The sequence below is a fragment of the Phacochoerus africanus genome, chromosome 7 (genome assembly GCF_016906955.1).
Source record: "Phacochoerus africanus isolate WHEZ1 chromosome 7, ROS_Pafr_v1, whole genome shotgun sequence".
In the NCBI taxonomy this organism is placed as follows: Eukaryota; Metazoa; Chordata; class Mammalia; order Artiodactyla; family Suidae; genus Phacochoerus; species Phacochoerus africanus.
In genome coordinates, this window is record NC_062550.1 from 84,157,113 (window position 1) to 84,229,201 (window position 72,089).

The window sequence follows — 72,089 nt, forward strand, 5'->3', positions numbered from 1 at the left end:
ACAGGTCCTAGCAAGTACGGAAATGTAAGAAAGTTTTTAAAAGGTTGAAGGATCAGAAAGGAAGAAAATTGCCACTATTTCCAAAGATGTAATTATATTTGAAAAAAAAAATTAAAAAGACATCTACATACATTATCAGAATAATAATTTAGCATGGTTGCTGGATCCCAAATCAACACATGGCAACAATACAGCTAAAACCAGCAACAACCGCTTAGAATAGCAAGTGTAATTTTAAGAAATTTTCTATAGCATTAAAAGTATACAAATAAATCCTGGAAGTTTTTGAACACTAATATAAGACATCAAGACCTTTATGAAGAAAAACGTTTTAAAGTTATTGAGAGATAATAAAAGAAAACCCAATGGAGTCACACATACTGTTTTCGGCTGGGAAGACTCATTACTGAAAAGCTATCAATTTTCTCCAAGCTAATCAACAAATTTAATACAAATACAAAAGATAATACACAAACTGGAAGGAAATACAAACAACAAACATCTTTAACTGACAAAGGACTGGCATTCAGAATATATAAAGAAATCATGAATCAATGAAAAAAGGCACACACTCAATAGAAAAACGGGCAGAAGACATGACTAGGTATTTCACAGAGGAGAAACACATTTATATATGAAAAGACATTCGATTTCATGAGTAATTAGAGAAATGCAAAATATACCTACAGTAAGATGCTACATAATCACTGTCCATTAGAAAATATAAATAGTCAAGATTAAGTGTTTGCTAAGATTAAAGTGTTTGCAATGACACTCAACCATGAAAAGTGGGAGTGTAACTGGTATAAATGCTTTAGAAAACAGTTCAGGGAGTTCCTGTTGTGCCGCAGCAGAAATGAATCCAACTAGGAACCATGAGGTTGTGGGTTCAATCCCTGGCTTAGATCAGGGTTAAGGATCTTGCCTTGCCATGAGCTGCGGTGTAGGTTGCAGATGCGGCTGGGATCCTGCGTTGCTGTGGCTGTGGCGTAGGCCGGCAGCTGTAGCTCTGATTGTACCCCTAGCCTTGGAACCTCCATATGCTGCAGGTGTGGCCCTAAAAAGCAAAAAAAAGAAAACAGTTCAGCATGACGAACTAAAACCTACTTCTTAGGGCATGAGTTCTCAAATATTTGGTCTCAGAACTTCTTTACATGCTTAAAAATTATTGAGGACCTCAAAGAGCTGTTATTCATGTGGGTTATATTTATCAAAATTTACATTTAAACACATTTTCAAACAAAAATACACAGGTACACACTTGATATGCAATCAGAGTGATAATGTCATCATATATCTGGGAAATATTAAAATGTGAAAAAGGAGAATAAAGAGGACAAGGCATGTCTTACTATTCTTCTTTGTCTTTTTTGGGCTGTGCCCGTGGCATATGGAGATTCCTAGGATAGAAGTCAAATTGGAGCTGCAGCCACTGGCCGACACCACAGCATCACCTGATACAAGCCATGTCTGTGGCCTATACCACAACTCATGGCACTGCTGGATCCTTAACCTACTGAGCAAGGCCAGGGATCGAACCTGTGTCCTCATGGATGCTAGTCAGATTCATTTCCACTGAGCTACGACAGGAACTCTGTGTCTTACTATTCTTATGAAAATAGCTTTGCCCTCACAGACTCTCCTAAAAGGGCCTCGGGCCCTCCAGAGTCCCTGGACCACACTGACAATTGCCCTAGAGCAACTCTTACACATGTGCACCAGGAGACATGTACAAGAATTCACTCATTCTTCAAATATTTATTAAGCATCTACATGTGCCAGCATTGTTCTAGACATTGTGAATGTGTTAAACAGACAAAATCAGACAAACAAAATCCCTGCCCGCATGGAGCTTACATTGTAACTGGCAGAATGCTCATAGCAGCATCATTCAGAACAGCCAAAAACTGACACAACAATCCAAATCTCTATGAACAGAAGAACAGATTAACAAATTGTGGTATAGTCATACAATGGAATACTATACAGTAGTGAAAACAAATGACTTAACATGCATAAACATGAATAAGACTCTCAAAAACAATGTCAGAAAAAAGCCACGGAAGAATACATACAGCATGATACCATTTACATAAAAGTTCAAAAACAGGTAAATCTAAGTAATATATTACTAGGGATACTTAAGATAGATGGTAGAACAATAAAAACAAGGGAATTATTAACAAAAAATCCAGAATAATTACCTCAATGTGGTATGTGTAGAGGGAAGACCAAGGGAGAGGGGGCAGATTCTACACATCTGAAGGTGTTCTGGTTCTTAAGCTGAAGACTGAATACATGTGAGATTTTATTTATTCTCAATAAACATTTTAAAAGAAAAAGATATAAGGTTATGTGACACATAATTTCATCAACAAAGAGAGGGACCATTTCCTGTTATTTTAGCCACTACTCTACATTGCATATCAGCCAATTATTGTAACTGGAGGGAAGAAGTATATGATAACATGAAAAAAAAGGAAGAACATGGGTTATTCCTCACAGAAGTTAACTAGGCTCCCAGAGAGTCAGGACCTAGTGAGATGGCAGTGTTACAATATTGTCCTGCCAAGTTGGTTCAGAGTCACTGGCATGATTTTGGTTAATTGGTTACTTTGTTCACTGGGTATAATTATTTGTATAAAGCAGAAAATAAAATGATAGGTGATGCAACCCTCAAAATAAGCTGACAAAGACACTGCCTCTTAATAGAATTCTGTTGACTTTCAAAAGTAAAAGTTCCCTTTGGCACATTCTCCTAATAGAGCATTTGCGTTCAACAACCCAAAAATACAGACCGTGCATGGTGGCTAGTGACTGTTTCTCCACAGTGATCAATAACAGGTGCCAGGTTGGTCACACAAATATAACAATTCTGCAACCATGTGTTTGTCAGGGTCATTGCTGGCAGTGCCATTTCGCATATAAAACAAGACACAGTTAAGGTGCAGTTTCGCCTGATTCAGGGGATTGGCTATAAATTTTGGTATGTAATTGAGAAATTTGAAAAGAAAAAATCTTGAAACGTTGGATCCATCCCTTGTACCCAACAAGGCAGGCTAAAGGTTTTGTTTGTTTGTTTGGAGTTTTTTTTTAGGGCAGGCTAAGGTTATTATCTTAGGTTAGGGAGTTGGTGCAAGAGGTAGAGTAGGCCCAGCAGCAAATGGCTGGCAACACATTCCCAGGAAATCCGCAAGGAGAAAGTGTATCCTTCAGGTCCAATCTCCCCAGCTAAGTTCCAAACATTCAGAAGGTTCCAGACATCACTGCAGCTATTTTTAAAATCCCAGGCAATTACGAGACCCCAAAACTTACCTATATGTAAGCTGGAAGAGACAATGCCATCAGGGGTGCTAAACTGCAACTGGCAGCAGGATTTTAGATCAAGCAGCAGGTTGGTCCTCCAGAGCCCTGCTTGCTCTCTTAAATGCTATGCTGCCTTAAGTGCACATCCACATCTTTGTCAAATTGGATGCACTTATTATACCTTTAGCTTTGTCCCCCTTCTCCAGTAAGAAACCGAGAAATGAGGAGGGAACTTCCACTCTTTCTCTCCAGAGAGGAGGAAGAAGGGATAATTCTCTTGGTCACAGCGGGACACTTTCTGGACCCTGACTTCCTAGCGGACAGAGTCACTCCATGCTCAAAAACAAACACTAGCTGCTACCTCATATAGATTTAGAAGTAGAAGACAGAAATCTATTTTGAATAAGGAGGCTGCTGTAGCTCCTTGTTCTTTCATCAGTTTATAAAATTGATTGTTTCTCCTCAGAATGTTGTGGTTCACATTTTTCCAGGCATGATTTTTAAAAAGTCTTTCTGAGTTCTAGAAATACGTAAGGACTCTCAACTATAATTGGGAAACATGGAAGGAAGGTGTCATTTTGTTTTTCAGTAGTTTAAGAAGCCTGTCCTATAAGCTCAGAGGGGGGACAACAGTGACCTGACTTGATATGTAAGAGAATCCAGGGTGGTTCCCATGCTGGCATTCTGTGTCCTCCAGAAGTTTCTTATGCTTACAGATAGATAGGTAGGGCTTTCCTACCTACCTATTTAATATAGGAAAGCCACTGGAATCAGTCTGACTTTGGAAACATTTTTAGCTCATTTCCTGGTCACTCAATGTTAAAAATCGTTATCTAGCAATGCCCACCAATCTCAGTAAATGCTCAGACCTTTTTAGATCAAAGACTTACTCTTGAAATCTATATACACCCATATTAAATCACTTCTAGCCTAATAAATATATGACATATCTCTTATTTATCTCAGAACTTTTCTCAGGAACCTAAGTAACAGCAGGGTAGGGTAAGACAAACGTGGAGCTTGTATTTCCTCCAGAGGCTTATTAAACCTGATAAAATCTTTCCCTTTCAAAGCCTCCCTCCCAATTTGTGGAGGAGAGTGAGACTATGGAGAGAGATGTAAAGGTGACAATTTTCTTTAATCATTTGTTAAAATATTTAAGAACCAATTAAATGGCTGATATGGAAGAGATATAAAGACCTAGTCTCTGCCTTAAAGACCCACCATCTGGCAGAGGGAGAGGAACAGTGCTAACAAGTTGAAGGACACAGCAGCTTTTAGGGTGCTATGACAAAAGATTTAACAAAGAACAGTGGGACACAAGAAAAAGGGGTCAAATCTACCTCGAAATGGAGTATGTCAGGAAAGGCTTCATCAGGTTGCCAACATTTACGTGAATCTTAAAATACGAATGGAGATAGGTGGGATGGAAAGGGGGGGTGCTGCAGACAGAAGGAGGTGCATAAACAAAGACAGCACAATCTGATGGAAACCAGAAAAAATCAGTGTCAAGGGAGTGATTAAAAGTTTCAAATGACAATATTAACTACATGAAAGAATTTGGTTTTGGGAAATGAGAAGTCATCCCTGACCTTTGCTAGGACCATTTCGATGGCGTAGCAGGACAGAAGGCTGGAGCCATTTGCCTTTTTCACTTTTAAGCGTGCTAGTTCAGCTACAGTGAAGGTTAGTATAAGTTTACATTTCTATCAGAAAGTAACTCCCACACACAATCCACTAACTCCTAAACAGGATTTTAGACAAATCCATTCCTTATGAGACTGCCTGTATTATTTTAAGTGAATGATATAAAATCAACATTCCTACAGATTTACTCTGCCACCACAATTTTTTTCCATGTAGTTCAAAATAAATAACACCTGTAATTGGTTAAGTAGAAAAGGTGCTTTATTTTACATATCATTGGTACACAATACATATAACTGCCTAAACTTAGTCTTGAAAAGCATGACTGTCAGTTATACCTAAAATGGTCAAAACCAAGTCTATTTTGTACCCTACTTCATTTATGACCAGATGACTACAATACTTTTAAATACGAATAATCTCTTCATATCCAATGTTACAAGTTATTTTTAAGCTACAATGCTGCAACTTTTAAAAATAAAAATACCTTCAGTTATAGTAGGTATATAACAAATCTTTGCTAGTCTACAAATCTTTGAAATAATGGATCAACAGTTTTATCTTCTCGTAGATGATTATATTTATGTAACTGGGTTATTGGGCAGAGGAGCCTCATACATGCAATTAGATTACTTCTGGTTTTATAAAAAATGCAGATAAAAGTGATTTTATAATACTCTATTTCTAGTTAAATTGCCAAACAGTTTACTAAACTAAAATGAAGCCAATACAGTATTTTAGAAAACATAGTTCTAAGAGCATGCAACAGCAAAATCTTTTTACTACATATGTGAACCAAAACTGCAGAGTCCAGGAAGAGGACTGTGGCACAAGGCTTATGTATCTGAATTGCTTATCCAGCTGGGAGGAATAAAGAAAGTAATTTAACTCAATGCAAATCTTCTTATGGAAGATAGCTGCATATTATAACTCACTGCTACTCAAAGGGATCTTCACTTCGAAAATGTGCCAAACATACGCTAAATGCACTTCTCTTGTTACTTACCCTAACCCAGTCTATTCATAAACACAGAGCTCAACGATCTCTTATTAACTATTAATGTCAAAGCCACAGAGATTTCTCAGTGGCATCTTGCAGTCACTAATCATTTATCAAGAGATAAATGTGACTAGTACTTAAGATACGAATGCGAAAACATGGTTAAGAATCTGGGCTAATGCTCAAAGTAAATATATTTGTTATTTTAACAAATCCCTTGGTATAGAAAGACTGCCTTTCCCTCTAGAAAATAAGACATATTTTAGAACCACAGGTTCATACTCACTTCCCAGTCTAGAATAGAGGCATTTAAGCAAACTAAACTAAACAGAATACTAAACAGGCATAAATGTACACATTCAAACAAATACTCTATTCTCTGCTCAAAATCAACTTATTCCTTGTCCTTAAGAGAAGTGCTTCAAGATGCAAATTGTTAATGCAGCGAATAAGGGGTTAAAAGCCAGACCTTTTCCTAATACAGCAAATAAATCATTAAAACAGTTGGGCTTGAAACATAACTTTCCATTCTTACTCTTTTTGTAACTAAATGCACACATATACACAACAAACCCTAGCATTTAATATGTGCAAAATTGCTTACCATTTATTTTAACTTTGGTTAAGTACTTCTTTCGCCTATATCAGACATATTATGGAAGCTATACAAATGATTACAAACATAATAATGAGGTAAGTTAAAATTCTACTAGTGCAAAAAAAGCAAGCATATGCTAAAAGCAAAGCATATGAGTTAAACAAATGTAGAATGAAGCTCTCACCAAGGGAGGTGCTGGGATAACAAACCAGAAAAGCTCCTTGTAAACATTGTTTGTAAAGTACACATTTAAAGATTAAGGATTCATATAGTCACAAAAAAGGTATTCTAACAACACCATAGTAGTGCATTTATTTTACCTTTAGAGTTTGGAAATCATTCATTATGTGTCTTAACAGTTTGCATATTTTCTTCAAGAGAAACTTAATTAGTGAGACACATTAATCACAAATACTGTAGTATAAAAATCCCAGTTCTTTACAAAAATTATATATTAAAATATTCTATACACTTTAAATTAGTAACTGGAACATACATACATATCAATTCTGCACAATCAAATCCATCCTTGCTGGGAGTATTATACATGAAGTTTGAGGACACAGCTACTCAGTCAACCTAAACTGGCATAAGGTTTTATGGTATAAAAAGATAGGCCTGTGCCCCTGCAGTCGCTGCAGCTCTTAGTCTGAATATCCTTTCTGCAATTATTGCTCTTTATATTCATTCCAGATTTGAATAGGCAGTGGAAACATGAAATTCCTAAAAGGTTTAAAACAAGTTACCTATAGCAGAGTATCCATAATGCCTATATGCAACTTTAAGGTTGTTAATGGAACCTGAGTAAGCTGTCTAATGCTTATATTTCTGTTGTAAAAAAGTTTATACAATTTCAAGGTAAAAACAATGCAAAAATAAACATTTAGAGCATTTACAAAAATCTTACAAATGTTTAAAACACTATTTCAAAAACTTGTGTTCTGTTAAGGTGCTTCTTTCTTTCTGCAATAAGGAGGACATATACTTTCACTTTGAATTTTAAATTATGAACATTTTAATTTCAGCAAAAGCAAAGTTAGATCCATTAAGACAGATGTTAAAATGTTTAGGGATATACTTCATTTCTGATGAAAATACAGAATTTTAGTGCTGAAAGGGACCTTTAAAGATAAACTCTTTTAACTCCCTCATCTATTAATAAGGAAATCGAGGACCAGATAAGTGCTTTGGCCAAAAATATATTCCAATATATCAACCTGGTATGAATCAAGAAAACCCACTATTCTCTTTATATATTTTGCCATGATTCTTGGAAAATGATAAAAATTCAAAAGCAGAATTTCTGAACTTGCCTCTTCTCTTTTTTGAATTTCTTAAAGCTCTGTGCTAACTGTAGATAAACAAAGAAATGAATCAAATGGCTACTAAAATTAGTATCACAAGTATTTTCCAGTAGAAGATAGTGAGAGGACCACTGCTCATGTAGAATAAAGTCAGAGGAAGTGCTCAAAGACAGGGCCTTTACAGTGTAGAGAACATGCACTACACAGACAGCACAGTGTACAACAGCCAGTTACGAGGATCATCTCAATAACTCTAGGATGACTGAGTTACATGGCCCTTATAAAAGATATTGGAATAATAAAGCCTTCCAGCTTTGATCTTAATTTTACTATTTTTCTTTATAAAAGAGCTATAACTGTAAAGAAGAATTCATATACTAATTTTCAGAGGCTTTGCTTCTTTTCTATTTTTATTTGGATCTAGAATTGAGCAAATACATTTTAAGAACAACTTACAAACCCAAATTCATAACTGCTAGAAATACAGTCAGAGAATACTCTTTTAAATGACAAATCTTCATAACCAGTTACTAATAAATAATCATCACAACAGCTGCAGTAAAAAAAAAAAAATCAATTTAAAGGTGCTTTTTTATTGTTACCTTGAAGCCATCGAACTTGTGTAGCTGGTCCATATCCCTTTTCATTCTTTGCTGATATCCTGAACACAATGGCAGGCCTGGATGTATAATCAATATGTGCATTTGCAAGTTGCCCAGCAGTTACTATACATGATGTCTTAAGACCACAATAAATCCTCATAAACACAAGCTGACTTGGATTATCTTGTATTTGTGCTGTGCGGATAGCCAAGTAGGCTGAGTATTCCAAAATATTTCCAGAAGGTGAAGTTGGAGGCTCCCAGGAAAGATGGATACCGTCAACATTCTTGTAGAGGGGGGGCAGAAAGACAAAAACAGGTAAAAGCTCTGAAGTTTTCTCTCATATCACTTACTGAGACCATCTTTAGAACAAAGATGCTATTCACTAAAGTAACTGTATTAGAGCTTAGAACTTTTAATTGTTGATTTTTAAAAACTTACCTTAATTGGATCTATAATGGTTAACTTCTGCCCCTTTAAAAAACATAAGTAGGCTTAAACACCTGCTTATACCACCCCAAGAAAGAGATTTTTCTTATCTGAAAGGAGATCCTTTGTTCTCTAAATAAGGGTAGGGGCCATAGGGTAAAATATAATCCAATTTCATGTGTTCTATTAAAAGTTCTCCAGCACAACTTTTGGTCTGGTTTGGTTCCATAACAAGAACAAAGCTGGAGTTCCATGGTGGAGCAGTGGGTTAAGGATCCAGTATGTCACTACTGTGGCATGGACTGCAGCTGTGGCATGGGTTCTATCCTGGCCCTAGAACTTCTGCATGCCATGGACATGGCCAAAAACAAACTCCAAAACAAACAAAAAAACCCCCAAGAAACAAACCAAAAAATGGTTAATATTAAGAAACATATACAAATTTTGCTGACTGTCTATAATTTGGATGCTGTAATTCTACCTGAAATTTGGTCCTTAAAAATATCATGAATGATCAGCAAAATATTTTTTTAAAAATTTAATCTACCCCTTTTAGATCATCTTTCGTTTCATCAGAATTAATAAGAATCTCTAAACTGACAGTTTTACCTCATGTACAAAGTTTCAATAATTTAAATGATTTAAGTCTTGATCTGATGTCTCACCTTGGAAATTCTGACTGCAGAAGGAGCTCCAGGAAAACCGGGAATACAAGTTTTAAATTCACTGATTTTGCTGAAAGGGCCTATTCCACAACCATTTATGGCAGCAACTCTGAATCTGTATCCTGTGCCTGGAACAAGATCTTGTTTCTTAAGTAAACTGTAGTCAGGTACGTCTGCATTTCCTATCTAAAATGTAATACATGCAAAAAGTCAAAGAAAAGATGCAATTAATTATTTCTTCATTAAACAGTAAAACTTTTAAAGAATGTATTTTAAGGTTGTAGTTCATATTATTTATTTTTCTCTTTCATATATGGAATGAACCCCATACTACAAAAGTATCTAAGGTCATAAACTGGAGATTCTTATCCAGAGAGAAAGTACCTTTCCAGGTGGGAATCACTGGTTATAAAAAGAAATAAAAAGATATTCTGCACATGAAGACTATTAAGATAGAAGAAAATTAACCACTGTAAATAAAGCAACAGCTATTTACTTAACTAAAGTAAACTTAACTTGGAGTAGGAATCCCAGAAGATTTACTATCAAATAGTCTAGCCAGGAACACAGGCAAGCAAGCTTGATAGAAAAGGAGCGAATAGCATGTAGTACAGAGCATTTTAAAAATTAAGATTTAGCAGATGCAAATAAATGTTAAATTAAATAGACTGCATACTCTGGGTAGGAAGGTCATAAATAACATCTATAACTTTCAAACAATTTTTCCATATTCTCCCTAACACTACACCATTGTGAGGCAGGCAGTGTGAATCTATCACCCATTGTTAAGGGAGCTGGGTCTTCTCCACTTCACAGATGAAGAGACTCAGAGAGGTTAGTTAAACAAGTAACTTATCAAAGGTCACCCTACCGAGCACTGGAACAAATGATTCAAACTCAAGTTTACTGGCTCTAAATTTTATGTCCTTTTTTTTGTTTAGTAAAAACAGATATATATGGATTATTTCCATATATATAAAATCAAACTAGAGAAATTTTGTTAGGCATAATGCTAACAAATTATTAGCCAGGATGTCTATTTTTGTCAAGAATTGGAAGCATTCAATATGTAAAAGAGGGATACCAGAAGTAATATTAGAGAAACTAAAATATAAAGATAAATGATATTTATCATTTGTAAAATCTTTGGGAGATTCAAACTGAGTATCTATTTCTTCGGCAATTCCCTCTCTGAAATTCTCTACTCCAGACAAAAAATTAGTTCAATATGCTTTGTAGTTGTTATCTATTTCATAATTCTTAGAGGGTTAATGTCTCATTTATATATATGAGGTCCTCTTTAAGAGACTTCAGAATTAAGGGAAAATTCAATTGTATTCAGTAGCATTGGGGCTTTTAAATATTTAAAACTGTGAAATTAGTAATAACAAAAGTTCTAAGTAAGAAAAAAATGTCCCTTTTTCTAAGCATACTAGCCAACAAAATCAGAGATATTAAAAAAAAAAATTCTTCATCTGTACTGGCCAAACCATATCATTTATGACTCAAAATCCAGCCCAGTGATTATATAAGATTTTTAAAATAACTGGCTCTATAAAAGGAGCCTTAAGAAAGAATACATGATAACTAGATATCTAGAACTCTCAATTATAGATTGTGAACAGATCCCAATTTCACGCATTCAAGTGACCTGAATCAGGATTATTTAAAAAAAATCTCATTCTTGGGAGTTCCCATCGTGGCGCAGTGGTTAACGAATCCGACTAGGAACCATGAGATTGCGGGTTCGGTCCCTGCCCTTGCTCAGTGGGTTAATGATCCGGTGTTGCCGTGAGCTGTGGTGTAGGTTGCAGACGCGGCTCGGATCCCGCGTTGCTGTGGCTCTGGCGTAGGCCAGGGGCTACAGCTCCGATTCGACCCCTCCTAGCCTGGGAACCTCCATATGCCGCAGAAGCGGCCCAAAGAAATAGCAAAAAAAAAAAAAAATCTCATTCTTGAGGCTTATAACTAACAATGTAGAAAATAATATTAATAGCTACCTTTGAGATGCTTTGCTTCCCTTTTGGCAGCAAATAAAACTGGCTCACCAAAGCTGTATTATTTTTAAAAATTCCTACATCACACCACTGTCGTTCTCCTGCTTTCACTGTGGCCACTGGATTTGAAGTAGTCTCTTTCTAATTTCAGAGAAAGAAAAATTTATGAAGACTCTTATTGAACATACAAAAAAATTTAAGATTCAATAAGTCCATGCAGTGATCTACAAGTAGGTATATGGGTAAACACCACAACATTCATAGCTCATAAGTAAATAAACTTAACAGATTAGGTCAACTGACAGTGAAACAGGGATGCCAATTCAAACATAGGGAGTGTAAGGCATTCTCCAAGTCAGTAGCTCTGTACTATCAACCTAGCTGGAGTTAGCATGCTTTCCAATCAGTGATATGTTAAAATGCCAGCTGTTTTATAGAACATTGTCATTTCAGAGACTCTCTCAGAAAATGTAATAACCCCTTTAGTGTGACATTACAACTTGCTCCAAAAGGAGCAAATAAGGAAAAATTCATTCCAAGCTGGCTCATTTCTAGATTCAAAAACAACTAGCAGAAATTCAGTGATCTTTGCACTTGAAATACCTGGGATTCTCCAAACCTAAAAGGAGAAAAAATGTTCAAAACTAAAATGCAATTTGAATATAATTTAGTATATACTAAATAGGAGCAGATTTAAAACAGTTTTACATTTTTACCTTGATTTAAGACAAATAAACTTCCTCTACCTTAAGCTACTTTTAGTGATAAGTGAATTATACTTATCCCTGGAACTAACCTTTTTAAGCCATCTTCTTTATAAATGAGACACTGTTTCCAGAAGCTCAAAACAAATGTGCACTTCAGTTATTTATTTCTGTCTTAAATATATAACAGCAGAGGTACATGCTTATAATTCACATTACTTATTATTTAGGCTATCACACATGACAAAGTGAGCTAACTAGAAGAATCTTTAAGGTTTTCGTTTTTTGTTTTTTCCAAAAAAGAATAGCTTTAAACTTGTTTTCATTTTAAAGTTGTAAAAACTCTCTCCAACAACTTTTATAAAACAACTGGCTCCAACTGAAATAACAGATACCACTCTGGCTGATGCACTGCAAAACAGATTTAAGAGGAAAAAATTCATTTAAATAATTCTTCTCTGAGAAGAGTCTAAGAACACTAGGACTTAACATTCTGAAAAGGTGAAAGCTGATAAAGGCAAATACATGATAAAAATCCATAAAATCATGACTGAAAGAAAAATAAAACTACAGACTATTTTTCAAGATTCTAAAAGGTAAATTTTAGGTCAAATAAAAGCTATTGTTCATAGCAATAAAGTTGAAATGACTGGTAATTTTAAATATACACAAACCCATATATGGATTATTATTATATTCATCTGATTGAGACAGTCTTAGTATACCATTTGCAAGGCATAATTCTAGCATTTTAAGTTTGGTACCAGGCAGACTAATTCTGGCCTTCCACCAAAACACCCAACATCAGAGATTACTGGGATACCTTACAGGTATGTCTAACTCAATACTGCAATATTCTGTTGTTCTCCTAGTAAGTGATAGCAATAATACCATTCAAGTGTTATGTTTTGTTTTATTCTTTCTTTTTAGGGCTGCGCCTGGGACATACGGACGTTCCTGGACTAGGAATTGAATCAGAGCTGCATCTGCCAACCTGCACCACAGCCAGAGCAGTGAAGGATCTGAGCTGCATCTGCAACCTACACTGCAGCCTGCAGCAACACCAGATCCTTAACACACTGAGCAAGGCCAGGGACTGAACCCACATCTTCACGGATACTATTTCGGGTTCTCAACCCACTGAGCCACAGCAGGAACTCCAAGTTTCATGTTCTACAACATGTCCTTCTACTTTTTAAACCATTAATGTAATTTACATATATACACATATGTATGTAAATGCACACAGGTCTGATTATGAAAGTAACATTTTATTATAGAAAAATAAGAAATTAAAAAGTATCTGTGGCCCCACAACCTGAAGAAGGTCATCTAGCATTGTAGGGTAGATGTGTGTGGACTCATGTGAGAGTGTGAATGTATGCACTGTGTGTGTTTTTAACAAAATTGGGAACACAATATATATTTATCCAGCTTTTTCCACTTAACATTATACTGTGAATATTTTCCTATTTAACCCTTCATTTCTCAATATATGTCAAGTCATTACTAGAGGATACCCAAGAGCCTTTTCCTGAAGTTAGGCTGAAGTGCTCAGCTTTTAAAGCATATTTAACTATAAACACACATCACATTCAGTTGTGTACTTACAGAAAATGGTGTCGCTGCAGCACGTGTCTCTACACGGCTGATCTTAGCTGCAGGTAGTGCACATGTTTCATCAACTAAAATTAAACAATTCATCAGATAAGATTTACATAGTCACTTATCTAACAGCCACATTAAAATATAACTTCTAAATATACAAAAAAATAGCCAGAGGGAGAAAAATCGCAATAATTAGAAATATGGACCCTCTAACTTGAACTAATTCATAAAGTTCATTTTTCAAGGATTTGATGACTAGCTGGAACTTCAGAGAATGTTGACTAAACATGAAACACAATTCTTACTGCAAAAGAATAAAATAAGAATTTACAAAATTATAACTCAATCAAGCTGGGAGAATTGTTATTCCATAGCCTAGAACTAATCTTTTCTAAGAAAAAAAAAATCTGCTAAATAAATTCATGATAGGAAAGCTGAATTATAGTGTGTGCTTATTTACTATTTATGTAAGGCGGCAGAGAATATATTATATAATGATTTTAACTGAAATTCTTTATCTTTTTATATTTGATTCAATCCAAGATGAAATACAATTCCCATCTAAAACAAATATGCTTGATGAATTTATATACAAAAATGGTTCAAAATACAGTATGTGAAACACATTTCAAACCTTCAGATTTGGTACTGAATGTTGTTAGTGAAGTTTCATCTTTAACAACTGCCCCATTTGTACTGGATGATTCAGTTTTAATGGTCTGCTGGGTTACCATAGTTTGTGCGCTGGAAACAGTACTGGATACAGAAGTTTCGGGGATTACTGTTCTTAAGTCCAGGCAACTACTTAGAGCACCTATATCTGCTGAAGTGTGAGGACCTACAATTAAAGGGAAAAGATCAATTATTAACATAATACCTGCGAGTAATTATTATCTCACAGTTGTCATACAATTTTTAGCATTTTCAATTTAAAATCATAAACATGAGCACTGCAAATGTCATTCATATGAATTAGGCATAAAATATTTAGAACAATAAAGTGCATTATATTCATAATAGATATCTAACTTCTCAGCTCCTTCTTTCATCCTAAACACTGAATCATTTTCTTAAGTCAGAGACCAAATGGTCTTGCCTCCCATTTTAAGGACAAAAATAGAAGTCATTGGGCATGAATGCCATCAGTTTTCTGCCTTCTCTTGTCCTAAACTAGAAATGTACTTGACTGTGCCCATGCCCTCTGTCTTCTCTTCCATTTCAGAGGATGAACTGACTTTTCTCCTCAGGAAGTTTATTGTCTTGTGCTCTTGGTCCTGTTCCTTCCCCCATATTTTGGGACCCTCTTTTATCAATCATTCCTTTCTCCTTGGGATTTTCAAATTCTTCTTCAATAATTCTGGCCCTCCATCTATAAACATTTTCGAGTCTTTCAAGCAAACAAGCATGCATCTTCCTTGACCCCACAAGTCTTTTCTAGGTACCACCTCCCCTTGCTAATTTCCTTCAGAGTCATCTCTACGTCCTTGACCTTCCCAAATGTGAGTTCTAGGACACAACTCTAACGAAATGGCTCTAACAAATGTCAATGATTTCTGAGGGATACTTATCAATTTTCATTTACTTGACCTCTGTAAAGTAAACAATGCTGACTACATACTCTTCTTTGAAGACTTTTCTATGACTCATATATTCCACAGTATTAAATATTCATTATCTACCAGACGTATCTATAGTGGTGAGACAAAGCAGCTATGGTTCCTACCTCATGAACTTAGAGTCTTATAGTAGAGAGAGACATGCACACACAATAAATGTACAGTCATAAACGGTGATGCCCACTATAAAGGTAAAAAGAAACTTTCTGGTTCTTTTCCTAACCTTCTTGGAACCCCTCTTCAATCTCTTTAGCTGCCCTCTCTTCTTCAAATGACTCTTTTAAATATAGGTGTTTCTAAGCCCTTTCTTATCTCACTTTAGTTTCCCAGCATTTTAACTACCATTCACGAACCACACATCTCTCAAACAACATACCCCAGGCACAGTGCCAGGTCCTGAGAATCTAGCAGTGAACAAGTCAGACAAGGTCCTTGCTCTTGTGGAGCTTACGTATTAGTTACTCTTCTAAATTTATACTTCCAGCCAAGAACTGCCTCCTTGACTCCAGGCCTAAGAATCCAACTGCCCATTAGAAATCTTTCCTTTTTTTGGTCATGCTTGCGGCATGTGGAAGTTCCCAGGCCAGGGATCTAACCCTTGCCACAGCAGTGACAATGCTGAGTCCTTAACTGCTAGGCCACCAGGGAAATTCCCCATTGGAAACATTTATCAAAATGTTCTTTGTGTGCCTCAAAAACAGTAGGTTCAAGGTTGACTCTAGCTTTTTCCCAAACGTGTTCTTGCTCCTATATTTCCTGTCATGATGAAGAGCAGCATCATCCACTGAAGGTCCACCCCAGAAAACTGAGAGTCACATTCAACTCATTTTTATTCCTCATAACCAATCAGTTTCCAGGATTAGTAGGTGCTACTTTCTAAAAGTCTCTAGGAGTTCCCACTATGGCACAGCAGGATAAGGATCTGGTGTTGTCTCTGCAGCAGGTCAGGTTGCTGCTAAGGCAAGAGTTCAGTCCCTGGCCTGGTACAGTGGGTTAACAATCTGGCATTACCATAGCTATGGCTTGGATTTGACCCCTGGCCTGGGAGCTTCCATACGCTGTGGGTGTGGCCAAAAAATAAATACATAAAAGTGTGTCTGAACTGATGTAGTCTCTCCCCTCCAACCTACCCCCTGCTTTAGTTTCTATCTCTCAGAGTCCTAAAAGAACTTCCTAACAAGTCTGCCAATCATTTCCTATTACAGCTCTTTCTGATGGTGACTCTCAAATACCCTTTTCAAAAGGAAAAAACTAACAAAAACTAAGCATGTCACTCTTTTACTTTTGAAACATACCAGCTACTGCAACCTACAGAGAAAATAGTCCATGGGGAGGCATTCATTCACACATTTGAATGTCTACGATGTGTTAGATACCGTCATTGCATAACCAGTCTTGTTCCCCATTTGCCTAATATTAATTTTCTCCAACCTGACTTACAACTAGGATTCACAGAGTATTAAGATTCTGAAATCTCAAAACTCATTATTTGTTTTCAAGAGTATAAACATCTTTATAAGATAGACAAAGAAAATCACTATAAAAAGGAAATTTAAATTGAGGTCCAGGACCAAGCTTTTATGATTCTGACCAAATGATTCCTTTACATCAGAAGATCAGGACCAAGAAAAGTGCTCTCCTCTTCCACAAGTAATGAAATTAGAAAAACTATAGGAAATTACTTTCTTGAATATTTTTATCTACCATGAAATCATGAAGAAAAATAGAAGTTAAAAAAAAAAATTCATCTTGGGCGCTCCATTGTGGCTCAGAAGTAATGAACCCGACTAGTATCCATGAGGATGCGGTTCAATGCCTGGCCTCGCTAAGCGGGTTAAGGTTCCAGTGTTGCTGTGAGCTGTAGTGTAGTCACAGATGCACCTCAGATTCCGTGTTGCTGTGGCTGTGGTGTAGGCTGGCAGCTGCAGCTCTAATTCTACTCCTAGGCTAGGAACTTCCAGATGCCGCGGGTGCAGCCCTAAAAAAAATACAAACAAAAAAAAATTCAACTTGTTATTCACTGAAGAAGGAATTAGCTTTTTATTAACTGTTGTAATTTTTTCAAATTAAAAATAAAGTCACATATTCCTATGTCAGGGATATATTATAATATAATGAGATTTACAAAATAATTTTGATATTGAATTCAGAGGTAACACTTAGAACTCAAATGGTATCAAAATATTCTAATTAAATTATTTTAAATATAAAAGGATCACCAAATTATACGCTGACTCATGAATTCAATGGACTAATCAACAGTTCTCATAAATGAACTATCTTTTAAAAGATAACCCAGTTACTTGTTAAACAAATATTTATTAAGTGGCTACTATTTACTAGGCATGGATCTGGGTGCTGGGAAAATAGATGTGAAAAAGATAAGACAAACTCCTGGCCCAAAATAAATAATTTTAGGCAGTTCTAAGTGCTGGGACAACTGAGCAAGGGAATAGTAACACTGAACACACACTGGCCAACATCAAGTGTCATATAAGAGCTGGCTTCATTTAAATTCTATAGCTAATAGCTAATCACTACTATTCAGGTTAACTTCTTGCTTGGTATCTTGCCATCATTCTAATTAGGGTCAATGTGGTAGATATATATTATATTTTGAAAATGTATCCAAACCATATAACATTTACTTTTTCAGAGACTCTAAAATTCCCTCCCTTTGTTATAAAAAGCTTTAGATTTACTTAAAATGCCATCTTTATACCTTCACTTTTCCTTAACATATCCACCACAGAACTATTATGATTAGAAGCATTAGTTGCCAAAGATGAATGTAAAATGGCACTAGAATCAGTCGATGCTTTGAGATCTGGTTTGTTTTTCACTGAAGTTCCTTTCATAGCTGTATGTTCAGATTTTGTGCTGTTCACTGTATCACTGATCTGCAAGAAATAAAATAGTTTATTGCAGCAAACAATGTTCAATTACATGTTCAATACATTTTTTAAAAATAAGCAAAATAATTTACAAATCAAATGTCTTTGAAAATAAACTGTCCAAAATATAAAACAGCTTATACTCTTTAATTTGTAAAAAATTACCCTTTAAATTTTATAATAGTTTAAGAAAACAATTTCTTTTCACTTTAATCCCCACTCTAAAAAGGCCAGTTCTGAAGCAAAAGGGGACAGTACATTTTAAGGGGGGTAAAAAAATCCATATTTTTATAAATGGTGTAGTTTGTATTCAAGTAAATACACACATAACATCAGTGACAACACCAAAGCTACAGAGTTTAACATTCTGATAAAATTTTCTTAGCAAGATCAGACATGTATACTAAAGATCTTATAACTACTAAAAGAAAAATCTCAGTTATATGAAACCTTCAAGCATATGAATTATTCTGTATGACTGAGTCTTCCATACAAACATTGAGATTTAAAACATATACATATAAATATTCTTTACTGTTACATTTTAGATAGGAATTTTTTTTTTTTTTGCTTTTTTTGGGGTCCACACCCATCGCATATGGAGGTTCCCAGGCTACAGGTCTAATCAGAGCCACAGCTGCTGGCCTATACCACAGCCATGCCAATGCCAGATCCAAGCTGCATCTGTGATCTACACCACAGCTAATGGCAACGCTGGATCCTTAACCCACTGGGAGAGGCCAGGGATTGAACCCGCAACCTCATGGTTCCTAGTTGGATTCATTTCCATCAAGCCATGATGGAAACTGCGTAGATAGGAATCCTTCTAATTAAATTTCTCTAAGAAGTTCCTACTGTGGCTCAGCAGGTTATGAACCTGACTAGTATCCTGAGGATGCAGGTTCAATCCCTGGCCTTGTTCAGTGGGTTAAGGATCCAGCGATGCCATGAGCTGTGGTATAGGTTGCAGACCAGGCTTGGATTTGGCATTGCTGTGGCTGTGGCATAGGCCAGTAGCTACAGATCCAATTGGACCCCTAGCCTGAGAACTTCCATATGCTGTAGGTTTGGCCCTAAAAAGAAAAAAAAAAAAAACAAAAAAAACAAATTCTCTTTGCCTTCTTAAAGACACTGTAATAAAAACACTGAAACCTTTTGATAATTTAAGGCATCAATGTGAACACAGGTTATTATGTAGCAATATCTATAGGTCTACTGCACCATAAAAGTGATCTGCCTTCATTCGAATGCCCCAGAATAGCTAGTGAATTTGTTAATTTTCTGTCTCCTCTTTTAATATCAATTATAACTACATTGTCAACTGTAATTTCTCATGGCTCTAAGGATACTTGTCCATATCATGCAATGTATTTTCCTTCTAATTGATGGTGATTGTGCTGTTAATAAATGATGATAATGATGGCAGCCACAATCATTAGGGAGCATTATACTATGTCGTAGGCATTGCGGTACGTATTTATAAAGTCTATCTCATGTAATTGTCAGAAGAACTGTATAAACTAGATAATATCACCCATAGCTTATAAACAGAAAAAATGAGACTGAGAGATCTTAAATAATAAACCAAGGGTCAGACAGCCAGTAATTAGCAGAGCTAGAATTTGACCCTAAACTTATTTCACTGTTATCCAGCAAGCACAATAAAGTGAAGGGCAAAAGTGAGATACACCTTTACAAAAGCAAAAAGAGCTAAGAGGTTCCAGGTGGAAAGTCACTACGAGGTTGTAAACCACTTGTGCTGAACAGCCCAGAAAGGCTTGAGAATTGGAGATATCAGGATCTTTGGAGGCCGAAGTGCAGAGTGCAAGTAAACAGGAGAGGCCCTGTCATGTGGGAAGATACATAAAAAGTGGTTGTGGCCCCAGCTCTGCTCTCCCAGCATACAAAGGCAGACAGATTACTCACTTCTCCAAAGAAGGGAGAGAGGAAAAGGATTTAAGTGGGAGGCTCTGGACTATGGTATAGTGTCTCTCCGGTGAGGATGGAAGAGAAGCACACACACTGAAAACAGGGATTAAGTGAAAGTCTGCATGCTGAACAAAGACACCCTCTGACCCATTCAGTTCCCAGAATACTGAAAGCCAGCTTAGGAAAGAGGCTGGAAAAGTCTCAAGGGAAACCCACTGGTCCAAGAGAAAAGACACGGATATTTGTGGATTCCTACCCAATAACCCCCACCATTACGGTCTACTAATCAAGCAAGCCCATATGCATAGACCTGCTATGGTCTGAAAGTTTATGTCTCCACAGATTTATAAATTGAAACCTAACTCCCAAGGTGGTGCTATTAGGATGTAGGGCCTTTGGACTATGATTAGTACTCTTTTAAAAGTTGCCCAAGAAAGATCCACTGTCCCTTTCACCATGTGAGGATACAATGAGAAGTCAGCAGTCTGGCTCCTCACCAGAACTTGACCATACAGGCACCCTGATCTGGCATTTCCAGCCTCCAGAAATGCAGGAAATAAAGTTCTATTGTTTATAGTCACTCAGGCAATGGTACTTTGTTATAGCAGGCCAAACAGACTGAGACATCTTCTAAGCACTTTTAATGCCTGACTTTAAACACGAAAGGACAGTCAAGCATCACCAGACATTTGATGATGGCCTCTACCATGAAACTCCAAGACCAAAACATATTTTTTTAAAGGAGCTTGAAAAAAAGAAATATTGCTGAGAGAAAACTATGACTCCATTAAAAAAAAAAAAAAGTGTAATTCTTGAAGAGATCAGGGAATATACTAAATTTATGAAACAAGAATGAGATGCTGGAGTTCCCATTGTGGCTCAGTGGGTTAAGATCCCAATGTAGTGTCTGTGAGGATTCAGATTCAATTCTTGGCCTCATTCAGTGGGTTAAGGACCCAGTGTTTCCCCAAGCTGTAGCGTAGGTTGTACATGAGATCAGATCTGGTGTTGTTGTGGCTGTGGCATAGGCTGGCAGCTGCAGCTTTAAATCAACACCTGGTCTGGGAACTTTAACCTGTTGCAAAGTAGCTGTAAAAAGGAAAAAAAAAAAAAAAGAGTAAGAAGATATAAAAGAAATAAAGAGTAAAATCAGGTTTTTAGAGATCAAAGATGTGATTGAATACAATTCAAACTTAGAAAGAAGAGGAAGTTACCACTGTGGCACACTGGGCTAAGAATCTGACTGCAATGGCTCAGGTTGTTGCAGAGGCAGGGGTTCAATCCCTGGCCCAGTGCAGTGGGTTAAAGGATCTGGTGTTGCCACAGCTGCAGCACAGGTTGCAGTTGGCTTGGATTCAATCCCTGGCCTGGGAGCTTCCATATGCCATGGGTGCAGCCATTCTAAAAAAAAAAAAAAAAAAAAAAAGGATAGAAGATTTATAATATAAATGAAACTTTTCAGAAAGCAGAATAAACAGAAAGAAAATGGAAAATAAAAAGTAAAATCAGAAGATTAGTTCAAGAGGACCATCATTCAGTTAACAGGAGTTACCAAAAAAAAGAGAAAGAGAATATAGAGGGAAGAAATAATCAGTACTGAAAGCCCTGAGTTTCCAGAATGACACAGTCCACTGAATGCACAGCCCAATAAATGAAGCAGACACATACTCTAAAGCACATCATTACTGAAAGTTCAGAAAACTGGGGATAAAAACAAAAAAATTAGGTCACACGTAAATGATCAGGAATCCAAGTGGCATTAAACTTCTCAACAGAAACACTGAATGCTAAACAACAGTAGGAAAATGTCTTTAAATCTCTGAGGAAAATGTTTCCAGTATAGAATCCCATAACCCAGCCAAACTACCAATCAAATGTGAACAGAGAAAAGGCATTTTCAGATATGCAAGATCTCATATTTACCTTTCATAAACGCTTTCTTAGGAAACTACTGGAGAACATTAAGGAAGAGAATGAAGTATCGAGAAACATGAGTTCTAACACAAAGAGCTAAAAGAAACTGCCAATATGAAACAAATGGACGTTCTAAGATGACAGCTATGTAGCAGGCCTAGGGAAGAACTAGTACTGACTAGAGCATCAAGACAGAGGCCTCAGGAGGGATGGTTCGAGGCAGTGGCATGAAGAAAGAAAAAGAAAACTACCTTATGTGTTTGAATATTTTGAGTGGAGTTTTATTATTTTACTGAAGAACATGAGTACTAATTAATGATAGGTTAATGATAGGTAAGAAGAAAACTAAGCAAATGAAAAAGTGAGGCAGTTAACAATGTCAGGAAAAACAAAAAAATTATAGTGCCCGCAGCGCACTACACGGTTCAGCTATGATTATGTCGTCATCACAAAGTGAACATCAAATAATGATTCAACAAAAAATATTCAAAGGATGTGGGAAAGGGAAAGGGAGGAAATGGTAATATTTTAAGAGATCATCAAATCTTCATCTTCCACTACTGAAGATAAAGAATCCAAAACTAGAAAGTTAAGACTTGGAAGCATAAGGATTCTACTTAAAAGGACAGAGGTAGTAAATTTCCATGTGGTGCAGCAGGTAAAGGATCTGGTATTGCCAGAACTGCAGCATCAGTTCAATTCCAGCCCTGGGATCTTCCACATGCCATGGTTAGGCCCCCTCCCTCCCCAAAAAGTAAAAGCACAAAGTCAGATACCAGAATAAAGTTAAAATATTTGAAAGTAGTTGTTTCTAAGAAGGAGGAATCAGGAGCAGGCAGGTACAGAGGAGGAAACTAATGTTCTTCATTATAAACCTTGTAGTACCATCTCAATTTGTGTGTGTATTTTAAAATATATATACTGTGTGTGTTTGTGTGTGCATTAGCCTCTGATACTAAGTGGAATGAGACTTCACTCTCTTGGCCAGGGGTTCTTAATCTAGGCTACTGCTATAATGATCTATGGGGCTTCCCATAAAAACAGAGTTAGCTGGGCATCATCTTAAAGATTCTGCTTCACTAGATTTGAGAAAAGGCTTGGGAATCTTTGTTTGCTTGTTTGTTTGTTTTTTAATCTCTGAGGTGATTGTGACATGCAACCAGGCTTGAGAACCCCTATCCTAGGGTAATATGTTAAAAATATTAATAAAAATTGGGACTGTAACCATAAACATTCATTTACCACCATACATTTTTTTAACTTACACTGTTAGGAATGATGCTGTTACTGCCTTGTCTGTGAGGGTCCATCCTGACTCCTGTAGGAATGGGAAAGTTCAGATTCATATACTCTAAATTAGCTTCAAGAAAATATACTACAATCAAATATTTTTAAAAGTCACGTTATTAAAATTAATATATTTATCAAAGTTTATCCGTTTTCTTAAATAATCTGCTTAATAACTGACTGTAACCCTTTTTGGAAGAACACATAAAATTAAAATTTGCTCTTACTTTCCAAGCTTCTGTTAAAAAATACTTTTGGAAAAATGCTGAAGTATTTTTGAAAGCTAATTAAAACCATCTCCTGAAGTCAAGGAGAATGTCAAACTAATAAGGTACATAAAAATGAACCACAGAAAAAACATTCTACCCCTGACATGTCTATGTGTCATAGTACATCATCACAGTAATACAGTCAAGTTTCAAAGTCATAATGGAACATATTTAATTTAGTAGGCAGGAAACATCATAGCATAAAATTTCTGAAACCAGGCTTTTATACAGTATCATATTTTCTTAAAGCATACTAACATACATGCTTTAAATCTGAAAATTACATTACCTTGCATATTTGGTGATGCTGAAGAATCTGATGATGGAGCTTGGTATGGCAAGTCTGTATTCAGTTGTAAAAGATAGCCCTCAACTGTAGGTACTTCATCCCATTTGACATGAAAAGAATTGGTGGTGGCTTTGATCAGCTGTACTTGTGAGGGTGCTGGTGGTTTCTCTAAAGAACAATATTGGTATTATATACTTAAGTTTCAAATGTATCAATAGTTTGCCTATATAGCTTGTGTGGAACTGTAGCTCCGAAAACATCAGCAATGAATATTTCACCTGTTTATTACGAGGGAAAAATTTACTCAGATAAATATAGTTATAGTAGGTCAAATGAAAATAGTCTGGGGTGTTCCCGTTGTGGCGCAGTGGTTAACGAATCTGACTAGGAACCATGAGGTTGCGGGTTCTATCCCTGGCCTTGCTCAGTGGGTTGACGATCCAGCGTTGCCGTGAGCTGTGGTGTAGGTTGCAGATGCGGCTTGGATCCCGAGTTGCTGTGGCTCTGGCGTAGGCCGGTGGCTACAGCTCCGATTAGACCCCTAGCCTGGGAACCTCCATATGCCGCCGGAGCAGCCCAAGAAATAGCAAAAAGATAAAAAAAAGAAAAAAAGAAAATAGTCTGGAATTCTGATTCTATTTATTTATCTAATTCCTTATACAAATAATTTTACAAACCAAATAATCCAGTTCTAAGCTATCCCAGTCATCAAATTAAAAAAAAAGTTTAATCCCTGAAGTGGAGGGAAGATCAAGTACTTTATAGCAATACCTACATTATTTTACATTTTTCTAAGCTTTCAATTTTATGAGCCGATTTTCAGCCAACAATACACATATTAGAAATTCTGTTGGAGGCGTTCCCATCGTGGTACAGTGGAAACGAATCTGACTAGGAACCATGAGGTTGCAGGTTCGATCCCTGACCTTGCTCAGTGGGTTAAGGATCCGGTATTGCCGTGAGCTGAGGTGTAGGATGCAGATGCAGCTTGGATCTAGCGTTGCTGTGGCTCTGGTGTAGGCTGGCAACTACAGCTCTGATTAGACCCCTAGCATGGGAACCTCCATATGCCTCGGGTGCAGACCTAAAAGTCAAAAAAAAAAAGAAAAGAAAAGAAAAGAAAAGAAATTCTATTGGAGTTCCCATTGTGGCTCATTGGGTTAAGGACTGATGTAGTCTCTCTGAGGATGCAGGTTCGATCCCCAGCCTTGCTCAGTGGGTTAAGGATCTGGCATTGCTGCAAGCTGGGGCAGAGGTTGCAGATGCGGCTCAGATCTGGTTTGCTGTAGTTGTGGCGAAGGCTGGAAGCTGCAGCTCTGATTCAACACCTAGCTTGGGAACTTCCATATGCTGGAGGTGTGGCTGTGAAAAAAAAAGAAATACTGTTAATATCAGCAAAGGTGATTTGAATATGTTATTTTAGAAAAACATAACTCTTTTTTCTTTTTTTTTTTTTTTGCTCTTTTATTTTTAGGGCCGCACCTGTGGCACATGGAGGTTCCCAGGCTAAGGGTTGAATCAAAACGGTAGACTCTGGCCTAGGCCAGAGCCATAGCAACACCAGATCTGAGCTGCATCTGCAACCTACACCACAGCTCACGGCAATACCGGATCCTTAATCCATTGAACAAGGGCAAACCTGCAACCTCATGGTTCCTAGTTGGATTTGTTTCCACTGAGCCGTGACGGAAACTCCCAAAACATAACTCCTTTGAAGTTAATACTCTCCTGTTGAAATTTGTACTATCCCAAACAAATAATTATTCTGGCATAAAACATTACCAACATTTCTAAAACAAACCACCACAGACTCCTAGAAGCAGAAAAAAAGGACCTAAGATTATTTCTACCATGTCCTTGTTTTCTTTTTATTTACCTAACAAATCAGGGAACTCACAAATCCTAAGGCAGTACATTCAATCTTTGGACAGTTACATAAGAAGATTATTCTTCTAGTGAGTTGAAATTATAAAGTATAACTTAATCTTTATAAAGTAAGTCAAATATCTAGCTCTTTATATTTTTCAGAGTAGGGGTCCACAAACTACAGCTCATGGGCCGGATCCAGTCTGTGCCTATTTTTGTAAATAAAGTTTTACTGAAATACAGCTATGCTCATATTGTCTATGACTCTTTTGATGCTACAATAGTGGGAGTTTAGTAGTTATAACCAAATGGCCCACAAAGCTTAAAGTATTTACTCTCTGGGCCTTTACAGAAAGTCTGATGACCCTTCAACTATTCCCATATAAATTCCTCCATGATCCTATTCACAAGTTTATTTATGTTATTCCAGTTTACTTATGTTCCTCAAAGTAAAGCAACACATACCTGAACCAAAGCAAACAATGAGAAGACAAGTCTAGGAGGTACGCCACCCATATAACAGAACTTACGTGAAGAAAAAGAATAGAGAAAAATGGAAGGGTGTAAATCAGTGAAATAAGAAAATTCCCACAACTGAAGACCATGAGTTTCCAGACTGAAATGGCCTGCTGAGTACTCAACACATACACATTGGATTAAAAATAGACCATATGATTCAGCAATCCCACTCCTAGGCATAGATCCCAGACAAAACTGTAATTCAAAAAGATACATGCACCCCAATGGTCACTGCAGCACTATTCACAATAGCCAAGTCATGGAAACAACCTAAATGTCCATCAACAGATGAATGGGGGAGTTCCCGTCGTGGCTCAGTGGTTAACGAATCCGACTAGGAACCATGAGGTTGTGGGTTTGATCCCTGGCCTTGCTCAGTGGGTTAACGATCCGGTGTTGCCGTGAGCTGTGGTATAGGTTGCAGACGCGGCTCGGATCCTTCGTTGCTGTGGCTCTGGTGTAGGCCGGTGGCTGAAGCTCCGATTCGACCCCTAGCCTGGGAACCTCCATATGCCGTAGGAGTGGCCCAAGAGATGGTAAAAGACCAAAAAAAATAAAATACCCACAGATGAATGGGGAGTTCCTGTCTTGGCGCAGTGGAAACAAATCCAACTAGGAAACATGAGGTTGCGGGTTCGATCCCTGGCCTCACTCACTGTGTTAAGGATCTTGCATTGCTGTGAGCTGTGGTGTAGGCCGGCAGCTATAGCTCCAATTAGACCCCTAGCCTGAGAAACTCCACATGCAGTGGGTACGGCCCTAAAAAGACAAAAAAAAAAAAAAAAAACAGATGAATGGATTAAAAAGAAATGGTACATATATACAATGGAATACTACTCAACTGTAAAAAAGAACAAAATAATGCCACTTGTAGCAACATGGATGCAACTAGAGATTCTCATACTAAGTGAAGTAAGTCAGAAAGAGAAAGACAAATACCATATGATATCACTTATATGTGGAATCTAAAATATGGCACAAATGAACCTATGTACAGAAAAGAAACGGACATACAGACATCAAGAATTGATTTGCACTTGCTGAGGGGGGAAAAAAGTGGGATGGACAGGGAGTTTGAGGTTGGTAGATGCAAACTACTATGTTTAGAATGGATAAGCAATGAGGTCCTACTGTGTAGCACAGGGAATTATATCCACTCTCTTGGGATAGATCATGATGGAAGACAATATAAGAAAGGGAATGTGTGTATATATGTATATATATATATGTATGACTGGGTCACTACGCTGAACAGCAAAAATTGAGACAACACTATAAATCAACTACACTTTAATAAAAATATAATTTTTAAAAATAGAAAAAACAGACATACAACAAGACACATTATCATAAAAGTTAAGAACAGGGTAGACAAAGAAAAAATCCAAAAAGCTATCAGGTGAGGGGAGGGTCATATTTAAAAGGAACAAAAATCAGAAGTGGTTTAGACTTCTCAACAAAAGCAAGAGAAGTCTGAATGTAACATAACAACTTTCAAAACAAATTTTCCCAGCTTTCAAAATTCTGAAACATAATACCTTCCAATGTAGAATTCTATTTCCACACAAACTGCCAATTCAGTGGGAAGGAAGACTGTATTTTCAAACAATGCCAAATCTCAAAATAAATTTATCATTTATGCACCCTTTGCCTGGGATATGCTCTACCCAAAAAAAAAAAAAAAAAAAGAAGAAGAAGAAGAAGAAATAAATTCGAAAAGAGGAAAATATTGAGATCCAGGAAACAGGGACTCCATCACAGGTGAGAGGCGAAAGATATCCCCAAGAAGACAATGAGGGGAGACTCTGAGATGACAGGTGTGCTCAATCTCATACTAGAGGAGGAAAAATTTCTTCAAGATGAGGAAGTAGAAATAGAATAGCTGATGCATCTAGCCATAATGAGAGAAGATTTAAACAAATAAAAAGGCACAGATTGAATTAGTGGTAAATACGTACAAATCTAAAACAAAGTGACCATTTTATCCATGGCAAATAAAAAAATTGCCCAAGGGAGGTATTCACAATATTCTACCTAGCTCACCTGTGAACAGTGTTTATGCAGTTATAATGCAAATACTCATCTAACAAAATTTTGGTGCAATCCTATTGAGAGAGTAGAGGGTAGGGAAGCTGCATAGGAGAGGAGTGGTGGGAAGAAAAGAGAAATCCTTAACTTCCAGAGTAGAAAATGAGTGTATTGTGCCTAAACTGGAAAAAAAAAAAAATCAAAGTAATATATTCATGTTATATGGAGATACGAAAGTAAATAAGAACTATTTAACAGACCTGAAAGCACATGCTTATGAAGCATGGAAAATGGGAGGAAAGTGGGAGCAAAAGACTGCTATTTATCACTTTAAAAAAAAGCCTTACAGAAGTATATCATTCCTTTAAATGTTGTCAAATATACAAAATGTAACATGAAAAAAGGCAAAGATGAAGAACCTTGACCCACTCCCCTGCCCAAATAGATGCCAATTTACCAAGAGGAAAAGTAAAATCTAAATTCTGCCTTTCTGATAGTGGCCATGATTACTTTTAGATAGATATTTTGTGTCTAAAGCCTTTTACAGAAAGGTTTATGGAAAAACTGGCCATTAAGAACCAATGATTTTTAATCTTTTAAAAGTCACAGATCTCTTAGAGAACCTGTTAAAGTGACATATTTACTACTGAGAGAAATTTATATGTGCACATTTTTCTTCTAATCTCAGAGACTAAAGCTTATCCCTGAACTTCACTTATTAATTCCCAATTTTAAAGATGAATCAGTAAGTTGAATTTTTCTTAGTTGCCAGTATGTACTTTTTCCATTGAAAGCATTTAGTCTCTAACTTAATTGTTCCACTTGTTATTTTTTTCAATTATCTTAATTTTAAAATTAAACTTTCTATATTATAAAAGCAACACATGCTACTGTAAAAAATACAGATAAGAGAGAAAAACTTTTTTTTTGTCTTTTTCTAGGGCCGAACCCACGGCATATGGAAGTTCCCAGAATAAGGGTCTAATCCAAGCCTACGCCAGAGCCACAGCACCCAGGATCCGAGCCGCATCGGCAACCTACACCACAGCTCACAGCAACACCAGATCCTTAACCCACTGAGCAAGGCCAGGGATCAAACCCGCAACCTCATGGTTCTTAGTCAGATTCGTTAACCACTGAGCCACGACAGGAACTCCAAGAGAGAAAAACTACTGAGAAAATGTATAATCTCACCTCTTAGATAACACTTCAATATGCTTATACTGTGTACTGAAAAAAACCTTCCAGATTTTTTTGTTTACACACTTAAAAGAAAAACTGGAATCATAGGTATGTTTCATAATCTGCATTTCTCATATAACAACACATATGACATCTCCAGATCTGGCTTCTAGATTTTGTTCACTTGACTGCATACTTGATCTCCTTATTTCAAACATGGCGGGATTTAAGAGGAACTTTAAATTCTTCCTACAAGCCTGTTTGCTCCACACTAAATGGAAATACCACCAAATAATTCAAGCTTAAAACTTAATTCTTCATTCTTCTATGTCATCTGCACACCCAATTCATCAGTCCCAGTTCTGTTAACAAGAACTCCAAAATACATTCTGCATTTATCTTCTTCTCTTCACCTCCACTGTCACCACTAGAGTCAAAGACTCTTTTGACTACTGCAAAAGCCGTTTTTTGTCTCTGTATATAATTTTGCCCCCTATGATTTATTTTCCACACAGCGCAGTGACCATTCCAAAGTGTACATCAGGTCAGGACACATCTCTCCTTCAAACTAATAAATAACTTACCAGCGTGCTTTAAAAACAGCTTAATCTCTACCCTGATATTCAAGGTTCACTGAATGACCATTCTGTCCCGTGGTCACCACCCTAATTTCCATTCCTATGTAATTTTCCTCAGATCAAATCTGTTCCCAAACATGCCAAGTATTCCCATCTTGGGGCCCCTGTACTTTCTTTATTCTCTCTGCAGGGTTTCTCCTCCCAGCTTTTCACACGGAGAGCATCTTTTCATCATTTGGATTACATCTCAAACTCTGCCTCATCCTTTCTGACGACCCAATCTGGGGTAGCACTCTCCTCCACCCCATTCCTAGCACCTCCCATAACTATCTCATTATTCTATCTTACTGACTTCACATGTTTATCCCAAATTGAACTTAGTTTATAATTTGTTTGGTTATTGCCCATCATCCTCCTGCCCTCACACACTCTGAGAATGTGAGTTCCATCCTAAAAAATTTTTTTGGTGTTAAAAGTTTTAATATTTTTTAAAAAAATCCTTTTATTTTAGAATATTTTACATTTACAGAACAATTGCAGAGTACTCATATACCCTTTACTCAGTATCCCCTAACGCTAACACATTTGTTAAAACTAAGAAATTAACACTGGTGCAATACCATTTATTAACTACTATAGATTACAGAGATTTCACCAGTTTTTCAATTAATATTTTTTTGTTCTAGGATTTAATTTGCAGCATCACCTTATATTTAATCATTACATCTCCTCTGTTTCCTCCAATCTGTGACTATTTCTCAGTTTTTCTTGTTTTTCATCACTTTGAAACTTTTGAAGAGTACTGTTCACATATTTTGCACAATGTCTACCATGCCTCTCAATCTGGGTTTGTTTGATATATTCTCATGTTTAGAATGGGGCTACACATTTTGAAGAAGAGCACCACAGAGGTGAGCGCTCTTATCACAAGATATGGGACGGGGGTAAATGATACCCACATGATACTGACCCTGATTACCTAAGGTGATGTCTGTCAGGTTTCTATGCTGTAAGGCTACTAGTTTTCCTTTTCCATAATCTTTTCTTTGGAATCGAGTCACTATATCCATTCTAAACTCAAAGAGAGGGAAATTAAGAACCTCCCCTGGAGTGGGAAGTATCTACATATATTATTTCTTCCATTCATTTTTTTTTAATTACAAAAAGAGGGGCAGTGGCATTATAGTAAGTCTCTAAAGACAGACATTACTCAAGTATTTAGTTACTTAGAGGAAAAGCAGTACTTGTTAAATACTCTTACCTACCAGTATCAAGATACCAAAGATCCTTGCAGCAAACTTGACTATTCAGTGCTTTTTTGTAGCCATCTCTTCCACTCCAAAAATACAATCGCGTACCAATTGCTACAGCACAGTGTCCAGCTCTTGGTCTTGGCCTTGAATTTTTTTTATCTTCCTGAGAATCTGATACGAGGGTGGTCCACTCTGCTGTATCTAAAAAGAAATATCTATGACTAATCTATTTTTTCAATGATAAAATAAAAAATATTTTATTAATAAACTTCATTTTAATAAGTAACTCTTAAAGAACTCACCAAGATTTAGGTAAGAAAATGAACTGGTGCATCTCCATTCACAATCATGAGGTGAAGCCTCAATATTTTCCCCCTTATGTGGAACCCATCCACCAAAGATGTACATCCTACACAACACAGAAAGAAAACATAAAATAGCTGGGGGGGGGGGTTCTAAAGCTTTAATTTTATTTTTTTTACATTAAAAATTATAAGAATAGACAAATTTTTTTGACTCAAAGCTTCAGGACTATTAACTCATTTATCACAGCCAAGGTAATGGAACTAAGACAGTGAACAAAATGGTCTTCTTTCATTTACATGATTAAATGTCATTTAACTTTGGTCACTAATATACTCATCAAATAAAAAACTTTATACTACTGGGACAGGACATGATGGAGGACAGCATGAGAAAAGGAACAGATATACATATATATGTATGACTAGGTCACTCTGCTGTACAGCAGAAATTGACACAACACTGAAAATCAACTATACTTTAATAAAATAAAATAAAAAATAAAAATGTGAAAAAAAAAAAAAAACAATTGTGTTCTTCAGGGCCCTAAGGGTTCTTGAGACATGCCTAATGGCTGCTGAAAATGAAAGGCTCATCAGGCAGAGCTTAAGAGTTATATGGCCTCATACAAACACGAGAAGCTCTATTTTTTAATCTATTTTATATATAGAGTTGCAACGGAAAACCACATTTCACAAAAGGGTTCTGCTTTAAAAAAATGTTAGATTTTGTTTATGGCTACTTTTTAAGAACTAATGAGGTTCTAAATTACAACTAGTTGTTTCCTAAAACATTACTTTTAAGGTAAAGTCCCTACATAGGTGAATACTTAAATTCTACTTAAACAGGAATCTTAATTCCAGCCCAGTGTTACACAGGAAAGGGAAGCTGTTGATAATAGTCACAGCTAACCTTTATGGCGTCCTCGTTATGTTCCAGGCACTGTTTGAGGCTTTTTATATGTATTAATCCACACAAGCCTCATGACAACCTTTTATCCACATTTTATTCTTGAGGAAATTGAGTATACACAGTTTAAGTTTCCTTGCCCCAGAAAAGACAGGACAAGTATCAAAGCTGAGACCTGAATTCAGGCGATCTGGTTATAGAGTCCACATTCTCTCCATAACTCCATCCAAAGTATTGAGCATACACACTAAATACATACCTGATGCATACTCTGTGTAAAAAGAAACTGAGTTAGGCGTGTCAGATCTGTTTATGGAAGACAAATCAGTCTGAAAACACTCTGCCTCACACTTATATAATACCTGCTCTGTGCATGACACTGTAAGGAATGCAAAGAAGTAAAAGAGGCAGGATGACAAGCAAATGGCACAGTATTTTAGCTTCTGAGGGCATATTATTTTAGCTTCAGTAATCACAATCAAACATTGTTAAATCATTTTCAAGAAACTAGCAGTAACACTCTTTCTTGTATGTACATTCTTAAGTTTGTTTAAAAAAAAAAAAGTAAGACCAAAACCAAAACACCACCATACTTGTTTCCTATAACACTGGCTGTGTGAAGGCTTCGTGGAAGTGGCACTGTCCCTTTAGTTTCTGGTTTTGACCATGACATAGTTTCTAAAAGTAAAAATAAGTATGTTAGCAACTTAATAATAACAAATTACCTCAACTTGCAGAATTTAAAAAAAAAAACCAAAATGAAGCAAAAAATTTTCAAAACTATTACTTGAATTTCATCTTAAATAAATATTCCAGCAGGCATAAATTGCCAATCACAGAAATCTACTTACACTTGAATGTTAGTATTTGTAATGGATGGGTATACTGAGGGTGTCACCAATTTTGAATGAAGACCAGATTAGGGATTTTAAAATTTTAAGAGCACATTATGTAGAAGACACTCAGAAGTGAGAGCACACATACCCTCCCAACATTCATTCCTAAGACCCCCCCCCCCTTTTTTTTTGTATTTTTGCTATTTCTTAGGCTGCTCCCGCGGCATACGGAGATTCCCAGGCTAGGGGTCGAATCGGAGCTGCAGCCACCGGCCTACACCAGAGCCACAGCAACATGGGATCCGAGCTGCGTCTGCAACCTACACCACAGCTCACGGCAACAACGCCGGATCATTAACCCACTGAGCAAGGGCAGGGACCGAACCTGCAACCTCATGGTTCCTAGTCGGATTCGTTAACCACTGCGCCACGACAGGAACTCCCTAAGATCCCTTTAAAAGAGCCGTGCAAGGGATGTTCACTGAGCAACAGTAACATTTCTAATGTCACACTTCCTGTAGACAGAGTAACCACACAAATTCCATCATTCTCAGCTGTGACGCTTTATAGAGTGAAAGGGGTACTAACAGATAATTACATGGGATAATGAGCATAAACCAGGACCATCCAAGGCAAATCTGAACATATGTTGACCCTATTTAGAGGGAGCACAGGAGAGTTACTGCCATAACTCAAACATTCATTTGTTCAACCTGAGTGATCAGCAACCATTCATATCAAATCAATGTGCAAGTCAATAAATACTATAATCAAAAATATTTTTCAAGGAGTTCCCACTGTGGCACAGTGGGTTAAGAATCTGACTACAACAGCTCAGGTTGCTGTGGAGGCGTGGCTTTGGTCCCTGGCCTGGCCAGTGGGTTAAAGGATCTAGTCTTGAAGCTGCAGCTTGGATTCAATCACTGGCCCGGGAACTTTAATATGTTGCAGGTGCAGCCATAAAATATACATATATATATATATTTAATATTTATAATAGATATATATATAAAAGGCTTTGAAATACATTTTTACAGTTGCCTTTATCAATCATAACCAGTTCCTAAGCCTGAATCAACTTAAGCTTACCTAAGTCAAGTTGCCATAGGTCATCCAGGCGAGCACCACACATTCCACCAAAAACATACATTTTAGGGCTCCCAGAATCTCTTCTGCAGTAAATAACAGCTGTGTGGGATTCTCTTGGAGAAGGCACAATACCTTTAGTCACTGGAATGCTCCAACCCACAACACCAGAACCATGCTGAAGCTCCAACTCATAGAAATCATTTAAATACCTAGGATATAATAAAAGAAATTAATAAAACATTAACATAATATACACCTTTTATTTGTTTTTGTTTCTATTTATAAAGATAACATATATTTACTGTGAAAAATTCATGTAGTACAGAAAGGCATTAGGAGGGCAGAAATCCCATACCTCATACATTCTACACATATTTATCAAACACTACTTACTGTGTGCCAGGTACTCTTGTGGGTATCGGCAGTAACAAGAGAGATTTAAAAAACCCCTGCCATTATTCAGCCACCACTTTTGTCCATGACAATACTGAAACGGTTTCAAAATATACTTGAAAACTCCCCGACACTCCTCCCATCAGGAGGTAGGATCTACAGTCCTCTCCCTTTGATGCTGAGCAGGTTGTAACTGCTATGACTAATAAAGTTTGGTGAAATAACACTATGTGGCTTCTGGGACTCAGTCACAGAAGACCAACACAGTTTCACTTACAAAACCTGCTCTTGGAATTCTGAAGCTCTGTGGTAAGTCCATCTATCACAAAACCATGGGAGAGGACATACACAGGCACAGAGGATGACAGTCCCAGTTGAGTCCCTCCTTCAGCTATCTCAATTGAGGCATCAGGCAGGGGAGTGACAATTCAACCTTTCTTGCTTTAGACCCTTACTTTACCCCAGGCATAAAAATTACCTCAAAGTGAATCATAGATATGAATGTAAGAGCTAAAACTGCAGAACCTTAGAAGAAAATAGAGGAACAAATCTTTATAATGTTGAGATAGGCAAAGAGTTCTTAAAAAGGATGTCAAAACTATGATCCACCAAAGAAAAAAAGTGGATATACTGAATTTATCAAAATCAAAAACTTTATGTTTCAAAAGATACCATTAAGAAAACAATGAAGAGTTCCCATTGTGGCTCAGGGGTTAAGAACCTGATGCTGTCTCTCTCTGAGGATGCAGGTTTAATCCCTGGCCTTGCACAGTGGGTTAAGGATCCAGTCTTGCCATAAACTGCAGTGAGGGTCACAGATGTGGCTCAGATTTGGTGTGGCCATGGCTGTTGTGTGGGCCTGCAGCTGAGGCTCCAATTCAACTCCTAGCCCAGGAACTTCCATATGCCACAAGTGCAGCCAAAAAAAGAAAGAAAGAAAATGAAAAGACAAGCTACAGACTGGAAAAAGATATTTGCAAATCACATATCTGATTTTTTTAAAAAAACAAACTTATATCCAGAATATATAAAGAACTCTTACAATTCAATAAGAAGAATATGAACAACTAAAATGAACAAAGATTTGAATAGAAACTTCACCAAAGAAGCTATACTTTTTTAAGCTCATAAAAAGAATAGCTTAAAAAAAAAAAAAAAAGATGCTCAACATCAGTGTTCCCATGGTGGCTTAGCAGAAATGATCTGACTAGTATCTATGAGGATGCAGGTTCGATCCCTGGCCTCACTCAGTGGGTTAAGGATCTGGTGTAGCTGTGACGTAGCTCATAGACGCAGCATGGATCTGGCATTGCTGTGGCTGTGGTATAGGCCAGCGGTTACAGCTCTAATTCGACCCCCAGCCTGGGAACGTCCATATGCTCAGAGTACAGCCCTTAAAAAAAAAAACGGATGCTCAACATCACTGGTCATTGCAGAAATGCAAATTAAAAACCACAGTAAGATACCACCTTATAACCACTAGGTTGGCTACAATCAAAAGACAGATGATAACAAGAGAGAGCAGGATGCTGAAAACCTGGAACCTTCATACATTTCTGGAGGGAATGTAAAAATGGTACTTACTTTGGAAAACAGTTTGGTAGTATTTAAGATGTTAAATGTAAATTTACTGTGTGACCCAGCAATGCTACCACTAGGTATCTAATCAAGAGAAATGAATACATGCCCACACAATGACTTGTATACAAATAATCATAACAGCATTATTCATAAAAACCAAAAACTGGGAATAATCCAAATGTCTATTAACTGATGAAGAGATCAACAAAGTGTGATATATCAATTCAGTGGAGTACTAGTCAGCAATAAAAAGGAAGAAATAGTTGACAGAAGCTACAACATGGTTGAACTGCAAAAACATTATTCTAAGTGAAAGAAGATAAATACACAAAATCATATGATAGAGACAAAACACAGATTGGTAGTTGCCTGGATGTGGGAGTTGGGGACCGATTGCAAATGAATAAGAAGTTTCATTTTGGAGTGATGAAAATGTTACACAACACTATAAATTACTAAAAATTATTGAATTGTACATATAAAAAGGATGAATGTTATGGTATATAATTTATACTTCATTATTTAAAAATAAAAATAATCCAAGACCTGACACACATAATTCTCTTTGGAAGTTGATTCAGGAATATCTAACAAACTGAAACGTGCCCTTTGACCACCCCGTCATTCTACTTATAAGTATCAATTCTTCAAAAATACCTATACATGTGTAAAAACTGTAATAGCAAAATAATGGAAATACTTAAATGCCCATCTGTAGGGGAATGGTTATATAATTTGCATAATTCAGACTACTTTTCAGTCTTTAAAAAAATAAGGTCCATCCATATCTACTGCCATGTAAAGATCTCCAAGATACATTATTAAAGATAAAAAACAAACAAGCAAACACCCAAAGTCCTAAAGCAAAAAGAAAGACGCCATTTCTAATGAATCTGACTAGGAACCATGAGGTTGCAGGTTTGATCCCTGGCTTCACTCAGTGGGTTAAGGATCCGGCATCGCCGTTAGCTGTGGCGTAGGTTGCAGACATAGCTCCGATCTGGTGTTGCTGTGGCTGTGACGTAGGCCAGCAGCTATAGCTCCGATTCAACCCCTAGCCTGGAAACCTTCATATGCTGTGGATGTAGCCCTAAAAAGAAAAGAAAAAAAAAAAAAAAAAGATCCCATTTCTATAAAAGAAAATACCTGTCTCTGTACAATCAGATTAATGATCCCAAGTCCCCTCTTCCAGTAAGAACATGCATCCTTGCATCATAGACTCAGGTGTTGGCCTTATGGACTGTCAACAGAAATGAATGTACTAGCTTTAATCAGAGGCTTTAAAAAAGCCTCACATGTATCTAGTTGTTCCCTCAAGCAGCATAAACTTAAGAAACATGCCCTTAAAACAACAAAAGCTAATACAAGGTGTTACATGAAAAAGGTCCCAAAAGATACAAAACAAGTTAAATTATGTGTTTTGCTTAGGTTGGGGGAAGTGATGAACTTTGTATACTTTTTAATTTCCTGAATTTTACAAGTCTGTATCTAAAAAATCTGTTTACTGGAAAAATGAAAAAAGACATGCTAAAAATATCTGGATTAATGTAGTGGGATAATTTTTCTTTCCTATTTTCTAGTTACCAAGTTTTCCATGATGTTTTAGTATACATTACTTTTTAAAGTTTGGAGAAATAAAAAAGCTAAGATTCTAATATCAATTTAATATAGGTAAAAAGACACATTATCATGGTGATAACAACAAGCGATACTGCTGAAGGCAACTTGAAAGTGCTTTAAAAATTATGGCAATGATTTTATTTAGCAATCACAGAGACACTGAAAGGTAGGTATTTAATCACTCCCACTTTACAGTGAAGGAAATAGGCTTAGATTACTGCCACTAAAAGACACATACGGGGTAAGCAGTGAATCAGAAAATAGCCTTTTGTGCTTTTTTTTTTTTTGCCTTTTTGCCATTTCTTGGGCCGTTCCCACGGCATATGGAGGTTCCCAGGCTAGGGGTCTAATCGGAGCTGTAGCTGCCTGCCGACGCCAGGGGCACAGCAATGCAGGAATCCGAGAGCTGTAGCTGCCAGCCTACGCGAGGGGCACAGCAACATGGGATCCGAGCCGCGTCTGCAACCTACACCACAGTTCACGACAACACCGGATCGTCAACCCACTGAGCAAGGGCAAGGATCGAACCTGCAACCTCATGGTTCCTAGTCAGATTCGTTAACCACTGCGCCACGACGAGACCTCCGTCTTTTATACTCTAAAACTCCAAATCCTGAATGTGCTAGTGACCATGTTATCAAAACACTATGCAAATAGAAAAGTGGTAGTGATTAATTCTGTTTGGAAAAAGGAGGATTGGTTTAAAAAGTATTCCTATGTGAAGGACGGAAATGATGGGCTTCATTTTACAGTCAGATTTTTGTCATCAAATGCCCAGAGAAATATAATTTGAAAATAACCGTTTATTACTTTTTATCACCACTTATGATAACTAAAATGCATTATACCTCAACACATATAAACGTTTTGCCACAAGCAGTTATATTAATATTAGTTTAATAAGATGATTTCTGATTAGAAAAGGTATAATTTTGGAGTTCTTATTGTGACTCAGCAAGTTAAGGATCCAACATTGTCTCTTGAGGATGTGGGTTCAAACCCTGGCCTGGCTCAGTGGGTTAAAGACCCAGCGTTACAGCAAGTTGCAGCATAGGTCATACCTATGGCTTGCATCTGGTGTTGCCATGGCTGTGATGCAGGCCTCAGCTGTAGCTCCAATTTGACTCCTGGCCCAAGAACTTCCATATGCCACAGGTGAAGAAAGAAAGGAAGAAAGGGAAGAAGGGAAAAAGGAAGGAAGAAAGGAAGGGAGGAAAGGAAGGAAGAGGAAAAAAGAAAAGGCACAGGTTCTTGGCTTTTTTGTTTTTGGCCATGCTGTGTGGAAGTTCCCAGGGTAGGGATCAAACCTGAACCACAGCAGTGACAATGAACCATAGCAATTACAATGCCAAATCCTTAACTGCTAGGCCACCAGGGAATTCCAAGAAAAGGCATAGTTTTGAAAACAGACATATTCCAGGGACGGAAAACACAAATGGATACAAATTTTTTCCCTGTAAGGTTTAAATACAAAGGGCTAAGCTTCATCCCTTTTAATAATTAAAGATGGAAGAAATTAAATATTCTTGATCTAAATCATAAAATATTTGCTCTGAAAAAAGCGTTGACATATACCTGGGAACATTATTGTTTGAATCTTCACTTTCATTTGCCAGGCCACCAAACAAATAGCACTTGTTACCATATAAAGAGAAGCTATGTCCAAGCCGAGGACAAGGAGGTAAACCTGAAGAAGGGGGATGGGGCTTCACTTTTCTCCATAACCAACGACTTGCCTAAAAAAGAGCACAAATACACTCAGGCAAAATCAGGAAAGCATTTCTATATTGTCAATAGCGTAACACTGTACCAATACACTTTAATCAGAAGGCTTCAATAAGCTACTTTGAGGACAAATGACAAATAAGCAGATAACTTCTGGAATTAAAATGAATGTTCCAATTAGAAATTCAGTCTAGTCTTCCACATTCACAGCTTTCTGCAATGGCAAACCAAGCTTATAATAATAAGAACTAGCAGTTTTAAAATATTTTCCATGTGAAAAATTCAACATTATTTATAGCTATCAGATTAAATGTAATACATGCACTCTTACTTTTGAAATTAGGTAATTTATTAACGGTATATATTTTAATCTTTAAATAAACATAAGATCATTTAAGAAACAAAACTCCAAAACTTATTCTTTGGTCATGGATATGTTCTTTATATAAAACTATTTTAGAAATTTTTTTGAAATGAGCTGCTTGTAAATAGGCGTCATCTATCTATATCTGCCAACTACCAGATGTCCTCACGATCATAGCCCTGGGAATATATGCACAGGAATAAAGTCAGAGCTGTCACAAATGGCATTTTTGTCACAAAGAGCATCTTTGAGGCTAGTTTATTAGAGTGTAAAACTTAGAAAGGCTATTTGAAAATGTTACCCCCTTTTATACACATTACCAGAAAAGAAAAAGCACTAGTGTGAGGGTAGCGATTTCCGTAACTAAGGCAGAAGTTTTCATAGTATGGTCTGGGGACCAGCAGCCGCAGCAGCAGGTGGGAACTTGGTAGGAATGCAAATTATAAGGCCCCACTATAGAGAATGCTGATTCAGAAACTCTGAGGGCAGGTTCCAGCAATCTGTGTTTTCACAAACCCTCCAGGTGCTTCTGCTGCAGCAGGCTGAAGCTGAAAAAGGACTGCACCAAGATACAAAAGCCCAAACATACAGCAAGTACAACTGATTCTAAGTAACAGATATCTTCATGTTACAAATGATGCTAAGTAATAGATATCTTAATGTTACAAATGTCGCAGGGCATGTCGCAGGGCATACTGGAAAAAAGATTTACATTAGAAACTCTGGCTTTTTAGTTAAGTGGAAACGTTTCCTTTGAAGCTATAAAATGTGAAGCTCAGGGAGTTCTGGTTGTGGCCCAGCGGTTAACAAATCTGACTAGGAACCATGAGGTTGCGGGTTCCATCCCTGGCCTTGCTCAGTGGGTTAAGGATCTGGCGTTGCTGTGAGCTGTGGTGTGGGTCGCAGATGTGGCTTGGATTCCACGTTGCTGTGGCTCTGGTGTAGGCTGGTGGCTACAGCTCCAATTAGACCCCTAGCCTGGGAACCCCTGTATGCTGTGGGATCAGCCCTAGAAAAAGCAAACAAACAAGAAAATGTGAAGCTCACACACTATTTTAAGCACACTAATGAAATATTTTCAATCTTTCAAAGAATTATGAGCAATACCATTATTAAAACTTCAGCTTGAGATAACTTGAAAGACACTTACTTGTAACTCATATAACTCATTGCTGTATCTTCCATATTCAACCATTCCCCCAAATACTAAAATTCTGGTACCATCACAGACAAATCCATGGGCAGCACAGCCTGGAGGGATGTCTCCTCTAACAGCAGGTAGGAACCACTGATTCGTAACTAGTTGCCAAAATAAAATTAAAACCAATTATAATAAACAATTACCACAAACTATTAGTATGTGCTTTTACATTTATCACCTATACCAGTGGTTCTTAATAGGGAATTACTTTGCCCCCTCTAGTTATAACAAAAAAAATTTAGTTATAACTAGAGGGAGAGGGAATGCTGCTGGCAACTCGTGGGTAGAGGCTAGGGATGCTGCCAAACATCACACAATGTAGACTGCAGCCTCCTATAACAACAAATAATTATCTGGTTCAAATATGAATAGTGCTGCTCGAAAAACTGTGCTGTAGGAGTTATCGTTGTGGTGTAGCAGAAACGAATCCGACTAGGAACTGTTAAGCTGTGGGTTCGATCCCTGGCCTTGCTCAGTGGGTTAAGGATCTGCCACTGCTGTGGCTGTGGTGTAGGCCCGGCGGCTGCAGCTCCAGTAAGACCCCTAGCCTGGGAATCTCCATATGCCTCAGGTGCGGCCCTAAAAAGACAAACAAAAAAACCCCTGGTCTATATTATTTAACTTCTGACCAAAACCCTACTTGGGGAGTATCATCCTTTCCATTTCCCAAGTGAAAAATCTGACACTTCTATTTAGTAACTGAGGCACTGATCCTGGGCAACTGGCAGAGCAAAATTCAAACTAGGTCTTATTCCAAAGCCAAGGTTTTTACACTATACTAAACTGTCAACTAACTTTTTATGCTACGGTGCCAGGAGGAATGGCGGGGGGAAGAAGAAAAAAAAAAAAAGACTTCCCCCTACTCCACAATTCTATTTACTTAATGACCACTATGATTAAGCTGTTTGGTCAAAGAAAAATAATTGATCATGACAGATTCCAAATTCATCAATTAGCCGTACACCAAGAAAACAAGTTTCCTCCAGATAGCTGGCTCGTTTACAAGTGGGATAAATGAAATTCCAGTCTCCTTTCTATCCCACGGAGGTACTCAAAGGCAGGGCCTCCGCGGCCGCGGGTAGTTCTGATTTGCAGCGGTGCTCTAGCTGACAGTCCTCTCTCCGAGCGCCTCACGGCTGAGCGTGGGCACACACACCCAACAACGCAGAGGAGGCGCCGGGCTCAGCCACGGACCACTTCCCCGCCAGTTAAGAGGGCTACCAATGGGGGTAAAAATCTCGACTGTCACCTGCTGGACACGGGGCTGTATTTGGGGTGAAAGTACCCGAAAGCCTCTCGTTTCCCCTCCTCGCCTCCCCTATATTCTTTTCCTCCTAAGGAAGGAAGGAAGGCAAAGACAGGAAAGGCCCAGTGAAGCTCTGGTTTGGAGTTGGGTTTTGACAGAGGAGGGACTCTCGGGACCCCAGAGTGGGCAAGACTTGGGAAGAGGCCCAGGCGGGTGGGGACTGTCTCCCTCGCCTACGTCCCCCAGCAGGGCTGCGGCGTGGGGGGTCGTGGACCGTCTGCCCGAGGGCCGGCGCTCCCCGCTTGTCGGCCGGTTCCGCCCCGCGGACCCCTGGGGAAACGGAGCTACCTCCCGGGACACTGCGGGAGCGAGACTGTCTGGCCAAGCCGCGCTCCCCGCCGCCCGCTGGTTGAGGCAGTGACCCGGCGGTGACAGCTGTCAGGGCCGCGGCCGCCGCCTCGCCTCTCCTCCCCTCCCCCTCCGCGGCTCCCACAGGCGGGGCCGAAAAAACCGCCGCCGCGCCTACCCGTGTTGTAGACGTGCAGCTCGTCCGCGATGCCCTCGTTGCCACCTCCAAAGATGATCATCAGCTCCCGGATGGCCACCGCCCGGTGTCCGTGCCGGGCGCGGGGGACCGGCCCCGTGAAGGAGGAAACCCGCCTCCAGTTAAGGAGGCTGGGAGCCGCCATCTTCCCAACCCCCGCCCCTCTGCCCACAATGCACCGCGCCCCGCTCCGGCGCCGCTGTTCCCGGGGGAGGGCGGGGACCGGCCTCCAGCTGTGCCCGCAGAAGGGGGGGGAAACCCCGCGGGAAGGTGGTGGTCACGTGGCCGCGAGCCGAACCGCAGGCTGCCGGGAGCCTAGAGGGTCCCGACGAGAGAGCCCGGTCCTCACCCCCGGGCGACGTGGCTGGCCCTGGCACCCAGGGCAATGGATCTTAGGTTGGAAGGACATTTCCTACTGACCAAGTCTTCCCTCCCCACACAGAGCCCCCCCATTTTGTATTTGCAGAAAAAGGTACAGCGTTTTCCTTTCATTAAACTGGTGTCAGTTTAATTGAGCATCTAGGGCGTGTGGACGAGTCAGATCCTTTAAACAATGACTGCACAAAGGGAGAAAAGCTCACGTAGAGGTTTCGAAGTGCCAGGAGTACGGAGAGGAGAGAGGGAAACCTGCCTCCGCGGAAGGGATGACACGCGCGCCAAGGCGCGGGGACGTCGAGGATGCCAGCGAAGGGGGGAGGGAGGGAGAGGGTCTGGACCACGACCTAGCGGCTGCGAGCGCTGTGTCCCCCCTTTGCTATGGACACCGGAGGGAAGGTCGGAGCTCAGTCTGCAAAGGCAGATCAAGTTCGGAGGGTGCTGTGCCAAGAAGTTTAGGAACGGCGAGCCGCAAAAGTTTTGTTTGTTTTAAGCAGGTGAGAGATTGATAATAGATTTCTGTTTTATTACTTTCTAACATTTGAGGGTCTTTTATTGACAAGCACTGTCCTCCCTACCTTTTGTATATTAACTCACGATTCTCCCAACAACCCAGTGAAGTGAGCCTTTCGTGGTTGGGGAAATGAGGCGCAGAAGAGTAAAGTAATTCTCTCCGGCACATACAGCAGAAAAGGATTAGGGTCAGGATTCAAACGCAGAACTTCTTCCAGAGACTCAATCCATAACCACTATACCATACGTCCTCCGATCACGGTCATATACAACCCTATTAAGCCCCGCTGCCTTTCGATCATGTCCTACACAGAATCACACTCAGAGAGACACAAATTCGGCAAGGGGGATGGAGGGGAATTGAAAGCAATTTAAATTCCTACCTCACACTCTCAAGAGGTATCAGAGAGAATACAAACAATGTAGACCAAATTTCCTAAAAATTTTTTTTCCTCATCTTATTACTTTTTTTCTTTTGCTATTTCTCTGGGCCGCTTCTGTGGCATATGGAGGTTCCCAGGCTAGGGGTCGAATCAGAGCTGTAGCCACCGGCCTACGCCAGAGCCACAGCAACGCGGGATCCGAGCCGCGTCTGCAACCTACACCACAGCTCACGGCAACGCCGGATTGTTAACCCACTAAGCAAGGGCAGGGACCGAACCCGCAACGTCATGGTTCCTAGTCGGATTCGTTAACCACTGCGCCACGACAGGAACTCCACATCTTATTACTTTAAATATCCCTCTTAGGCCTAGTTCATCTCCCCTCCCTCAACTCCCTCAAACCTAACCTTCACATTCATCTAAACTTCCCTTTGAAAGGTAGTTTCTCCCTCTTTACAAGGAATTCTTGCTATACTTTCCAGCTCTTGCTTTTCAAGTTCTTACTCTCCCTGATTAATACCGCAGTTTCATAATATGGTCAAACAGAAGTTGGAATTGGGATGGGAAGATGGCTGGGAACAAAGAAGGAAGGCTATGTATTGATTCTTGGTCACGTGTATAACATGGACTCAAATGTTTCACCTAGAAAGTTTTTATGTATCTGGAAAAGCTAAGATAGAGCAATGAGTTTTTTGTAAAACTTTAAAAAAGTATTTCATTAAGGAGTTCCCATCATGGTTCAACAGGTTAAGAACCCGACTACTATCCATGAGGATGTGGGTTCGATCCCTGGCCTCACTCTGTAGGTTAAGGATCTGGGCATTGCCACGAGCTGTGGTATAGGTCACAGATTCAGCTCCGATCCCATGTTGCTGTGGCTGGGGTGTAGGCCAGCAGCTGCACCTCCAATTCAACCCCTAGCCTGGGAATTTCCAAATGCTGCAGGTGTAGCCCTAAAAAGACCAAAAAAAAAAAAAAATTCATTTAAAGAAATTTATTCTGGGAGTTTAGTATTAAAATGTCCTTTTTATGACTGAGCAAGTCTCTGTAAAAAGTCAACTTTTATGAGTGATTCTGTAAGTAGATGGTAATTGCGCGTGTGTGTTTTTTAAGCCCTTGTAGCAAAAGACTAAGGGCAAAATTAAAATTGCAAACCCAATGTTGATATTAAATTTTTTAAAAAAATGGCATATGATATTTGAAAGTCTGAAAATCTCTAAACTAGGGGAAAGATGAAGCCAAAATATTAAGACAAAAGAGATTACTAGTGGTAAGAGTTGCTTTGATAAAGGAGCTTCAGGACTGTGTGGAGGTCTGTATTAATTTCCTAGGACTGCTGTAACAAAGTACCACAAACCAGGTTTTAACAACAGAAACTTGTCTTGCAGTTCTGGAGGTTAGAAGTTAACAATCAAGGTGTCAGCAGGGATATGATCCCTCTAAAGCTGTAGGGAAGAATGCTTCCTTGCCTCTTTCTAGCTTCTGGTGGTGACTGTCAATCCTAGACGTTCCTTGGCTTATAGCCACATCACTCCAATCTCTGCCTCCAGTCTTACATGGTCTTGTCCTTGTGTGTCTTTGTCTCTTCTTATAAGTTCACCAGTTGTATTGGATTAGGGCCCAATCCTAATGACCTCATTTTAACTTGATTATTCCTGCAAACACCTATGTTCAGATAATGTTGAATTCACAGGTGTCACGCATTAGGACTTCATTGTATCTTGGGGCGGTGGGGGGGGTGGTGCAGGGAGACACAGGTTGATCCTTGACAAGATGCTTAATCCAGTGGTGAAGATATTTTACCAGAGCAGCTTTGACTCAACTCTGCTTAAGAAAGGAGTCTAGAACAGGTCCCCAGTTCTCAAGAAAGTTCTCTTCAATCTTTGAAACTTTAAGAATAGAAGTTAACACCTAGGAGGAGAAGTGTAGAAAGAGGCGAATGAGGCTGAATAGTGCCCTGAAGAAGCCCATATTCAAGAGGTAAAGACAGAAGGAGGCTCTCACGAATGAAACGGGGAACGAAAAGTCAGTGAAGTCAAAAGGGAACTGGGTGAGGGTGATATCAAAGAAGTCACCATGAAAGGGGCTTTCACAGAGAGGAAGTGGTTATCTAAGCCAAGAGCCATAGAGAGGTCAGATAAGAAAAAGACCATGCAGCAGTGTCAGCTGGATTTGCAAACTAGGATGTTATTAATGGCCTAGATTAAAACACTCAGAGGAGTGGGAGGAGGGAAGAATGAAAAACAAATAAGGAAGCACAGGTAACATGTATGGTCTACTTTTTGCAGAGACTTGCCCATGAAGGGAAAAAGAAGAACAGTGACTCAAGGCGAGAAATGGGTACAGAGCAAGCTGCTCTTTTTCTTTCCAGGGATGAGACTTGAGCATGACTGTGGGCCCAGAAGAAGGATCCAGTTGAAAAGGTAAGACTGAAGGAGCAACAGAGATGTCTTTGTCTGTTTGGGCTGCTGTAAAACAATAATACAGACTGGGTTAGCTTATAAACAACCAACATTTATTTCTTACAGTTTTAGAGGCTGGAGGTCCAAGGTCAGGGTGCCAGCCTGGTCAGATTCTGATGAAGACCCTCTTGCAGGTTTCAGACTGCTGACTTCTCCCTGTAACCTTACCTGGTGAAAGGGATGAGGGAACCCTCTGGAATCTCTTATAAGGGTACTAATCCCACTCATGATGGCTCCATTCTCATAACCTATACACCAAACTACCAAAAGCCCTACCTCCAACTCCATCACCTGGGAGGTGGGGATTTCAACATATGAGTTTAGAAGGGGATACAAATGTTTAAATCCTAGCAAAAGACTATGTCATTTGGAAATGCTTTCTGTTACAAGTAGCAGAATATCCAACACAGAGTGGCTAAATGGCAAGGCTTTTAATGATCTTGCTCAAGAAATTGGGGGTTGGTGAGTCTAGGGTTGTTACTTCAGCCGTTCAGTGGTGTCATGGTTCCAGGTGGCAGCTCTGAATTTCTCTTGGCCTTTCCTTTATGGTCACAAGAAGGTTGTTGTAGCTCTGGACTTTGTGTTCCCACACAACAGTGCCCAAAGGCATGAGACAGGAGGACAGCCATGATGGGAAAATAGAACTCTCCTTTTACAGGGAAGAAAAATATCTTGCCCAGAAACCACCCAGAACACTTGCCCTTAGGTTTCACTGGCCAGAATGGAGGCATTTAGTAAATTAAGAGCTGATTAGCTGTAGTGAGAGAAATACCAAAATAATAATGGCTTTAAAAGTTTATAATTCTCCCATGTAGGTGAATTTTGGAAATGGCAGTCCAAAGCCAGCATAGCAGCTCTATTTCAGCAAGTTTTCAGGAATCTATAGATTTTGTGGATTGGATTTTATATATTGGAATTCCTCCTTCTGACTCACGATCCAAAATGGCTGCTCCAGCTTAGCTCATGCACCTATATTCCAGCCAAGAGGAAAGGGTCGGGGAAAGGAATGGTCCCCTCTCCAGAACACATTCTGGGATTATACAGAATATTTTGGCTTACATTCCATAAGCCAGTGTTTAGTCACAAGACCACAGCTAGTTGAAGGAATTCTGGGAAATGTCATTTTTATTTAGAATGGCCAAGGGCCCAAGATGCTGTTAGAAAGAAAACAACAGCATACCCTAGGGGTCTTCATGCGGGAGAGTGGCTGTAGGAGTCTGGGAAAGTGTGTTTGTTTGTTTGTTTGTTTTCAGCCTCAGTAATGAGAAGCAAAGGGAGAAGAAGGTTGGAAATGAGAATTGGTGAGTTAACCAAGTAAGCCTCCTTCCTCAGGAAGGGTTGAAACTTGATCCTGGAGGATCAGGAAAAGATGGATTCAGAAGTACATGTAGATGTATATGTGGACTAGGATAGAATATATTCTATTTCTATGTCATAAGTTATATAAATATCTATACTCTATAAAACATAATAGAAAATAGAAAGCTCTTTTGGGCAATGCTGCTCTAACCTTTTGAAGTTAAATTAGAGAAGATGCCGTCATCTCTCACCACTTACTCTCCTTCATTCCTGCTCCCCCATATATAACACCATCATCTACCCGGACTCTCTGTATAGCATTGGGCTTAACATCATGGGATTTAGAATTCAGTAGACCTAGCCATTTACTAGCTACATGGCCTTGGTCAAATTATTTATTTTCTTTGAGCCTCAGATTCTTGTTCATAAAATTGGGATGGCAATAGCATCTATTTTGTAGGCTTATTTTGAAGATCAAATGAGATAACATATGTAAAGTATAGGCCATTGTTGCTTTGCATGGGACGGCAGATCTGTGAAAATAACCATGGAAGGTGAAACGATCTTAATTTTCAATGGGAAAATTAGACTGGTTCTGTCCATGGTCTTTAAAATTTTTTGTCAAAATGTTTAAAACGCTCTTATTGTTAGTTTTAAATGTCTGGAGAAATGAAAAAAATCAGTAGACAATATTTATTTGTTCTATAATTTAAAACATTGGCCACACTGAAGATGAAAATTAAATGTTGAGAATTTTTTGGTGTGTTTTATATAAAGCTTAGCAAGAGCAGTGCTTACCTTCTTGTCATATAACTTACTGTAAGGAGTGAGCATCTTTTCTGTGCCTTGGCAAATCATCATACTCCTGTCTAAGTTTGGATCAGCTTCCCATATTTTATCCTTTGCACTTTTGATATCATGAAATACCATTGAGAGTTCCTCTAATGTGCATTATTTGCGTTTGTCATTTTCTCTGAAACATCTCCATCCTTCTCATCACAACCACTTTCCTTATTTATGTTCGTAAAGTCACTTTTACTAGATTTTTCTGGCTGCATAACTAGAGTTAAATAGGAACAGTGTCATCCCATGGCTGGCTATTTCTTCTCTCCCTCTGTTTAACTTTGATTTGAATTTCACTGTCACCATTATATTTCTTTGCTACATTTCTTTCTTGGCCAACTCTCTCTTACCCATTTCTGTAAATGTCACATAAGTTTATCACTGGGAATTAAGGAAGCAACACAACTACATGTTTTGCTGTCTGTGCATCAACTGAACAACAGCTGCCTGGTGACCAAATACTGACCAATTGTCAAAGAAGTGACATGATTAGTCACTGATCATGATGTGGATCTGTTATCAGGATAGTAATTTTATGGACTGAAAAGCTAACAGCAAAGTTTGTAATTATCCAGTTACAATTGGCATATTGTGGTAACAGATTTGAACTGTGTTGTTGCAGGACTAATGTTATTAAACTGCACTGTAGTAACAAATTGGTGCGAATGCCATGCAGAGCAAGGACTATGCTGCACCTATGCAATGCCTGGCATGTAATTAGCAATAGATTATTTAACTTCTATCATCATCATCATTTTCATTATATTACCACTGTTTCTACTCCTCCTGAGCTGCAAGCCACTGAGGAGTCAGCCCAAGAGGGAGGGGCTGGTGCTGCGAGGTGGCAGACAAGCCTGTGTTTTCAGCCAAAAGTGTAAATTGCCATGTCTAAGGGATCCCTTAATCTCATTTGAGGACTCAGGCCAAGGGCTTATTGGCAGCAGTCTGAGAAGGAGTTTTGATGAGTGCCAGCAGGTAGGCAGAGCTCAACAGCAGAGAGCCTCGAAAGGCACTGTTCCTGGGATGAAGGCAGCAGATGGTGTCTGAGAAGTCTGCTCCCAGATTGCAGGGCTCCAGCCATGGCTAGAGCTGCGGCCAAAGCATGGAGAGGGTAGCTGGCAGGAGCATGGCAGGACCAGAGTAGGTAACTGGCACAAGGAAGAAAAACCGTCATTTCAGGTGGGAGAAAGGGAGAGTCAGATGCAGGAGCAATTGCTGCAGCTCAGGGGGTAGCAGGGAAGAGCCAGAGCACCTAGCTCTGGACAAGGAGATGACCCATCACTGAGCCCTACCAGGCAAAGAGAGGGAATTGAGGTCCTGTAGTTGTATTTCCTGTGGTAATCTTGGAGCCTGCCCTGGAGGACTGAGGCAGTAAATGGAGGTTTGTCAGCCTGACCCAGTGCTGCTGCTTTTCCTTCCAGTCACATTTATCAGCCTGAAAAGAATTTTTTTTTTTTTGCTTTTTTTTTTGCTTTTTAGGGCTGCACTCACAGCATATGGAAGTCCCCAGACAAGGGGTCAAATCAGAGTACAACTGTTGACCTATACCACAGCCACAGCAACTCAAGATCTGAGCCATATCTGCAGTTTACACCATAGCTCATGACAATGCCAGATCCTTAATCCACTGAGCAAGGCCAGGGGTCGAACCCGCATCTTCAGGGATTCGTTTCCACTGCACCACAGTGGGATTTCCCAGCCTGAATAGATTTTATCTAAGACCTTAACTACAAAGTAATACACTTAGCCAAGGCAGGCCCATTGGGTAAGAAATAATGAACATCTGACTTTCAACTAAAACAAAATGAGTGTGGAACAATAATGACTCAGACATACATTGTGTAGACTAATGATGGCACAAACTGAAAATGTGTATAGGTCACATGGGACTGCATTCAGGCCTCTTCCTGACCAAACTGGCTTAACCACATCCAGGTTTATTTTCTTCACATAGTTAGATATTCCATGAGGAGTCAGTCCAGGGCTGCTATAGTGTCCCTTGGTGCCATTAGGACTGAGGCTCCTCCTCTGTTCTTGCTCTGCCCGCCTGAATGAATATGCAGGGATATTTTCCATTTGCTTATACAGACCTGTGCTCTACTCTTCTTTAACTTGTCCAGCGCCCTGAGACTGATCTAAATGTATCACTGAGCTCTTCACGTCTCCGACTTCCAGTTCAGTTTGGTCAATGAGAGATGCCACCAACAGGAGATTGTAAGGTTGGGGTCATTGACCTCCTAGTCCCTTTTGTGAGGGTCAACAGAGGTTGCTCTTTGGCTTCTTTCTCCCAGTCCTGGTTACCCATCCCCTTCCCTTGCCCTCAGGACTGGGGGTGTTAATGACTCCCTTCAACCGCTAACCCCAGGCTACAACAGCATCTCTCAATCATGTTTCCCTAATACCGACTTTTTTCAAATAGTGCCTGTTTTCAGTCTCCACCATTAGCCTGCTGAAATGAGCCACCTGTGTGCTGCCAGAACCCTGACTGATTCAACCGTGCAGTCTCTGTGCACAGCCGGCATGGCCACATGCGGCAGTGCCGTGTGGGCCTGTTTTCCACAGGGCGGTGAGATGGCTACTCTACCTCCAGGCATCAAGGTTGGGTTTCAGACAGGAAGAAAGGGCGAGAGGCACCAAACAGGTCTTTGCCAGGAAAACAGGAGCTGTCTAGGAAGTCACAGACAGCCGACTGCTGTTCACATGCCACTCTAACTGCAGGACTTTTGAGGAGGTGAATGTTTTTAACTGGGCACTTGCCACCTCAAACGAAAGAGGGTTTCTATTTGAAGGGAAGAAGCAGAGAGGTTATTTTGTAGGCTACCAGTGTTTGCAACAGCATATCTCATTTGGACTTTTAAAAAAAGTTACCAATACCTTACTGTTATAGTTTCTTTCTCTTGTTCCTACCTTGGGGTGTCTTCATGCAACAATAATAAAAATAACTTGCATGTAGGAGCCCTTACTGAGTGCTTTATATGCATCATGTCCTTTCACCCTCCCCAGAAGTTTCCTGGTAGCTTAGAGGCTTAAGGATCCAGCATTGTCACTGCTGTGGCTTTGGTCTCTGCTGTGGTATGGGTTTGATCCCTGCCACATGCTGTAGGCACTGCCAAAAAAAAGCTTCCTCATCTTATGGACAAGGAAACTGAAGGTGAGGTTTTCAGCAACATCTGTGTGAACACCTACATCTGTCTATCCCCAGAGCCCGTGCTGGTAACCATTATACTTATGAGGGTGCCCCTTATATCCTGCATCTCCTTCTGTTTCAATTTCTTCTCTGGGGGCAGAATCTGTGCATCCAGTGTGGAAATCTAGCTCATAGATAGTAAGCCTCTTTATCCTCAGAACATAGCTCAGCAAAAATAAAGGAGAATCTGGAGTTGGAAGCAGTAGGGAGTTAGGGAGAAAATGTGCAAAGAACAATGACAGGTAGATTTGGGTCCTTATGGAAATTAATATGAATAGTAAACAGGGGCTTGAAAACAACGTAATTATTTCAGTTCTGAGTCCCCTTCTTAGGTGCTTTGGTTGTCATACTCTCTGAACCTTCGTATTCACTAACTCTTACACTGGGTCAGGCATTCTGCTAAGTGGATGTGAGATGCAAAGGGGGAGAAAACCCAGCCTCTGGGGGAAACTGGATTGGGCGGGCGTCAGCTCGGAGTGTTTTCCACCTTGTTTCCTTGGGACATTCTGAGGGACTGTCCTGCTGCTCCTGACAACACATAGTTCTGGAAGGGCACTGGCAAACCCTGAGCCAGGAAATGTTGGTATCTAGCTCATGTAGGTACAGCGAGGATTGGGGCAGTACTGTGCTGCCTGTGCTGCCACAAAACCTTCTGGCTTCCCACAAGTGATCAGTGTATATTGATATTAGTGCTGCTACCAAAGATAAGTATTTTACAACCATACCTGTTAGCTAAAACATTGAGTAGAGCTGTGGTTTAAAACAGCTTGTTGGAACTATTACATTTAGAATGGATAAGCAATGAGGTCCTACTATATGGCATAGGGAACCATATCCAATGTCTTGGGAGAGATCATGATGAAAGAAAGTATAAGAAAGGGAATATAGGAGTTCATCTTGAGGCTCAGCAGTAACAAACCCGACTGGTACCCATGAGGACGCAGGTTTGATCCCGGGTCTTGCTCAGTAGTTTAAGAATTCTGCATTGCTGTGGCTGTGGTGTAGGCTGGCAGCTGCAGCTCTGACTCAACCCCTAACCTAGGAACTTCCATATGCCTCAGGTGCAGCCCTAAAAAGACAAAAAGAACAAAAAGCAAAAAAGGGAATATATATGTATGACTGGGTCACTTTGCTGTACAGCAAAAATTGTGTTAAATTGGCACAACATTGTAAATCAACTATACTTTAGTAAAAGAAAATAAATTTAAAAAGGAGTTTCTGTTGTGGATCAGTGGGTTAAGAACCCAACTAGTATCCATGAGGGTGCAGGGTCCAACCCTGGCCTCGCTCAGTGGGTTAAGGATCCAGCATTGCTGCAGGCTGTGGCACAGGTTGAAGATGAGGTTCGGTCTGATGTTGCTGTTGCTGTGGCATTGACCATCAGCTGCAGCTCCCATTCGACCCCTAACCTGGGAACTTCCATATGCTGCCCTATAAAAAAAAAAATAAGTAAACAATAAATAAATAATAATAAATTTTAAAAACCTAGCTTGCTGGGATTAAAGAGAGAAGAGGAACAGCGTAAAGTCAAGTCTGCTGCAGAGAAAGATGATACACCTGCTGGATGGTGCAAAGGCATTGGGATGGGGTATATAAGGGAATGACACCAGGGCTATTAGTCATTCTACTCAGTCACTGGATGCTGAAGGATGACCAAGGGAAGAAATAGCTGCAGATACAATTTAACCCTAGAGCTGCAGCTGTCCAGAAATCCTAATATTTGAAACATGCCTCAGGAAAGACCAAGTGCTGAACAGGAATTCCAACCCTGGCTTTCACGACTAACTTGCTTTGGGAACATTGACTACTTTAACTTGCTCAAAGCCTCAGTTTGCTCATCTGCAAATTGGGACAAAAGCCATCTTCTCAACTTACCTAACAGGAATGTTGTACAAATAAAACAAAATAGAAAATTTGAAAATGCTTCATCAGTGTTGACAGTTCTATAGAAATAGAAGCTGGTCAGATGTTCCCCTTCTCCAAGTTCAAGTCTGAAGACCCTCTGCTAAATCCTTCAGAGTCACACTGTTCAGTACAATAGCCACGAGCCACAGTGGCTATGAGAACTTAAAATCTGACCAGTGCTACTGAAGAACTGAATTTTAAATTTTGCTTAATCAGTTTAAATTGAAAAACTGATTCTGGATTCAGTTATTGGAAAACTTTGACGTTTGAAACAATGTGAGTATGTGCATCTACTGTTTAAACTGTCAATTTTATGAAATCTGAATTCATATCAGTTTTTTCCGATAAAAGTTAGTGCTGGAATTGAGATCTGCTGCAAGCGTAAAATACACACTGGATTTTAAAGATCACATTTAAAGAATGTAAAAATATCCTGTTACCAGTTTATGTCGATTACATGTTGAAAAACATTTTTGTATGTGTTGCTTTAAATAAAATTATCATTAAAATTAATTTTACCTCGTAATTAATGTGACTACTAGATTTTCAGTGACAATGTGGCTTGCATTTATTGCTCTTGAACAATACCAACTTAGAAAAGGGCAGCGAGCAGAGGCAAATGTATTTCCTTATAATAACTAGGGAGAGAGGCCACTGCAGAAGTAAATTCCATGATCCCAGGCAAAATGCTGGCACCATTTCCTGGGTTTTTGAAAATCAGTTGCAGAAACACAGAACAGCATAGAGCTGGGTGGCGCTGATTCTTTTCCATGTTCAGACACAAAACACAGCATCTTGTGACTTCTCTCATTATCATTGCCTTGGTAGAACGAGACCGCAGTTGTTATCTGGGCTTTGATTTGGAGTCGACAGCAATTTTATGACTACGGCATTTCAGGAGAAGCTAGTGGCCATAAGGATATTCTTAAAATCAGTATGAACTTAACTTTTTCACTTCTGTCCTCTCAAAGTTTACCTTAGATCCCATGTGTGGTGGAAACTCACCCTCCAAGCTTGAACTCTTCTCCAGTTTGATTCTTTTCCTCCAGAGCAGCCTTGTTTTCCAAATGATTTGCAGGCTGCTGGAGGAGGATGCGAGAGGGAGTCTGGCTCATCGGAGCAGGCCTGCCAAGCACATCTGGAAGTGGTTTCAGGGGCCGCCTCACTCGCCCAGCACAACGCCTGGATTCCCAGCTGCTTGGCGCAGGGGTGGAAGAAACCCGAGCCGCTCCAGAGTTGATGCAAGCAAAGTTGGGGGGGAGGAAGCTCAGGAGAGGAAGACTTTCGGAAACGGAATATTGGCCTTGAGGCTCTCCAGTCCTTTGAGATTTCCAATGGGATTTTAGAAGCAGCTGAAGCAGCGTGAAGGGCAGCAGCCTGGGGCCAGCCACGATTTGAACACTCTGCCCTGCAGTCCTTCTAGACAGAGGAGCCCAAAGCCCTGCCCTCACCGCTCACCAGGTAAACAGAAATTTCCAACAGCCTGACAGCCTTTCTATTTCACCCTAACCCACCGGCAGCTGTCCTTTATTTTGCTGTAAACCCAAGAAAGTAAATCAGAGGTTAATTGAGCCACACAAACTGCTTTTAGGCACCCCCAGTTGATGTTTGTAGCGTGCCATCGGAATCGTCTTTTCTTTTTTTTTTTTTCTTTTTGTTTTTTGTTTTTGCCATCATTGCAAATCCAAAATACTCACTGTGCAAGTTTTTCATATCCTGGACTGCTTTTCCAGACCTGGGTTTATCCCTGCCTCCCTACCCCCAGATAATATGATTTACTGTTTTCATCGTGTTTTAGGTATGGAAATCAGCGGTTAGCTAGGACTGGATAAATGCTAGCATTTAACGAAGGTATGTTTCTGAGCCACAAAAGATTTCATTGAGCTGTGATTCATGTTTTCGGAATCTGTCCTAAGAAGCTTCTGAGGGCTGTAATCCCCCACCTCCCCACCCCAAAAGAACTGGCAGTTGTATGAAATCTAAATGAGGCTTAGTGTAAATACAGTAGTCACAGTGTTCGAGTTGAAAATGCTTTTTAACATTCAGAAAATATCTTATGTTTACTTTATGAGCAAGCGTAATACATTGGATAAGCCTGAAAGAGCCTGATACATAACTTATGATGTAAATTAAGAAGGGGTAGTTTGTAGAAGAGTGAAAAAAGGGAGAGAAGAAGAAAATGTGATATTGAAACATCTGATGGTGCTGTGGGAAAAAAGTCAGTACAGTCCTCTAGCTGTTTGGCCCTGTGCAGTCAAATATCCAAATTGACCGCTGGTTTGTTTGTTTTGTCTTTTTCTCTAAGTGTTTCGGTGTTGCATTTGTATATAGTACCCTTTGTGTGTTGCATAATGGAATTCCAGGCCTCCTTTTAACTGCAGTTAAAAGTAGAGCAATGCAGGGTAGCTCTGGAGTCTGACTCACTGAGATGAATCTATGCACTGCCACTTGGAAGCCTTATAAGCTTTGACTGAGTGACTCTATCTCCTCATCTGTAAAATGGGAATTAAATGACTTTATGTGTCTAAAGAAGATGATACAACATCTGCAGAGTAGTAAGATCTCAGAGGAGGTCAGCATCTCTGCTGGTGCTGATGGTGACGATGGTGATGGTGAAAGTGGCCACACATCCTGCTCTGGGCAGCAGCCCTGCCTTTGACACACGGTTCCCTCTGATAGTCCAGTCTCCCAGGGCCCTGCTTCCTTCCTTCTTCTCTTCAAACACCCCTTTCTTTTTTCCACCCTGGCTCTCTTTAGTTCTTCTGCCTTCTCCCTTGCTGAGAAAATACGTGCTCGTCCAGCCCTCACCTTTTTCATCCATAGTTCCCAGGGAGCATGAGTCTAAAGAGTTTTTTTATTTCAGCACTTGCCAAAGAATGTTCCAAAGAAGGTAGTCCCATGGGAAAATCCATTCTGTGACCCGTATCCCCCCTCAGCACTCTCCAGGCGTGATGGCATTTTAAAGGTCCTGAGAAGTCCCACGGAAGAGAAACCTACTTAAGTTTGTTTAACACTGTGGTCTCCTGTTGCCCCTGAGCCATTGTATCACATCACATAGGTTAACATAGGCTATCATTCTGCTATATCCTCTTCTTCTCATCATGTCTATTTTCATTTTGGTTCCTCTTATGGAGTCCTACTTCATATCTCCCCTGGAGAAACACTCAAGGGAACAGCTTGTTCTCCTTTCCCTGGTTAAGGACCGATGATTGATCGCAAGTGCCTTATTGATATATAGACAGTCTGGCCTAAGGTGGACAGCAGGGATCAGCAAACGTTCCCTGCAGAGGGCCAGATAGTGGCCTTGCAGGCCATGTGGTCTCCATTGTGACAACTCATACCAGCTGAGGGAGTATGGAAATGGCCATGGAAAAAACATCAAAGAATAAACCTGGCTATGTTCCTCCAGAACTTTATTTGTAAAAACCTGTGATGGGCAGGATTTGGCTGTGGTTTGTTGACACCTGGTTTAAAGCCATGTTGTGAAAGAATGCCTCAGTCTGGCACAGGAGAAAGCAAGATGGGTCCTCCACCAAATGAAGACTGGAGTAAGCCTTTCATGCTCTAGCAGAGTCAAAAGGCCAGAGGTGTTTTGTGGGAGGCCAAATTCCTGGGTCCTAGTTTTGTCCTTTTTTCCTCAAGTGAACCCATGCTCCTATCCTGCTCATGACTCTGTAGCCTGCCTGGTGTACAATGAAATGCTCTACAAAATGTATTTTATGCGTGTGTGAACTTCAAGTGCAAGTCTGACAGAATTATATATAATGGCAGAGATTCTTGGCGGTACTGTTGACCTTCCTGAACTTCAGTTTCCTTATCAGTAAATTAGGAATAATCACCTTTTAGGGTTCCTTATAGGGAATTGAATTTATAATTCCTTCCCAATAGTAATGCGTTACATTTACATTGCTCAATTTACAATGCTTTGCTCATAGAAATTGCTATGCAAATGTTTCCTATTATCATTGTAATAAAGTATTTAATTTAATTTGCAAAACAATCCCATTTTACAGACTGGGTATTGTATGTTTCACAAGATTATGCAGTAAGAAATGAGGCAGAACCAGGATTCAAAGTGAGCTCTGTCTGTGACAAAGCCTATGATATTTCCACTCAGGTACACGCCCTGCCAGACTTAAATTATTCAAAAATACATTTTACATTTTAGGAGCCCCCTCTTTTACTTCCTTTTTTGGTTCCCAGGTCCTTTCATATTCCTCATTATCAGAACCCACGGCAGGCATGATGAATCAATCAGAGTGCTTCCTTTCCTTCTTTCTTTCTCTCTTTTTTTCAGCTGAGGCTGGTGATGACTTTAAAGTCTTTCTCAATTTACCATTCCTGAAGGCTCTTTCCAATTGATTAGAATTGGCTTATATATAAAATAAAACTTATGGGCTCTGATTTTTATAATACTTTCTTGGAGTCCTTCCCACTTTTGCCTTTCTTCCAAGGCAGAGCTAATCCCCTTAGCCACTGCCAAGTCTTAAGACATTCTTTCCAGATTTGGCCACAGTCCCAAACTCTTTGGCTTCTGGTAAAGCAACTCCCCATGCAAGGTCTCTTGGGGCCTGTTTCTAAACCTAACAGACACCTCTCTGGTCCAGACCAATTCCCTAAGCTCTCCTTTTCTTCCTAGTCACAGGCCCTAGGACTTTTCCTCTTTGAAGCTGCTACCATCCAGTGCCTTGCCTAGGAAATTCCTCCTTCTAACACTGGCTACGCCCTTGGTGACTCCCCAGCTGCATATTTCTTTTCTTTTCTTTTTTTTTTTTTTGGACTTTTTGTCTTTTTAGGGCCGCACCCATGCATATGGAGGTTCCCAGGCTAGGGGTCTAATTGGAGCTGTAGCTGCATCTGTGACCTACACCTCAGCTCAGGGTAATGTTGGATCCTCAACCCCCTGAGCGAGGCCAGGGATCAAACCCGCTATCTCATGGTTCCTAGTCGGATTCGTTAACCACTGAGCCATAACGGGAACTCCCCAGCTGCATATTTCTTGCTGCTCTGAAGACTGTCCTGTGCCCTTTACTAAAGTCTCAACTAGTCATTACTACAGGGAAACCCCAACACAGAAGTCACTCAGCCTAGGAAAGCTCGCAAAGGTGCAGGGGACACAGTTCTGGGGCTCCCTGTTGCGATGGTGAGAGAAAGGAAGACCAGAGCCCTCTGCTTTTATTCCTGGAGTGGGACTATCAATCTGGCTTTCCCCTCCTCTGTTTTTCTTCGTGAGTGAAGGCAGGCTGACCTCTTTTTTCCTGGAATTGAAGAACAGAATGAGAGCCCTTTCTTCCTCTCTCCTGTGCATTCATTCCATGCATGTTTGTTGAGGCACACAGGTGGTAAGCCACAGTCCCTGTCCTCAGACATCTCATGGTCTAGTGGAGGAGGCAGGCACACCCATAACATGAGAACACAGTGTTCTGAGTGCAGGGATCGGGGTGGAAATGGGGATCGGGGGAGAATCCAGGCGGGGTAAGCAAGTAAGTCTGCCTTCCTGAAGGAGGAGGAAGAGTAGCAATTTGGGGAAAGAGGAGGGAAAGAGCATTCCAGGCAGAGGGGGCTACATGAGCCGAAATTGAGAGACAAGAGAAGCATAAACTTGGGTATGGAGGCCGGTGGAGCACTGGAGACTATCCTTCAAACAGTTCACTTTGGATAGAAGGTATGGCATGGAGGATCTCTGGGGATCTTAAACGGCAATCTTAACCTTTTGGTACAGTTTTTCAGTGAAAGGTTTAAGGAAGGAAAGAGACGCTCAGAGTAGGGTTTTTTGTTGGTTTTTTTTTTTTGAGGTGGGTGTTGTTTAGGGTTTGGATTTTTTTTTTTTGATTGAAGTATAATTGATTTACAATGTTAGTTTCTGGTGTACAGCAAAGTGATTCATTTATATATGTGTGTATGTGCGTAAATATATTCTTTTTCATATTCTTTTAATTATGGTTTTTGAAGTAAGATTGATAGACAGTGTGTTAACCTCTGCTGTACAGAGAGATTATATATTCTCTTTTTTAAAATATTCTTTTCCGTTACAGTTTATTTACATTGAATATAGTTCTCTGTGCATACCGTAGGATCTTGCTGTTTATCCCTTCCATGTAAATAGCTTACATCTGCTAACCAGAAGCTCCCACAGCTCCTTCCTCCTTGACAACTCCAGGTTTGTTCTCTATGTCCAAGCCTGTTTCTGCTTCATAGATAGGTTCTTTTGTGTCATTTTTTTAGATTCCACATATAAATGATATATGATATTTGTCTTTTTCTTTGTGACTTACTTCACTTGGTATGATAATCTCTAGGTCCTTCCATGTTGCTATGAATGGCACTATTTTGTTCCTTTTGACATTATTTATATGGCTGAGTCATATTCCATGTAAGTACCACATCTCTTTTGAGGGGAGGGGGGCACTTCCGCAGCATGTGAAAGTTCCTGGGTCTGGGATTGAACCTGAGCCACAGCAATGGCTATGCTGAATCTTTAACTGCTAGGCTGCCAGGGAACTCCATACCACATCTTTTTTTTTTTTTTTTTTTTTTTTTTTTTTTTTTTTTTTGCCATTTCTAGGGCCGCTTCTGCAGCATATGGAGGTTCCCAGGCTAGGGGTCCAATCGGAGCTGTAGCTGCCGGCCTACACCAGGGCCACAGCAACGCAGGATCCGTCTGCAACCTACACCACAGCTCATGGCAAGGCCAGATTCTTAACCCACTGAACAAGGCTAGGGACCCGAACCTGCAACCTCATGGTTCCTAGTCAGATTCGTTAACCACTGAGCCACGAACCTGCAACCTCATGGTTCCTAGTCAGATTCGTTAACCACTGAGCCACGAACCTGCAACCTCATGGTTCCTAGTCAGATTCGTTAACCACTGAGCCACGACGGGAACTCCCCACATCTTCTTTATCTACTCATTTGTTGATGGACATTTAGGTTGTTTCCATGTCTTGGCTATTGTGAATAGTGCTGCTGTGAACATAAGGGTACATGTACATTTTTGAATTATAATTTTGTACAGATAGAGTCCCAGGAGTGCGATTGCTGGATCATGTGGTAGTTCTGTGTTTAGTTTTCTGAGGAACCTGCATACTGTTTTTCATATTGTCTGCACCAACTTACATTCCCAGCAACAGTGTAGGAGGGTTCCCTTTTCTCTACACACTCTCCAGCATCTGTTATTTGTAGGTTTTTTTTAATGATGGCTATTCTGACCTGTGTGAGGTAGTACCTTGAAGTTTTAATTTGTATTTCTCTAGTAATTAGCGATGTTGAGCATTTTTCCATGTGCCTCTTGGCTATCAGCATGTCTTCTTTGGGGAAATTCTGTATAGGTCTTCTGCCCATTTTTTGATTGGGTTATTTGTTTTTTGTTGTTGACTAGTATGAGCTGTTTGTATATTTTGGGAGTTAAGCTCTTGTCTGTTGCATCATTTGCAAATATTTTCTATCATTCTGTAGATTTACTTTTTGCTTTGTTTGTGGCTTCTCTTGCTATGCAAAAGCTTGTAAGTTTGATTAAATCCCATTTGTTTATTTTTGTTTTTATTTCTATTGCCCTGGGAGACTGATCTAAGAAAATGTTGATTTAATTTATGTCAGAGAATATTTCACCTGTGTTCTCTTCCAGAAGTTTTTTGGTGTCATGTCTTTAAGCCATTTTGAGTTTATTTTTGTCCATGGTGAAAGAGTATGTTCTAATTTTATTGATTTACATGCAGCTGTCCAACTTTCCAAACACGACTAGCTGAAGAGACTGTCTTTTTCCCATTGTATATACTCTTGCCTCCTTTGATGAAGGACCTAATTGACCATAGATATGTGGGTTTATTTCTGGGCTTTCTATTCTGTTTCATTGATCCATATGTCTGTTCTTGTGCCACATGCTGTTTTGATTACTATAGTTTTGTAATATTGTCTGAAGGCTGAGAGGGTTATGTCTCTAGCTTTTTTATTTTTCTTCTACATGTAATGACAAATTTATCTCTTCCCTTCCAGTTTGGATACCTTTTATTTCCTTTTGTGTGTGTGTGTGATTGCTGTGTCGAGGACTTCCAACGCAATGGGCATCCTTGTCTTGTTCTAGATTTTAGAGGGGAAGCTTTCCACTTTTCACTGTCGAGTATCATATTGCCTGTGGGTTTGTTATAGATAACTTTTCTTATTTTGAGGTATGTTCCCTCTGTACTCACTTTGCTAAGAGTTTTTATCATGAATGGATGTTGAATTGTGTCAAATGCTTTTTCTGCATCTGTTGAGATGATTGTGTCTTTTTGTCTTCTCTTCTGTTTGTGTGGTATATCACGTTGATTGATTTGCATATGTTCAACTATCCTTGTGAGCTTGGGATAAATACCACTTGGTCATGATGTGTGATGTTTTCTATGTGTTGTTGGATGCAATTTGTTAATATTTTATTTAGAATTTTTGCATCTATATGCATCAGAGATATTGGTTCGTGATTTTCTTTTTTGATGGTATCTTTGTCTAGTTTTGGTATTAGGGTGATGGTGGCTTAATAGAATATTGTTGAGAGTATTCCCTTCTCTTGAAGAGTTTGAGGATTGGTTTAAGTTCTTCTTTGTGTGTTTGTTAGAATTTGCCTGTGAAGTCATCTGGGCATGGTCTTTTGTTTGTAGAAAGTTTTAAAATTGCAGACTCTATTTCACTTCCAGTGATCAATCTGTTCAAATTATTTCTTCTTGGAGTTCCCGTCATGGCACAGTGGAAACAAATCCAACTAGGAACCATGAAGTTGCTCAGTGGGTTAAGGATCCAATGTTGCCGTGAGCTGTGGTGTAGGTCACAGACATAGCTTGGATCTGGTGTTGCTGTGGCTCTGGCATAGGCTGGCAGCTGTAGCTTCAATTAGACCGCAGCCCAGGAACCTCCATATGCCGTGGGTAAGGCCCTAAAAAGCAAAAAAAAAAAAAATTCTTCTTGATTCAGTTTTGGTGGGCTGTCCATTTCTAAAAATTTGTTCATTTTTTCTAGATTGTCACATTTGCTGGCATATAATTGTTCATAATATTCCCTTATGGTTTTTTGTATTTCTGCAATTTTGGTTGTTATGTCTCCTTTTTCATTTCTTATTTTGTTTATTTGGGTTCTTCTTGGTGAGCCTGACCAGAGGTTGTCAATCTTGTTTATTCTTTTAAAGAACCAGCACTTGGTTTCATTGCTTTTTTTCTATTTTTTAAATCTCTATTTTATGTATTTCCTCTCTGATCTTTATTATTTCCTTCCTTCTGCTGACTTTAGGTTTTGTTTGTTCTTTTTCTGATTCTTTTAAGTGGTAGGTTAGGTTGTTTATTTGAGATTTTTCTTGTTTTTTGAGGAAGGCCTATATTGCTATGAACTTCTGTCTAAGAACTGTTTTTGCTACATCCCATAGATTTTTGTGTGGTTGTGTTTTCATTGTCATTTGTCTCAAGGTATTTCTTAATATCCTCCTTGGCTTCATGGTTGACTCATCAATTTTTTTTTTAGTAGCATCTTGTTTAGTCTCCATGTAATTGTTTTTTTCTACTTTTTCTGTGGTTAATTTCTAGTTTCATGCCATTTTTGTCAGAAAAGATGCTTGAAATATTTCTATAATCTTAAATTTGTTGAGGCTCGTTTTGTACCCTAATATGTGGTTAATCCTAGAAAATGTTCCATATGCACTTGAAAGGAAAGTGTATTCTTTTTTTTTTTTTGGATGTTATATCCTGAAAATATTGACTAAGTCTAAATGTTCTATTGTATCATTTAGGATTTCTGTTGCCTTATTGATTTTCTGTCTAGAAGATCTGTCCACTGATGCGATTGGGTGTTAAATTTTCCTACTATTATTGTATTCCTGTCAATTTCTCCCTTTTTGCCTGTTAGTATTTGTTATATGTCTTTGGGTGCTCCTATATTAGGTGCATATATGTTGATAAGTGTTTTTGGGGTTTTTTTTGTTTTTTGTCTTTTGCCATTTGTTGGGCCGCTCCTGAGGCAAATGGAGGTTCCCAGGCTAGGGGTCTAATCAGAGCTGTTGACACCAGCCTACGCCAGAGCCACAGCAACACGGGATCTGAGCTGCATCTGCAACCTACACCACAGCTCACGGCAACGCCGGATTGTTAACCCACTGAGCAAGGGCAGGGATCGAACCCGCAACCTCATGGTTCCTAGTCGGATTCGTTAACCACTGCGCCACGACGGGAACGCCATATGTTGATAAGTGTAAAACCCTTTCTTGTATTGATCCTTTTATCATTAAATAGTGTCCTTCTTTATCTTTCTTTATGACCTTTGTTTTGAAGTCTATTTTGTTTGATATAAGTATTGCGACCCTGGAGTTCCCGCCGTGGCTCAGTGGAAACGAATCTGACTAGCATCCATGATGATGCAGGTTCAATCCCTGGCCTCTCTCAGTTAAAGATCCCCCTTGCTGTGAGCTGTGGTGTAGGTCGCAGATGTGGCTGGGATCTGCTGTTGCTGTGGCTGTGGTACAGGCCAGTGGCTACACCTCCAATTCAACCCTTAGCCTGGGAACCTCCATATGCTTCGGGTGCAGCCCTAAAAAAAAAAAGTATTGCAACCCTTACTTTCTTGTCATTTCCATTCTGATGGAATATCTTTTTTCCATGCCCTTACTTTCAACCTATGTGTATCTTTTGGCCTAAAGTGAGTCTCCGGTAGGCAGCATATGGTAGGCTCTTGTTTTTTATCCATTCTGCCACTTTGTGTTTTTTAATTGGATCATTTAGTCCTTTGACACTTAAAGTAATTATTTATATGGAGTTCACTGGTGGCCTAGTGGTTAAGGATCTGGCATTGTCACACTGTGGCACATGTTTGATTCCTGGCCCAGGAATTTCTGCATGCTGTGAGCATGCATGACCAAAATAATAATAATAATAGATATGTATTTATTGCCATGTTAAATCTTATTTTCCTGTTGATTTTATATTTGTTCTTTGTTCCCTTCTTTTTGTTTTTCCTGTTGTGGTTTCATGATTTTCTTGTATTCTATTTTACTTATATTCTCTTCTTTATGGTTTTTGTGAACTTATTGTATATTTTTGATTTGTGGTTACCTTGTTTTTGAAGTATGTTAATCCCTTCCTATATTTGTTTGCTTTAGATTAATAGTCATATAGGCTCTCATACACATTCAAGGGGGAAAAATTATATTTTCTTTTCATCTACTTTCGTCTTCCACATTTTATGATTTTTTTTTTACATGTTCATGTTTGTTCATCCTTTTGCTGTTCATTGTGGTTATCATCACTTTCTCTGAAATTTTTTAATTTCTCTCTTTTTTAAAAAAAAATCCATGTATTTGGCTTGTTTAAGTGATTTTACTTTCCAATTATGCTTTTCCCTTTCCCATAGAGTCTTCCTTTCTTATTTAGAGAAGATTTTTCAATATTTCCTTTAGGTAGGATAGGTTTAGTATTTTTTTATTAGTTAATGAATTTGATTACATTTATAGGTAGTGTAGTAATAAGGATAGATTTAGTATTCTGTATTCTTTTAGTTTTTTCTTATCTTAGAAATTCTTTTCTTTCCTTCCTCTAAATGATAATCTTGCTGGGTAGAGTGTCCTAGTTTGCACATTTTTTCCTTTCGGAACTTTGAGTATATCTTGCCACTCCCTTCTAGCCTACAATGGTTCTGTAGAGAAATCAGCTGATAGCCTTGTGGGGGTTCCCTTGTAATCAACTGTTTTCCTCTTGCTGCCTTTAGAATCCTCTCTTTAATTTAACTTTTGCCATTTTTTTTTTTTGGCTGCACCCATGGCATGTGCAGATTCTTGGGTCAGAAACTGAACCTACACCACAGCTATAACCAGAACTATAGCAGTGACAATGCCAGATCCTTAACCTGCTGAGCCACAAGGGAACTCCTTGCCATTTTTATTATGATATGTCTTGGTGTAGGTCTGTTTGGGTTTAATTTATCAGGGACCCTCTATTCTTCCTGTACCTGGATTATCTGTTTCCTTATTTAGGTTTGGGAACTTTTAAGCCATTATTACTTCAAAGATATTCTCAATCCCCTTTTCTCTTTCTTCCCTCTCTAGAAGCCCTATTATATATAGATTGGAATGCTTTATATTATCCCATAGGTCTCTTCTAATGCTTTCATTTTTTTTTCCATTTGACTTATTGTCTACTGTCCTGATTAAGTGATTTTCATTACTTATCTTCCAGGTCCCTTATTTATTTCTCTGCATTATTCATTCTTCTGTTCATTACCTTTAGGTCAGCTTTCATATCGGCAAATGAGTTTGCTAATTTTTCTTTGTTCCTCTTTGTAGTTTCTAATTCCTTTTTACCGTAATCTGCATTTCTGTCAATAGCCTTTCATAATTCCTTCAATATTTTCATCATCTCCTTTTTAAAATCAGTGTCCATTAGACTGAAGAGGTCTGTTTCATTGTTATTTCAGGGGGAATTCTCTTGGTCTTTTAACTGGGAGTGGTTACTCTGCTTCTTCATTTTACTTATGTTCCTCTTATTCTGTGAGTTAAGGAGAAACAATTGTCTACTTGTGGTCTTGGAGGGCTATTTTTATGTGAGAATGTTCCTGTGTAGCTTGTGTGGGTTTAATATTTTTGTGCGAGGGCTGTTTTTAGGATGGGTCCCTGTTGCCTCTTTCCTCAGCATGAGCTAGCCATTATTCCCTTGATGGTAAGGATGCAGATGCAGTTGCTGCTGTCTGATCCTGGGGTTCTCAGTAGCAGTGGGTAGCCCCACATGTGCCCCCCTCCAGAGCACAGGATGGGAGCAGGGGCAGGTCTTAACCTGAGGCCAAGGAGGTCGGGGATGGTTTATTACAGGATACTGAATATAGTTCCCTGTGCTATACAGTAGAGTCTTGTTGTTTATCTCTTTTACATATAGTAGTTTGCATCTACTAACATCAAACTCCCAGTCCATCACATTCCCTCCCCTCTCCCTTTTGGTAACTATAAGTTTGTTTTTCTATGTCTGTGAGTCTGTTTCTGTTTTGCACATAAGTTAATTTGTATCATATTTTAATTCCACATATCAGTGATATATTAGGATATTTGCCTTTGTCTGGCTTATTTCACTTAGTATGATAATCTCTAGTTCCATCCATGTTGCTTGCAAATGGCATTATTTCATTCTTTTTATGGCTGAGTAATATCTCACATCTTCTTTATCCACTCATCTATTGATGTACATTTAGGTTACTTCCATGTCTTGTCTATTATAAATAGTGCTCTATGAACGGTGGGGTGCATGCATATTTTCCAGTTAGAGTTTTCTCCATATATATGCTCAGGAGTGGGATTGCTGGATCAGTAGGACTCTATAAAACAACTGGCTGTCTTCTTCCAGAAAATGTTCATGGAAAATATAAAGGCAATATGGGTGGAGTGAGACTGATCAAGAGTAAAAGTAACTAAAGACATTGACAACCAAATTATAAAAAATGGTATTGGAATAATGGGAACATTTTGAATATGGACTGCTTGCCAGGTGTTATTAAATTAATGTTATTTTTCTTCGTTGTGATAATGGCAGTGTCTTTATCCTTGTTCTTAAGAGATGCGTGCTGAAGTAGTTAGTGCCATATCATACGCACACGTACCCCCTCCACACACATATACATATAGACAGAGGGAGAGAGAGGAGGGAGACAGAGAGAGATAAAGAGAGAGAGGAAATATGAGAATGTGTTAGCAATTGGTAAATCTGGTATAGGGTATATGAAAGTTCATTCTTTCAACTTTTTGATAGACTCAAAATGTTTCAGGTGACAAAAAGAAAAGGAAAATCAAACAAAAAATAAGGGTACTCAAACTGCAGGTAAGTTTCAAATTAATGTAATTCTCAAAACAGCAAAAATGATCACTGCAACAGCTATACCAGTGATGGATTGGGGAAGAGGAGGGAGCAGGAAATCCTAGAGGTGGGAAGTTATTGCAGAATCAATGAGTAGAGATGAGGCAGGGTAGAAAGGAGATGGATTAAGAAACACTTAGGAGGAATTCCTGTCGTGGCTCAGTGGTTAACAGATCCGACTAGGAACCATGAGGTTGCGGGTTCAATCCCTGGCCTTGCTCAGTGGGTTAAGGATCCACCGTTGCCATGAGCTGTGGTGTGGGTCGCAGACTCGGCTTGGATCCCACGTTGCTGTGGCTCTGGCGTAGGCCGGCAGCTACAGCTCTGATTAGACCCCTAGCCTGGGAACCTCCATATGCCGCGGGAGTGGCCCTAGAAAGACAAAAAGACCAAAAAAAAAAAAAAAAATCAACTAAAAGGAGATAAAAGCAGAATAATCCAGTCAAAGGATGATGGTGATCAGGCCAGGGCAAAGCCATACAGGTGGTAAAAGTCTAGATATGTTTTGAAAGAGGAACTGACAGGATTTGTTGTCAGTCCATCTTCGGGGAATGAGAAAGAGACACGGGTCAAGGATAACACCAAGTGTACTTTTGCTGAACCAGTTAGAAAAATGGAGTTGTCATTATGGGGCTGGGGAAAATGATGGGGGTGCATGTTTTGGAGGTGGAGTATCAGGAGCTCAGTTTGGGATACCTGGAGGCCCAGTGGACACTTGGCTTCAGGAGTCTGGAGTCCACGTGAGAGATCTGGGCTGGAGACAGTGATTTGGGAGTTGTCAGCGTATGACATATGACATAGGATGGCATATTCCAGCCACGAGACAGGATGAGGCCTCCTAAGGAGGGATTTTGGAGAGAAGAAATCAAGAATTGAGTCCTGGAGCTCCCATTATGGCTCAGTGGTTAACGAACCCCATTACTATCCATGAGGACCTGGGTTCGATCCCTGCCCGGGCTCAGTGAGTTGAGGATCCGACATTGCCACAAGCTATGGTGTAGGTGGCAGATGTGGCTTGGAGAGACAAAGACAGAAGGGACTGAGAATGAGGGCTTACAAAGGTGGTGGGAAAGTGGGCCAGTATGGAGCCCCCATCTACACACAGGTAGTGGCCAGAAGAGAAGAGAGCTGGCTGGGGGGCTGCACCTCCTGTGTGCCCACAGGGCATGAGTCCATGCTGCATTTCCTTGCAGTCAGGAACCACACTCACCTAGAAGATGCTGTCCCAGGCCTTGCCCCAGACACTCCAGTTTCTCTTGGCCCCAGATCTCTGCTGCTTATCCTATGCGTTCTGAAGATGTCTTGCAGCCGTTGCCTCCAGCTCTTGTCCCGGTCTTCCTCCATCACTCTTCTACCCGTTTACAACCCTGATGCCTCTGCTAAATCCACACCATCAGCTCCAATCTAGAAGCTGCAAACATGTCTTGTGCACCTACTTAATCTGTTACAATGCTTTCGACTACAAGTACCAGAAATACCAACACAGAGTGCTGTCATCAGAGATGAGATGAAACTGTGAAGAGGGAGAGAAGGATGCCCATTAGGCATGTCGAGCTTTATACAGTTTCACATTTTAAAAAAGTAACTAAAACAGGCTTCCTCTTGGAAGTCCTGCCTCTCAAGGACTCCTCTCTGCCTTGCTGTCTAAAAGCATCTTAGAAGGTTTCTTATAAGAGTCTGCTTCAGAAATTTGCCTCGTTGCCTCACTGCTGCCATGCCTTGCAATTAGATGTGCCATATCAGTTTCCTGAAGCCTCTTTGAGCTTAAAGAGATTTTATTGTTGGCAACATGCTGGGTGGGGCAAGATGAGTGCCCTTCTCAGATGAGTTAGCACTTACCATTTCTCTGATTCTGGCATGAACACAGTAGTTAGAGTAACCAAGCGCTCAAGGGAGAGCAGACTAACCTTCCCCGGGAGCTTGAGATTTCATCGACACACAGTGACATCCATCACCCAGACCCCTTCTCACCTGCCTCTGGGGTAGCCAGAATGGCCCTTCAAGAGCTCCAGAAGCTCTTTGTTGGAGAGCATCAGCCTTGAAGTCAGAGAAACCTAATTTCAGTTCCCTGCTCCACCATTTGCCAGGTGTGTGATTTTAAGCAAGTTACCCTCTCTGAGCCACAGTTTTCTCATGTGAAAATAGAGATAGTAATAAATCGATCTGAAAAGTGTTTATGGTAAGAATTAAAGGAGATAATGTTCCTAAATGGTCAGCATAGGGCTGAGTGCAAATTAAGCTATCAATAAATGGTAGCTGTTATTATTATCTGGCCCCCTGCAAACTTCTCCCTATATGTGGACGCCATTCCGGCCACAGGGAATGTCTTTGTGAGGATTCTTGTGTATAAGAAATTGAACCTCACTTCAAAACAGTTTAAGGAAAAGAGGGAAATTTATTGGCCTGGCTGACTGGGATAGCCAGGGAGGAGCTGGCCTCAAGGACTTGGAACCCAGAACCTTCTGGTCTCCTGCTCATTCTCTCCATTGGTTCTAGATGGTCCTAGGCAGGGGACAGACGTGTGGCCCGAGACCATTCTAGGGTGACATCACCTCAAAACATTAGCTGAATGCATATCATCTGGGAAGTAGAAAATGGATAGTAAATGGATGAAAACACCTGAAATTGATCTGAGAAGAATCACAAGCAACCTGCTTTTTGATGAAATTCTTTCTCCAGTGCAAGAGGATGAAAGGAGAAGGGCCATTGCAAATGCACGTAGGGCTCCTGAGTGTACAGTTTATATCCTGGGAAAATGAAAGGGACATTGTAGCTGGTTGTTTACAGTGAATTAAAGGCTCAAGTCAAATCCCCATTGAAGAGTTTCCCTAGATCACTGCCAGCAAGTTCTCACAACACTTTGTTCATAAAGAAACCCTAGATACTCTAATATCCCGCCTTTCTTGATTGTGCCCTGCTGGCTGTCTGTCATGTCACAAATTCCTAAAGTATACTGTTCCCCATTTGCTGACTGCTGCCTCTGGTCAAACATCAAGTTCAGAAGTTCATTTGAAGGACCGTGATTAAGAAGGATCAATTTAATTTTAAAATAACTCGGAGTTTTCAAGACAAATTCTTATTTATGGCAAATTAATTTTTTTTAAGATAAAGGAGCTCAGATTCCAGCTCCTGGAAAATGCCACAAAGTGAATGAATAGATGACAAAATTTAATTTTAGATTTCTGAACTAAAATGAAATTTTTTTTTTTTGTCTTTTTGCTATTTCTTTGGGCCGCTCCCGTGGCATATGGAGGTTCCCAGGCTAGGGGTCGAATCGGAGCTGTAGCCCCCGGCCTACACCAGAGCCACAGCAACTTGGGATCCGAGCCGCGTCTGCAACCTACACCACAGCTCACGGCAACGCCAGATCATTAACCCACTGAGCAAGGGCAGGGACCGAACCCGCAACCTCATGGTTCCTAGTCGGATTCGTTAACCACTGCGCCACGACAGGAACTCCTGAAATTTATTTATTTATTTTTGTCTTTTGTCCTTTTTCTAGGACTGCACCTGCGACATGTGCAGGTTCCCAGGCTATGGGTTTAATTGGAGCTATAGCTGCCAGCCTACACCACAGCCACAGCAATGCCAGATCCGAGCCGCATCTTCAACCTACACCACAGCTCACGGCAACGCCGGATCCTTAACCCCCTGAGCAAGGCCAAGGATCGAACCTGCAACCTCATGGTTCCTAGTCGGATTCGTTTCTGCTGCGCCACGATGGGAACTCCTAAACTAAAATGAAATTTATAATCTAAAATTCTCTTCTAGAAATGGAGTTGTATATATTTATTGATTTTTTAAAATATTTTATTCTAATTTCAAATCACACATCCAAAAAAGGACTTGAATCCAAAATATGTAAAGAATTCTCAAAGCTCAAAAATAAGAAACAATGATCTAATTTAAAAATAGGCAAAAAAGGAGTTCCTTTGAGGTGCAGGGGATTAAGGATCTGGCATTGTCACTGCAGCAGCTTGAGT

General features: G+C 39.6%; 2 protein-coding genes across 12 annotated transcripts in view; one reads left to right on the forward strand and one right to left on the reverse strand.

Moving 5' to 3' along the window:
- Nucleotides 1-1,738: 1,738 nt before the first annotated feature.
- Nucleotides 1,739-43,470, reverse strand: HCFC2 (host cell factor C2). Of its 9 annotated transcripts, none has more exons than XM_047788139.1 (15): nucleotides 43,278-43,470; nucleotides 41,455-41,603; nucleotides 39,791-39,951; nucleotides 34,622-34,830; nucleotides 33,290-33,374; nucleotides 31,787-31,893; nucleotides 31,497-31,685; nucleotides 24,059-24,226; nucleotides 23,479-23,531; nucleotides 18,199-18,376; nucleotides 14,495-14,698; nucleotides 13,864-13,937; nucleotides 11,552-11,689; nucleotides 9,552-9,737; nucleotides 1,739-8,743 (listed from the first exon to the last, which is right to left on the reverse strand). In XM_047788139.1, exons 1-15 carry the CDS (start codon nucleotides 43,438-43,440, stop codon nucleotides 8,429-8,431), a joined length of 2,379 nt encoding a protein of 792 aa, XP_047644095.1. In that variant the 5' UTR covers nucleotides 43,441-43,470; the 3' UTR covers nucleotides 1,739-8,428. The 9 variants fall into 9 exon arrangements, 8 of the variants coding, with proteins under 8 accessions (XP_047644095.1, XP_047644099.1, XP_047644097.1 ...); XR_007135927.1 differs by lacking the exon at nucleotides 1,739-8,743 and adding an exon at nucleotides 12,152-12,167 and having other exon boundaries at nucleotides 9,608-9,737; nucleotides 43,278-43,457; XM_047788141.1 differs by lacking the exons at nucleotides 1,739-8,743; nucleotides 9,552-9,737 and adding an exon at nucleotides 12,345-12,389 and having other exon boundaries at nucleotides 11,571-11,689; nucleotides 43,278-43,457.
- Nucleotides 43,471-46,934: 3,464 nt separating this feature from the next.
- The window catches only part of GLT8D2 (glycosyltransferase 8 domain containing 2), a 61,248-nt gene continuing 36,093 nt past the window's right edge, over nucleotides 46,935-72,089 (forward strand). Inside the window, exon 1 of one of the 3 annotated variants that reach the window (XM_047788151.1) lies at nucleotides 46,935-46,989. The gene's annotated coding sequence lies outside the window, so the exon portion shown is untranslated. Of the gene's footprint in view, nucleotides 46,990-55,117; nucleotides 55,724-59,903; nucleotides 59,928-72,089 lie in introns of those variants that run through there. The other 2 variants (XM_047788150.1, XM_047788152.1) reach the window with 2 other exon arrangements.

Bases quoted from the DNA above. Each gene is read 5' to 3' on its own strand.
- HCFC2 (XM_047788139.1), bottom strand. From the start codon at position 43,440: ATGGCGGCTCCCAGCCTCCTTAACTGGAGGCGGGTTTCCTCCTTCACG. The intron at 14,699-18,198 runs GTATAAAGATGG...CTTTAATTGTAG, and splicing joins TATGTTAAGGAAAAGTGAAG to GTCCTCACACTTCAGCAGAT. The intron at 11,690-13,863 runs GTAAGTACACAA...CTCTGAAATTAG, and splicing joins CTGCAGCGACACCATTTTCT to AAAGAGACTACTTCAAATCC.